This window comes from Aotus nancymaae, unplaced genomic scaffold, assembly GCF_030222135.1.
Source record: "Aotus nancymaae isolate 86718 unplaced genomic scaffold, 86718_ANA_hifiasm-v0.15.2.pri h1tg000058l, whole genome shotgun sequence".
Classification (NCBI taxonomy): Eukaryota; Metazoa; Chordata; class Mammalia; order Primates; family Aotidae; genus Aotus; species Aotus nancymaae.
Window position 1 is genome coordinate 10,906,064 of NW_026988472.1, and position 71,013 is coordinate 10,977,076.

A 71,013-nucleotide genomic window follows, 5' to 3' on the forward strand; every position below is an offset into this window, starting at 1 on the left:
GATCAAAATAGAAATGGGCTCCGTGGGCTCCAGCTAAACTCTGCCCTCCTGGAGTGCCACCAGCCCATGAGCAAATTGCCACGTGACCTGCTGGGGAGGCAAACTTGCCAAACCCTAGAAATGCCTCCACCCCCAGGCAGCAAACCACCTTGCCATGAATGTACCTATGAACCATCTTGCATGATCTAAAAAGAAAAAGAAAAAGAAATGCCTCCACCCCTTGCTCGAGGACACCAGAAGGAGGAAGACCGCAGCACTCTCAAAACAAGAAAAGCAACACCCTTTACAGATGGAGACACATGGGGAATATGGGAGCCAGGCAATGACACCCGCAGCCCGGAACCTCAGTCAACCAGTCCAGTTTCCATGCGGGCTGAGCTGCGTGCACTACTCCTAGCAACAGACCATGCTCTTGGCAAATACGCCCCTAAGGTATTTCACTGACTCCAGGTCAGAGGCTAATGGGCTGACTACATAGTTGGGGCGCTGGCAAAATCAAGGCTGAAAATACAAGACCCAGACATTTGGGATAAAGAGATGGGGGGCTGTAAATTGCCAAATTCACCCTGCTCTGCCCATGGTTGTGCACCGTACCTTCGCTAACCTTAAGCAAGACGCGGAGGAGGCGCAATACCATGCCAAGGACAAGCTAGCGAAACCAGCGAAGCAGGCAGGGCTGCGAAGGAGGGCAAGTCCTCAGTCCCTGGGGACAAGCCACCTGACCCCTTCTACCAATGGGCACATGAGGTCAAGGCACTTGGACACCATGAGGTTGTGAAAATGGGTTGTGAAGAGAGGAGTTGACCCAGCCGGGGGACATTTAAACAGAGTCACTAGGGACCGTACCAGTGCCAGCAATCCAGACATTGAGGCCACCACATGGGAGGAAAAATTTAGAGAGAGGGGCTACATCAAAACCGGCAAATTGACTCATTGGGCATCTCCCTGCAGCAGCTGGAACCGTGAAATACACCCAAACAGTAGTGGATACCTACACAGGCATCTGTCGGCTTACCCATGCAAGGCAGCCACCTCTATTCATGTTATTGCGAGAGAATCTGTAGGAAAATGGCGTCCCCAAGTGGTAAAAAGAAAGTACTGCCCATAGGCCCGATCATTATGCCACATGCCTATGCCATGACTACACCATATTGAAATTCACAATAAATGAAGAGACCGCCAACAGGACACTGCCACCCCTGCTGGTGTACACACCAACACCAGAGACAGTTACCTACCGGCTTTCACAAGACATGGGAGCTCAGCGTTGGTACCACAGCAAAGGAACTTCCAGCTGGTACTTTCATCTTTACCTCCTCCCTCCTGGAGAGCGCAGGGCCGAGCCACGTCCCTTCAATCCCGATGAGGATCTCACGAGGACCACCCACTAGGACCATCCTCGGCCTGTGTCTCGTCACCCCGTGGAGCAGGCATCTGCCGAGAGAGATGCCCTCATCTGCCACCCACGTCCTCCACTGAAGGTACCATAGGACGCACCTGGACCTGTTCCCCACACCCAAACGGTTTATCCCTCCAAACCACTAATGCCACTTGAGTGATACCCAAGGGACAATCCGATCCCTACTCCTGGCCACAGATGACCTCTGACTTTAATCCCTATTGTGTTGCTGTGCCCTTTTCTTACCTGAGAAGCTGGTACCTTCGCCAGTGTCAAGTACACATCCACGGATGGATCACCCTACCCTGGTCATCTATATGCTACTGCTGACCAAGGTATGTCTGGAAATACTATTTCACATGCACCCCACGGAGTAACACATGACACGAGGCATCTGAGGATGATGGGAACCACACTGTTGAGTATTTGAGCTGGTCATTCCTGCTAACACAACCAGAAATCAACCCTGAGGCTAGCATGCCTCCCCCTCTCTCTGCTACCGCAACCAGCACCCATTCCAACTAAGCTAGACTCAGACACCACTTGTGAATCTTGGGTGCCTGGTAAATCCTATAGTGCAACTTTTGCTTCACATCCAATAAAACCATTATTAACAAGTGCCATCAAACAGAGCAATGGGCCACACCTATGGAGTCTCATTGAAGGCATGCCCAGAGACACTATGCGCCTGACACTGCAACCAGCTGCTCCTGACTAGTGCAATCAAAGGAAAAATGCTGAATCCAGCCAATACCAGCAAACCCTAAGGATTACGGAGATCCAATCCTAGCTCTTACAAATCCCTGGGGTGATGATGAGTGTAAACCCTGCCTCCAGCGTACACCCTTACAACTCCTGGCCTCTTTTTCTACTTTTCCTAGTGATCTCTATCCCCCTCCAGTACCAGCCCCACTTGCTGAGAAAGAAATTGCACTAACCAAGTGGCCAAGGGCATCTTTCCATGAAGCCTCTCCCTGGCCTCTTCAATGTATACAAAGAAAGTTATGCACGTTACACCAAGTTATCTGCACCAAGGCATGTCTACAATATCAGGGATTACAACCAGTTTAGGAATTCTTTCTTAACTTAACCTCACAATACCAACGGCCAGTTTTGCATCACACTCAATGGAAATGGGTATCATGCTCTGCAACAATTGTAGCACTGGCCGTCCACAGTGAGCCACCAGAGTTCTGGAGGTTACAGCAAAGACAGTTCTTACCAAATCCCATATTTGGGCTGGGCGAGGTGGCACACACCTGTAATCCCAGCACTGTGAGAGGCCAGGCTGAGGATCACTTAAGCCCAGAAGTTCGAGACCAGCCTGAGCAACAAAGTGAGACCCCCCATCTCTACAATTTTTTTTTTTTTTTATTTTTTGAGACGGAGTCTCGCTCTGTCGCCCAGGCTGGAGTGCAGTGCTGCAATCTCGGTTCACTGCAACCTCTACCTCCCAGGTTCAAGCAATTCCCCTGCCTCAGCCTCCCAAGTAGCTGGGACTACAGGGGCACACCACCACGCCCGGCTACTTTTTTTGTATTTTGTAGAGATGGGGTTTCACCATGTTGGACAGAATGGTCTCGATCTCCTGACCTTGTGATCTGCCCTCTTCGGCCTCCCAAGTTGCTGGGATTACAGGTGTGAGGCATCGCACCGGGCCACAAATTTTTTTTTTAATTAGTGAAGTGTGGTGACACCGCCTATCCCTAGTTAGGAGGCTGACACAGGAGGGTTGCTTGAGCTCAGGATTTCGAGGCTGCAATGAGCTGTAATCACATCACTGTACTTCAGCCTGGGCAACAGAGTGGGATCCTGTCTCTGAAAAAGAAAAAAAAAAGCCACATGTGATCCCATGGAGAAATCTAACCACTCTCTACATGGGACTTTCTCCACTCAAATTGGCAACTAAATGTTTACACCACTTGCTCCCAGTGGGGCACCCCAGAGGCTATTAAAGCTATACAAATGGCAGGGCGCAGTGGCTCATGCCTGTATTCCCAGCACTTTGGGAGGCTGAGGCAGGCAGATCACTTGACGTCAGGAGTTGGAGACCTGGCCAACATGGGGAAACCCCATCTCTACTAGAGATACAAAAATTAGCTGGGTGTGGTGGTGGTTGCCTATAATCCCAGCTACTCAGGAGGTTGAGGCAGGAGAATCACTTGAACCCAGGAGGCAGAGGTTGCAGTGAGCTGAGATGGTGCCACTGCACTCCAGCCTAGGCGACAGAGTGAGATTCCATCTAAAAAAAAAAAAAAAAAGTTGTACAAATGGCTGCTCTAGAACAGTTTTGCCAAGGATGAGATGGATGGAGCAATTGATCCCCACAATTGGGAATTCCTAGTCTCTTAAACGCAGGACAGATATGGCTCAAACATAGAATACAATTGATGTCTATGTTTGAAATAACTTGGATGCCCCTGTGAAGATACCACATGCGAGTGCCCCATAGTACAGAATCTACTTTGGTATGGGGCTAAATTAACAACTGTTTAAAAAATGCTCAGAACACTTGCAATGTTTATCCCATACCCATGGAAGTACAAACATGCTATGTAATATTGGCAATTGGCAAGAAACTCGGATACCAATGCACACCAATGAGAACAAAGAGGAAAATAATAATTGTCCACCAAACCGAGTGTGCATAGATATAGCCTTAGCCACAGCCATCCACAAATGGCAAATTTAACTGCATGCTTGCTTCTGCCAACCTGATTTTAATCCACATAGTGTAATTCCTCTCTCCCAGCCAAGCTCCCCAACGAACCTCACTTATCAAGATGAGCCTAATCCCCTGGCTATAGACATCCAACAGCAATGTCCGGAGGTTAATCTCATGCAAATATGTGGACAATGGTGGGCTGAGCCCATAACCAACTGAGCTGACCCAGGTGCTGAATATGAGGTGGGTAACATGCACGTTTGCTTCCCTATAACATTATAAGCTCCTATTTAACACCGCCTGGATTTGCCCTAAGCCACACAAACTTCCCTTCATAGGAACAGAGAATACAGGCAGCAGAGGGACCCTGGTGAACCTGTAAGGGAATCAAAGGGCTTATCACAAGCTTCCCCTTATCTGACACTGTTATACTTAATGGTAATAACTCATAAAACATAGCTGTTTTTATTAAATCAATAATATTAAGCTAACCTTGTTTGCCAAAGATTTACCTAAATTATGCAACTTGAATTTTTAAAACATTTATGTTAGGTTTTAGGGAATACTTTTTCCCCCACACTGGAAGTATTAGAAGTTCAGAATTTTTTTCCTGAGAGTTTTAGGGTTTTTAAGGAATTTTACAAATTAATTCGATAATATCATCCAGAGGTAGAAAAATATCACATATGCATCTAATAAATGCATAAACATAGAGACAGATGCAAATAAAGATCTTACAGCTTTCATTCTAAAATTTTAGCCACGATCAGAGCAACAGAGCTGGCTCTCGTCTTTACCCCCACTTTGTATTTTTATCAGAATTATGTTCCTGGCAGATGGGACAAGTTGAGGTTTACCTATTCAATATGAGGGCTAACGCTTCCCCTCAATATTTGTGGAGGAGACTTTTAAGATTTTCTTTGCCCTGATGTGTAATCTGATGGATGTTGTGGACCAAATGTTTGGTGACAGACCAAACAGACACTCAGCAGCCATCTGGGTATCTCCAAAGACCACCTGAGTAGATAAAATATCCAGTCTGTTTCCAGTTAGTTTTTTCAGCCTCTGGTGCTTGCTTTTGGGGTCCCTGAGCCCCTCAAGAGTCCCCCAGTGGTGGCAGAGGGACTAAGGCACTAACGACTATGAGGAGTTGAGGTACTGGTTTCAGAAGGGAAAGGTCTGGCAGGGGGAGACAGGTGGAGGAGGTAGATGTATGAATGGGGACACATCAAAGGATCCAAGGAAACTGAAAGGAAGATCAAAGGTGGCAAGAGAAGGAAGGAGGAGTGGAGCCCAGGAGAAGGGAAAAGTCTTAGATGAGCTAACTTTTGGAGATCTTAAGCTCCCTAAAGACACTACTGAAGTTCCAAATTGTCTCTGGTAATTCTTTGGCCATTCATGAATATATTAGACTGAACCAGTGTGTAGTAAACAGGAAAGAAGAGGACGGAAGGCATCTAAGAGAATGAGTTCCCCGTGGGATTAACAGATAATGAGCCAAGATTGAATCGCCAAGGGAACACTTCATGTAATCTCCATGGCAGAAAGCCCAGAGAACTCCCACGCACAATTTCTGGGATGGAGTCAAGTGAACCCCCCGCCCCGTGCAATCGCCAGGGATTGAGGAGCTAAGGAAATTCCCACATACAATCCCCATGTCTGAGATGCCAAGAAAATTCTTATGCATAATCCCCCAGTTTAGAGAGCCAAGAAGAAAAACAGAAAAGGCCTCACAGAAAGGGATAAAGAAGTCTTTTTGCCAGAAAAAATAAACGTAACTCCTGACTACCACATTACACCAGATAAACCTTCAAAGCACTGGATTAGATTAGGAAGTATGACTCACCACCACCGATTCCTACTTTTCCAGGCAAAAAAAGACACAAAAATACCGTGTCAAAGGGTCCAGGAAGCCAGCATGAATACCTGGGTGAAGACACAGGGTCAGAGGGAACAGCCAGCACTACATCTGAGTCATGCCAGCATTAGTATTCAAAGAAACACAACTCAGGATTTAGTAAGGAGAGACTTTTATTTAAAAGGATTATTACAAGGGAAGGAAAAGCACTATTGCAGTAGGGAGAGGAGGATGATTGCAATAGGGAGAATGCTGTGACTACAAGGTCCGCAAGACTCTCAAAGCCAAACAGAAAAAGGCTTTTCTTTTATAGAGGAAGGAGGAGGCAAGCAGAGATAAGCAATCTTTGGAAAGGAAGCTGGACAAGCAAGGGGCATGCCCCGGTTCTTTGTGTTCAGGTTTAAGGACAAGCAGAGGGTAAGCAATGGGCAACTGTGAACCCTTGGTCAGGGTCGATGACACTCTCCAAGGCTTACAGCCAGCCAGGTACACCGAAGAGACAAACAAATCAAAGTCTTCTCCCTTTCTGAGCTTTTCTTCTGGCTTTCCCCCACTAAATGGGCAGACTGGGTGCAAATAGGCTATGAAATCTTAGTTTGTGGCCTATAAGACCAAGAATCTTATACAACTCTTATAGGTTGCTTTATCACTGACACCAAAATCAGTTATTATGAAATAACATACAACTAAGATTATAGGCCCGGTGCAGTGGCTCACGCCTATAATCCCAGCACTTTGGGAGGCCGAGGCAGGTGGATCACGAGGTTAGGAGTTCGAGACCAACCTGACCAACGTGGCGAAACCGCATCTCTACTACAAATACAAAAGTTAGCTGGGTGTGGTGGCGCATGCCTGTAATCCCAGCTACTCAGGAGGCTGAGGCAGGAGAATCGCTTGAATCCCAGGAGGTGGAGGCTGCAGTGAGCCAAGATTGTGCCACTGCACTCCAGCCTGGGTGACAGAGTGAGACTCAGTCTCAAAAAAAAAAAAAAAAAAAGAAAAGAAAAGATTATAAAGCCACGTGTGCCCAGGGTATGGATTTTTATTTTTATGAATTTAGCTACTTAGTTATTTGTTGAGACCCCCAGGCTGGAATGCAGTTGCACAATTATAGCTCACTGCACCATTGTCACCCGAGCTGGTCTCAAATTCCTGGCCTCAAGCAATCCTCTCAAAGTGCTGGGATTACAGGTATGAGCCACTGCGCCGGGCCCAGGATGCTTTCACATACACACACACACACACACACACACACACACACACACACACATATATGTGCTTCACAAAATTTCACCCCACATCTGTTAACAATAGATAAGCCTTGGGCCATAAAGACCCCAAGCCTCTACAGCCCTTATGAGCTGTCTGACCCAATAACTCCATGCTGCTGGCTAAGCAACATCACCTAGGCACGTAAGTCTCCTCTCTGACCCCCATCTCCCCTAAGAATTCCTTGCCTTCCTTCCCTTCTGAGTAACTTCTGTACAGACTCCTGCTGTGAGGGACATCTGCCACATACAAGTCTGTCAAGGCACCACCCACTAAAGCTGTGCATGCTACTGCCACCTCGTGGTTATATCATTTTCCTCCATCGGCCCCCAAATCCCTCAAACCACCTACATCTCTGGCAAAATTGGAGTTGACAGTGAATACAGCTGTATTACCTAGTGGTAAAATATTAATAGCTCAGTAGTTCCGTACCTATGTAACCCTACCCCATATGAATGGGAATGAACTGAGGGGGAGGCACTTGCTACACTGGCATTACTGACAGAAATCCGGGTCAGTACAGTGACTGAACCTAACATCCCTTCCAAAGGCAAAAAAGTTTGCATAGAAATAATTGACAACTGGAGAGAAAAATAAATGGTAGTTGAGGGGAAATGAATGAATAAATGGTTTATGCAATGGGGGAAATCCAGTATTACACTGGTGCCTCGAGAGAGGCTCAGATCAAGAGAATATTGTCTCCTCCTAGCACAATTATACCAGATGCCTAAAAGGTGAAGTCATATGTCTGCTGAGACTACCTCTCCTTTTGGAAACTGGCAAGGTTGAATGGAAGCCTGCAAACCTCAGTGACATCATTCTGGGAGACATTTTGGTTACATCATAGGATGATGAACTGGACCAATTGTTGATGACCGAGTGAAACTCAACATGCCAGTATCTTTCGACTCTTGTCAAAAGCATATCGTTTGGGGCCAGGCACAGTGGCTCACACCTGTAATCTCAGCACTTTGGGAGGTCAAGTTGGGCAGATCACCTGAGGTCAGGAGTTCAAGACCAGCCTGGCCAGCATGGTGAAACCCCGTCTCTACTAAAAATACAAAAATTAGCTGGGCATCGTGGCAGGTGCCTGTAATCCTAGCTATTCCGGAGGCTGAGGCAGGAGAATCACTTGAACCCGGGAGGCAGAGGTTGCAGTGAGCCGAGATTGCACCACTGCACTCCAGCCTTGGCAACAGAGAGAGACTCTGTCCCAAAAAAAACAAAAAAGATATCATTTGGGAAGGAATTTCTAGGAGCTACACCCTGCCAGGCTGTCGGACTGCGTGGTGTAAAAGTCCCAGCAGACTGATTACTGTGTAACCATAGACCTTAATGATAGAATGCTTAGAAAGGTCCCTGGTTATAAGAGACAAAATATAGCAGCAGCGCATCTGACATGCTCCAGTTAGCCATGCACAAATGTATATCACCCTTCTTTTGTGGATGGAAAGTTATCAGGTTGGTGCAAAATATTGCAGTTTTACATTACATTAAAAGTAATGGCTAAAACTGCAATTATTTTTGCACCAACCTAATATTAACCAGAATAGAAAAAAAAAAAAAGGGTTTCCCATAGGATTAAAGCAGTAGACATCAGGTGGTAGGCTCAAATTCCCTAGGGAAGTGCCCCACCCTGAGATGAGGAAGGCTATGTGAGCCCTTATGTCATACTCAGACTAAATTACATCTAGATGTGATTACCAATCATCTAACCCTGCTATGGGGATCCCAACATTTTGGGATACACAACTTGTGCCCTAGCTGCACTCAGGCCAGCAGTGCCCAATGGCAACAACATGCACAGTGGATTAAACAGCGTTGATTCATGGAACAGAAAAGGGCTTTAGGGGAGCTAGGTGCTGGTCTAGGCATCGTGGGACAAGTTGAATTCATTTTTAAGGAGAAGTAGCACTCAGAAGAAAAGATGCATTAACTAGAATGCATAGACTATAGGGATTCTCTTCCAAGAGAAAGACAAAGGATGGGTGTCAGCCTGGAAAGATAATAAGGCTTTAGTGAAGTGGGGCAGGCGGGCTCAACAAATAATGCTGGGTAATGCTAGGATCCAGTATTGGGAAAGGGTTTGTACCCAGACCCAAGGGCCTCTTGACTATTTTAATATAGATGGAGGCCAAAATGGCCATAAGGACACCTGTGTCCTCCCCATAGAAGGGAGATGGGCCCTGATTTATCACAGCACATAATGGAAATCAGTCTCAGTGCAAGCCTGTGGATTGAGATAAGATGACGAATTTTGTCCTCAATTGTCTTAGAACCCAGAATTAACCAAGTTATAGCTAATTGTAATAATACTTGTCAGGAATAACATCTGGTATACGCACAAGTGCTGATTCTGTTAGGACGGTTTAGCAAATACCTCTATAATTCTTACTGACTTGAAATGAACCCATATTCTGACCATACTGTGATAGGGTGTAACACTGGCATTGTTAATAAGATTCAGCTGTCTTATATGAATAACTCATGTGATAATACAGATATTAATAATCAAATTTATTGGAAGATTGAGTTAAAGCTTATTCAGGATGTAATACTCATGGGGAGTCACTGGTCTGAGGAAAAACTAGATTTAGCTAACCATCAGCTACTTTTTATCCTGAATAGTTCTGTATAAATTTATCATAAGGTACAAATAGCAGTAGATCAAGAGGGTAAATAAATAATAAAATTAGGCCAGGCACAGTGGCTCACGCCTGTAACCCCAGCACTTTGGGAGGCTGAAGCAGGTGCACTGCTTGAGCTCAGCAGTTTGAGACCAGCCTGGGCAGCACAGTGAAACCTCATCTCTACAAAAAATACAAAAATTAGCTGGGCATGGTGGCACATACCTGTAGTCCCAGCTACTTGGCAGGCTGAAGTGGGAGGATCACTTGACCCCAGGACGCAGAGGTTGCAGTGAGCCAAGATCTTGCCACTGCACTCCAGTCTGGGTAACAGAGCAAGACTGTGGCTCTAAAGAAATAAATAATCAAATTAGTATGAAATGTAACGGTTTTGTAAGATGGATTAGTTGCCTATTTAAATCTACCCCTACCCCACACTGGCTCTTTCAAATGTTAGGAATATGCAAACAGATACTATTGCTATGTCTAGTATATGCTGTATTAAATACTAAACTAAATGTAGATGCTCAAACAAATTTTATCACTTTGCTGTAAGAGAGACTAGGCCAAGGGCCAGAAGAGTGGACTTTGCAGTAAAGTGTTAACTCAGCAGGCCTAGGCTGCCCAAACCCTGCACATTTCAAATGTCTTTAGAATTGACCCTGGACCAATTCCTAAGACATAATCTCTGAGCCCTTGGAATATCTTGCCTGATAAGAGTCTCTTTGTATACCTGAAATCTTGGGGCAAGACAAGTAATTTATTGCTAACAATGTGATCTATATAAATGCGTATTTTTGTATGCTTGGGACTTTGGGTCACACTGTATCACTTCGACTTCTGGCAAGCTGGGGTCTAAGTGGCTAAGGTCAAGTCATATGGACATTCCATGCCTACAGAACTGACCCCCAGTAAAAAAACCCTAGACAACAAGACTCAGGTGAGTTTCCCTGGTTGGCTACACTTTATACGTGCTGTCACATATCATTGCTGGAAAAATTAAGTGCTATTCACATGACTCTACTCAGAGAGGATAACTGGAAGCTTCTACCTGGTTTCTCCTGAACTCTGCTCCAATGCACATTTTTTCTTTGCCGGTTTAATCTGTATCTTTAGCTATAATAAACCATAACCATGAATATAACCATTTTTCTGAGTTCTGTGAGTTCTTCTAGTAAATTATCAAGTTTGAGAGTAGTCTAGGGGACCCCCAACACAGGATTCCCTATTTGGTTTTCCACACAACAAAATAGAAAAAGGAAAATAATTGAAAAGCAGGCATCAGAGAAATTTAGAGAGAATAAAGAGATTAATAAGTTCGAGACCAGGCTAGCCAACAGGTTCAAGACCAGCCTGCCCAACATGGTGAAACCTCGTCTCTACTAAAAATATAAAAATTAGCCAGGCGTGGTGCTATAATCCCAGCTACTCAGGAGGCTGAGACTGGACAACTGCTTGAACCCAGGAGGCAGAGGTTGCAGTGAGCTGAGATTACGCCACTGCACTCCGGCCTGGGTGACAGAGGGAGACTGTCTAAAAAAAAAACAAAAAACAAAAAAAAAAAAGAGAGAGAGTGAGATTAACGGCTCATATAACTTTACTTTTATATAAACTGCACATTTGTCTGTGAAAAGGGCAAACATCATCAGCTACATGATTTCATTCTCCATAAAGAGAAAATAAATAACTTCTTAGGAAGTAAAAATTTCGAGGCTGGGTGTGGTGGCTCACGCCTTTAATCCCAGCACTTTGGGAGAACAAGGCAGGTGGATCACTTGAGGTCAGCAGTTCGAGATCAGCCTGGCCAACATGGTGAAACCTGTCTCTACTAAAAATACAAAAAATTAGCCAGACATAGTGGCATGCACCTGTAATCCCAGCTACTTGGGAGGCTGAGGCGGGAGAATCGCTTGAACCTGGGAGGTGGAGGTTGCAGTAAGCCAAGGTCACATCACTGCACTCCAACCTGGGCAACAGAGAGAGACTCTGTCTCAAAAAAAAAAAAAAAAAAAAAATCCAGGCACTTAGGCCTAAGAAATGTGATTGTTGGTTATTTCTAAAAGTCAGTAGTGATTTTTCAACTCAGGATTCTCCCAATGAAACTGTTTTTAAATTTTTCTGGTAGATGCCTGTAGAGCAGAGAGTGGGATTTCCTGGTTTTCCATGGCTTCTTTGCTGTTGTCTCTGTTTGTGAGTTCGTGCTCAACTCAAGGCAAATTCCTTCTCCTACACTCTTCCACTAAAAGTCTTTATTATTTTTTTCTCCCTACAAATATGATCTACATGTGGAGAAAAATATGTAAACAACATAAATAGGTAAACATTAGGAAAGGAAAAGCCCCTATAAATGGACAAGGAATATCCTCCATAATCTAACTTCTGATTCCCAACCCAACCTAGACACGATGATCTGACTTGAAACAGATCCTAACAGACTTTGTTTACTGCCCACCCCATATCCACAGGTGATTCCTTGTTCCCTATCTTGGTTTACTTTCATCCATACCATCACCAGAGGATGAATACTTATACACACAGAAACACACACACAGCAAAAACATCTCTCTCTCTATATATATATCACCTTTTATTACCCATGTCTCCACAAAGCAGGAACTATTTTCATTGGTAATTAGGTTTCAAAATACGAATTTGGGGAGCGTACAAATGTTCAGACCATAGCATCCACTATTGCTACCCCTTCACTTTGAGAGTATCTGCCAAACCAAGATTACTGAAGCTGCAATTCTCAAGAACATGGCCTGCTCAAGGTGGGTAAAGACTGCTGACATAAATCTGGGAACAAAAATGGCTTTAATTTCAGTGAAAGAATAAGCCTGAAATAAAAACACCACTGCCCAGGGGACTGTGCCATGGTTTGAATGTGTCCCCTCCAAAATTCAGATGCTGCCAATGCACTAGTATATTAAGATGTGGGGCCTTTAAGAGGTGATTGGGCCACAAGGGCTGCTCCCTCACTAATGGATTAATGCCCTTTTAAAAGAAGATTAAGAAGATTCATGAAGTGTTCAGTTAGCTCACTAGCTTGTTAGCTTGCCCTTCTGCCTTCTGCCATGTGAGGACATGGCAAGAAGGCCCTCACCCACCCAAATGCTGGTACCTTGATCTTGGACTTCCCAGCCTCCAGAATAGTAAGAAATAAACTTCCGTGCTTCATAAACTACCAGTCCCAGGCATTCTGTTGTAGAGGTACAAAGTGAACTGAGATAAACGATAAGGGAATCATCCATCTAAAATCTTGGCACTGAGTAGAAAGGTAAAGATGTCCTCTGAACATTTATAGCCACTGGCTTGCCATCATGCTTCTTTGCAGTTTAAAATCTCACCTTTCAGGTATTATGGATTATCAAGATTAAGGATATCCGGATTACGCTTAGCTTCCTGAAAACCCTTTGGGAGACTCCCTGTCTTTGTTATACCCTGGAACAAAGTAATACATTCAAAACAGTACAAATGAAATCAGGACCACATGATGAAGGGTCAAAAGACAAAAAAAGCAATGAAAACAGGATGTACAACAGGAAATACGCTGGGAGTCCTAAGACCAAATAGATTTGTCATACCTATAAACAAAATTGGGCTAAACAATAGGATTTGCCTATTAAAAAGCAGAATACTCTCAGATTGAACCACAATGTCTAAAGAAGTTCTCAGACTAAGATACATAATCCAAATATACCCATAATAAACTAGAAAGAGAGATTAATTTAATTAGACATTAAACTAAAGAAGTTAGGAAAAAAAATTTTAAAGCAGATGGAAGGATTTTAGTGAAATAAAAGCATAAATGAATAATTAGAAAATAGAAAAATGGCAAAAATCTAAGAACGGCGATACAGGTGAGGGAGAGTAAAAGAAATAAAATATTAGCATTTGTTTACCTAATTGAGGGGAAAAAATCACAAATACACTCTATGAGAACTATGTTGGAGAAATAGCCACAGATATAAAGGAAATTAATCATGAGACCACTTTACCCAAAACGATGCAAAAATATTAAAAACCTTGAGAAAATACATGATTTTTAAAAATTACAAAGAATCCATATTTCTACATCTATATATTAATATATCAATATCTCAACCTAAATGCATATATAGGCCAGGTGCTGTGGCTCATGCCTGTAATCCCAGCACTTTGGGAAGCCGAGGTGGGCAGATCGCCTGAGGTCAGGAGTTCGAGACCAGCCTGGCCAACATGGCGAAACCCCCATCTCTACCAAAAATGCAAAAATTAGCCAGGCCTGGTGGTGCGTGCCTGTAATCCCAGCTACTCGAGAGGCTGAGGCAGGAGAATCACTCAAACCTAGGAGGCGGAGGTTGCAGTGAGCTGAGATCACACCACTGTGCTCCAGCCTGGGTAACAGAGTGAGACTCCGTCTCTAAATAAATAAATAAGTGCATATATAATCTAAACAGAAAAATATGATGGAAAAAATAGAGAAAGATGACAAACAGATACCCTTCAAATCATACACCATGCCCAAATAAATTCACAGGAGAGTTCTATAAAGCATTGAAGGACCAGACAACACCAACGTAGCGCTAATTCTTCCAGATATATTTGTTCTGTGAAAGGGGCTGAGATAGTTTGAGGGTGAGCAAATCGATTCCATATTTATGGTGTTGAAAGCATTCTGAGCGCTTAACCAAATCGTTCTGTGGAAGGGAGATCATATGTCCTGAGGAACATATGAGTCTATTCTGCAGTTGAGAAGTTGCCACCATTTCTCTTTAATGTGAGTTTTCCCATGCACAATGAGGACTGACTTCTGGGAAAAGGCCTTCCCACAATCAGCATACATACAAGGTGTGTTTCCTGTATGGATTCTGGTGCCCAGTGAAGTATACATGTTGGCAGAAGGCCTTCCCACAGTCACTGCATCTGGAGGGCTTCTCCCAGTGTGTCTTCTCTGATGTGTAATCATCTGTGATTTCCGGATAAAAAGTCATCCCAAACTCAGTACATTCAGGGGATTTCTCCCTGGGATGAGTTTTCTGATGTATAATGAGTGGAGACTTCTCACAGAAGGCTTTTCCACATTCACTACACTCATAGGGTTTCTCTCCAGTAGGAGCTCTCTGATGTAGAATGAGATGTAAGTTCAGGGAAAAGACCCTCCCACACTCAGTACACTCACAGGGCTTCTCCCCAGTGTAAACTCTCTGATGAATGAGGGGTGATTTCTGGGAGAAGGTTTTGCCACATTCACCACACTCATAAGGTTTCTCCCCTATATGAATTCTCCGGTGTATGATAAGAGGTGATTTCTGAGAGAAGGATTTTCCACGTTCAGTACACATATAAGGTTTCCCTCCAGTATGAAGCGTTTGATGGCCAGCGAGGTGTGAGATCTGAGAAAAGGCCTTCCCACAGTCAGTATACACATAAGGGTTTTCTCCTGTATGAATTCTTTGATGTCCTATGAGGTGGGACTGTTGGCAGTAAGTTTTCCCACATTCACTACACTCATAGGGCTTCTCTCCAGTATGCGTTCTCTGATGTATAATGAACTGTGTTTGCCGAGGGAAAGTCTTCCCACATTCGGTACATTCATAGGGTTTCTCCCCAGTATGAGTTATCCGGTGTATAAAAAGGTGAGATGTCTCACAGAAGGCTTTCCTGCATTCACCGCATTCAAAGGGCTTCTCTCTTATATGAACTCTCTTATGTATAATTAGATGTGACTAAAAAGAAATGAAAATAATAATAATAATAATAAGTAGATGTGACTTCTGGGAGAAAGCTTTTGGACACTCAAAACATTCAGAGGGTTTCTCTCCAGTGTGGACTCTCCGGTGAACAATGAAAGGTGACTTCCGGGAGAATGCCCTTCCACACTCAGTACTTTCACAGGATTTCTCCCTAGTATGAATCCTCTGAAGCACAATGAGGTTTGATTTCTCACTGAAGGCTTTCCTACAATCTCCACATACATATGGTTTATCTCCAGTGTGAATTCTTTGATGTATAATGAACTGTGACTTCTTGATAAAGCCTTTCCCACACATACTACAAACATTGGGTTTCTCTCTGGCTTGAACTTTCTTATACTGAATATGGGCTTGCTTAAGACTGAGAATTTTTTCACATTGACTATCTCCACAGGGCTCCATTCAGTATGAATGAAGCCTTCCTTTTCAGGTACAGAACAGGAAGCATTATAGTTAGGTGGTCCCCCACATCCAAATCTGTCAATGGGGTCCTTTCTTGCATAGCTCCTGCTATAATTTAGTAAATCTGAACTAGACTTGAAGCTATTTTCACATGAATCAAACTTACGAAATTTTTTACTTGAAGGAGCAAGGTCTGTGCACCGATTGAACATTTTCCCAAACGCACTGTATTTGGAATCTGTCTCCTCAGTCAGTGTTTCATGGCCGATGACTGTGACCGGCCTCAAAACTCTGTCTTGGTTTCCTTGATGTCTATCTATTTGATTATCAATATGCCAGATTTTTAAAACAGAGTACAATGAATTATCCTCTGGGGCTCTTTCTAGTATTTCCATTTGAAATAAAAGTTCTCCAGAAATGATCCGCTGGGAAGATTTAAGGCCTTTCTCTCTGTCTGAAGGAAGAACAAAGAGGCAAAATCAAATAGACACACACACATACTCACACACACACACACACACACACACACGAACAGTTGGCAATGAACAGAGGTACTAGGAAGGTGGCTGTTGTAGAATGAACGTTATAAAGGAGGCCTGATACATTATGAGAAAAAGAAGGTAACTGATGTCAAGGAAGAAGAAGATCCCCTCTTGACCATCTACCCAACTCTCACTTACCTGGGTAGATCCACCTTGACAACTCACTGTCTTTGATCCATGGGTCCTTTCCATGTTCCACCTTAAAGATTACTTCTGGTTTTATACCTGAACACCCTGGTAAGAGAAAATTGTAGTGGCTTTGGCCTTGGCAGCTCAGAAATTCATGAAAAGAAGCACTTGCAGGGACCTCCCAGCCAAGTTGGATCCTTAACTCACACCACAACGCAAAAATAAATTCTAGATATAACAAAAGTATAAACATGAAAAACTAAAACTGTAAAAGAACACATTCTGTTAAAGGAATATCATAAAAGTCATGATATTGACAACCCTAAAGAAGGATGAGTAGGCTTTGATTCGTTGGTACAAAGGGAATCTGCCCTTACCCACAGAGACCAGATGACTATAGGTCTCCAGCATCACATCCCTATGCAGGGTCTTCTGAGCAGGATTCAACTGCTGCCGCTCTTCCCGGGTGAAGTCCACAGCCACATCCTCAAATGTCACTGGTTCCTACAACAGAACATTCCTGTACAATCTGCTTGTTCTGGTGATTTTTACCATAGCAATACATATAGAATGCCTACTTTGCACTTTGCCTAGCATACTTTATGATAGTAACAATGTAAAATCCTGCCATTAGCAAGAATAGTTAGTGGAACAGAACAGTCTAGAAATAGATACAAATAAAAATGGGAAATTTAATACATAATAAAGGTAGCATTTTAAAAAGATATGGAAAAACAAATTATTCAAAACTGGAGAGATATCAGAAGCAAAAAATGTAACTGGATTTCCTACATCACACTAAACACAAAAAGAAATTAAAGATATGACAAAAATTTAAATGAAAAAAGAGAAACTATAAAATAAGGACAGGAGAGGTTTTAAAAAATAATCCTTGAGTGGAGAAGATTCTTCTAAGCATGTCCCAAAACCCAGATGCCACAAATGAAAACACTGATACACGTGACTACTTTATGTGTTACATGGCAAAACAGATCATAAGTAAACTCAAAGGACATGACTAACTAGGGAAAAATTACACACACAACAGATAGGATGGACAAAAAGCTAATTTCCTCCAAATATAGAGAGAGCTCCTACAAAGCAAGAAGAAAAAGACCAATAACTTTTTCTTTAAATGGCTGATATGGTTTGGCTCTGTGTCCCCACCCAAATCTCATCTCAAATTGCAATCCCCACTTGTCAAGGGAGGGAGGTGATTAAATCATGGAGGCAGTTTCCCCATGCTGTTCTCGTAATAGTGAGTGAGTTCTCTGAAGATCTGATGGTTTTATAAGTGTCTGGCGTTTCCCTTGCTGGCACTTCTCTCTCCTGCCACCATATGAATAAGGTCCTTGCTTCTCCTTCCGCCATGATTGTAAGTTTCCTGAGGCCTTCCCAGTCATGTGGAACTGAGTCAATTAAACCTCTTTCCTTTATAAACTACCCAGTTTTGGGTATTTCTTTATGGTGGCATGAGAACACACCAATACGACGGTCAAGGACATGACAATCAATTCACAGAAAATAAAATGCAAATGTTTTTTAAACATGTAAAAAGATGCTCAACTTCACTCACATGAAGATAAATGCAAACTAAAACAAGACACCATTTTTCCCTTACATATTATCAAAGGTGGGCATTTGACAAGTCACTGACCAAATGCTAAGACTGTGAGAGAAGTCATAGTGACTCAGTGCAAGTTAGTGAAGATATCAAGAAATGCATACTCAAATTGTCTGTGGTATACGGTATATTTTGAAGGCAATTAATTTGGCAATACCTATCAAAATTTATAATGTACACATCCTCTGACTTGCAATTTGGTTTCTAGAAGTTATTCTACATAAATATTCATAAATGTGACCAAATGACACATGTGAAGACACTGCTCTACAGTATTATTTATTTACAATAGCAAAAAAATGGAAACAACCTCATGGGAGATTGGACGAATAAATGATGCTACAATCCCCATAAGGGAATACTATATGCAATTATAAAAAGCAACAGGGAAGGGGCCAGATGTGGTGGCTCACACCTGTAATCCCAGCACTCTGGGAGGCCTAGGTGGGCGGATCACTTGAGGTCAGGAGTTCGAGACCAGCCTGGCCAACGTGGCTAAACCCTGTTTCAACTGAAAATACAAAAATTAGCTGGGCATGGTAACGCATGCCTGTAGTCCCAGTTACTTGGGAGGAGGCTGCGGCAGGAGAATTGCTTGAATCCAGGAGGTGGAGGATGCAGTGAGCCAAGATCATGCCACTGTACTCCAGCTGGGGTGACAGAATGAGACTCTGTCTCAAAAAAAAAAAAAAAAAAAACCAGCCTGGGTAACATGGCAAAAACTCCTGTCTCTACAAAAAATTAGCCAGGTGTGGTGGCACAGGCCTATAGTCCCAGCTAGGAAGGCTGAGGTGAGAGGATCACCTGAGCCTGGGAGGTCAAGGCTACAGTGAACCAAGATAGTGCCATTGCACTCTATCCTGGCAACTGGCGTGAAAACTTGTCTCAAAAAAAAAACAGCACCAAGGAAGCTCTACATTAATTGATATGCCACAATATCTAAGATAACGTTAAGTGAAAAAAAACATTCATTCACTCAGCTAGCGGTTATTGCGTACCTAGTGATTGTAGGAACTGGGGGTACAGCAGGAAAAAAAACTGGCAAAAACACCTTCCCTGAAGGAGTTTATATTCTGTTGAGGGGAGACAGACAAAAAGGTTGAGAGAGAAATCACCAGCTGGCCAAAAAAAAAAAAAAGGTTTGCAATGTGCACTTCAAGATCATCCATATACAAAAAGCTCCTGGAAAACAATAAGCAAAGACAAGGAAAGAGGGATTCACAGAGAAATACGAAATTTAAAATAAATATGTGAAAAGATGCTGAATCTTATTTAATCGCTAAAGAAAAGCAAATGAACATGAGATATAATACTTACTCATAAAAATAACAGGAAAGAAAAATACAGATGATGGATAATGGTGGCAGGAGGGAGGGGGAACACTGGAAATAGGTGGGCTTTCTTGTAAACAATTTGTGGTCACATGTGTAAGCTGATTACACAGTATTGAAATACAATTTGGGCCAGGCACAGTGGCTCAGGCCTGTAATCCCAGCACTTTGGGAGGCCAAGGCCGGTGGATCACCTGAGGTCAGGAGTTCAAGCCCTCCCTGATCAACATGGTGAAACCCCGTTTCTACTAAAAATACAAAAATTAGTCAGGTGTGGTGGTGGGCACCTGTAATCCCAGCTACTCAAGAGGGTGAAGCAGGAGAATCGCTTGAACCTGGGAGGCCAAGGTTGCAGTGAGCTGAGATCACACCACTGCACTCCAACCTGGGCAACAGAGTGAGACTCTGTCTCAAAAAATATATATATACAATATGAAAAATACTCTTTAAATTTATGAACATGAGTGCCTCTGACCTAGCACACTCATGTCTAAGAATGTGGCCTACACAAATACTTCACAAATATAAAAAGATGTCTTTATAAGGTCATTTTATTTGTGACTTCACTGCTTTAGAGTCCTGACTAGGCCATGTACTAGCTGTGTGAACTCTGCCTCACTTTCTTCATCTGAAAAATGGGAATAACAATGGTACCTAGCACAGAGGGTTCCTGGGTAAATTAAATGAGTTAATTCCATGATATTTTATTAATAGCAGTGCCTGGCACACAGTAAGCACTGGGCAAATAGTAGCTATGATTCTCATTATTACTATTACTATTGTATATTTTATGCCTTTTTTTTTAGAGAGACTGAGTTTCACCATGTTGGCCAGGCTGGTCTCAAACTCCTGACCTGAGGTGATCCACCCGCCTTGGCCTCCCAAAGTGCTGGGATTACAGGTGTGAGCCACCATGCCCAACCACTATTATATATTTTAGAAATAACTTGTTTACAGCCCAACAACAAGGTTCTGGTATCCTGCAAACATTAAATGGATATTTAATGGACATTAATTTGACAATGTAGATTAGAGGACAGCAAACTATGGCCTGCAGGCCGAATTTAGCCCATCATGTGTTTTTCAATGGCCTGCAAGCTAAACTGGTTTTACACGTTTTCTTTTGAGACCGTCTTGCTCTATCACCCAAGCTGGAGTGCACTGGAACAATCTTGACTCACTGCAACCTCCTCCTCCAGGGCTCAAGTGATTCGCCCACATCCGCCTCATGAGTAGCTGGGACCACAGGTGCACGTCAGCATGCCCGGTTAATTATTGTATTTTTTTGTAGAAATGGGGTTTTGCCATGTTGCTCAAGTCAGTCTAGAACTCCCGTCTCTAGAACTTGGCCTCCCAAAGTGCTGGGATTACAGGTGTGAGTAGCTGCACCTGGCCCAGTTTTTACATTTTTAATGATTGAAAAGAAGTCAAAAGAAGAAGAATATTTGTGACACATGAAAATTATATGAAATCCAACCTTCAGTGTCCATAATAAAGTGTTATTGGATCACAGCCAAGCTCATTGGTTTACATATTGTCGATAGCTGCTTTATACCTAAAACAGCAGATTTGAAGAGTTGCAACAGGGACCGTATGGCCCATAAAGCCTCAGACACTTCTATCTGTCCCTCTGCAGAAAAAGTTTGCTGACCCCTGATTTAGATGAACTGGACAAATCACTTGAAAATTACAATTTGCCAAACCGGACAGAAAAAGAAATAAAAAATCTGAATGGTAGTATATCTTTTAAATGAATTGAATATATCATTTAAAACCTTCCCACAAAGAAAACTCCATATCCCGATGGCTTCACTGGAGAACTCTTCCAAACATTTAAGAAAAAAATAGGCCAGACCCAGTGGTTCACACCTATAATCCCAGCACTTGGGGAGGCTGAGGTGGGTGGATCACCTGAGGTCAGGAGTTCGAGACCAGCCTGCCCAACACGGTGAAACCCCATCTCTACTAAAAATACAAAAGTTAGCTTGGCACGGTGGCGGGCACCTGTAATCCCAGCTACTTGGGAGACTGAGGCAGGAGAATCGCTTGAACCTGGGAGGTGGAGGTTACAGTGAGCTGAGATTGTTCCTTTGCACTGCAGCCTGGACGACAAGAGCGAAACTCCATCTCAAAAAAAAATTTAAGAAGGAAATAATAACAATATTACCCAAATTTTCCCGGAGAATATAAAGAGAATACTTTCCAACATGAGGCCAATGTAACAGGATGTCAAAATGTGACGGGAACAATACAAGAAAGTAAAATGATAGGCCCCTATGTCTCATAAACATAGTAGTATAAACCCTAAACAAAATATTAACAAGGGATTGGCTAGATCATGATGATGATGATGATGATGATGATGATAGGAGTGGGTGGGGATAAAAGACACATAAAACAAGCTTGGCTATCAGTTCATAATATTTGCAGATGGGTAATTACAAAGGGGTTCACTAAAATCTCTACTTTCGTATATGTTTAAAATTAAAATTTTCCATAAGAAAATGTAAAAAAACTAAATTTTTAGAAAAAGAAAGAAAAAACTAAATTTTAGGAGAAAAGAAAGTTGCAGAACAGAACAGAAACAGTGTGTGTATTTTTCGTGTGTGGTAAAGAAAAAATGCGTGACAATAATATCACTTTCACACACTGACAATGCATCTACACACATAGATGGAGTTACACATGTATAAAGAAAAGAGATTCTCCTCAAACCAGATAATGCTAGTTATGCCAGGGAAGGAGGCAGAGGTGAGGCTGGAGATATTTCACTTTCTTTTTTTTAACTATATTGTTTATGTTCTTTGCCCCATGTATCAGATTACCTTTGCAGGGAGGGAAGAAAAAAAAAACCAGACTGAAACTGGAGGAGCAGAGAAGGAACTGGCCTTGAGTTGGGTCGAGACCCCACAAACTCTGAGATGACAGTAAAGCAGCCATAAACCAGGAAACTCTCCCACCCTCCAAACCCCTGCCAGAGAACTTTAATTAAACAGTCTCTTTAGAACTACTACTGACAATGCCACCCTGAACTGAAGACCACTGGCCTTCAGGAAAACTCAGGAACAAAATTTCTTAAGTTAAAGTCCCAGAAATCTTGACTTGCTAAGGAACTGGACTGATTTCTCTTTGTGGAAAATGAAGAGCACATAACTGATCATGTGATGTTAACCTTTTCACTGGAGCTGCCAGAAGGCTCATAGTCAAAATGTTTAGCTCAGTTTCTATGAAGTAAGACCAGATGATCTGTGTATCTTCACAGCAATTTTGCCTGTTGATCTTCTACTCTCTCTAAATTTCTCTAATCCTTATTTTCAACTAATTGCCCTTTCCCATTTGTTGTGGGAAAACCAAGTGGCAAACAAGTAACTTACCTGGGACTCAATCATTTTTTGTTTCTGTTTGGAAAGCAATTGGGGGTGGGGTGGAGTGCAAAGAGTCTTCAGAGCTGAAGCTGAGTTAACCACTCTTCAATAGCTGGATGTGACAATGTGTTGCTTGTTAATTCATTGCTGACTTGTGTTTCTCATCTGAGCCAGTAACTCCATATCTGGAACTTTGCCCTAAGGTAATAATCATGGATGCATACAGATATTTAACCTCAGAAACCTTCAACACGGTTTTGTCTTTAACATCATATTATTGAAAATAACATAAATGCCCAGCACTAAAGAATGGGAAAATTAATTATGGAAGCTCCAAAGGCTGGAAAGGCAGGTAAAAAGTAACACTCTAGATGATTAAAAGCAACACTTAAAAAAGCAACGCTTAGGGGCCAGGCTCGGTGGCTCATGCCTGTAATCCCAGCACTTTGGGAGGCCGAGGTGGGTGGATCACGAAGTCAAGAGATCGAGACCATCCTGGTCAACATGGTGAAACCCCGTCTCTACTAAAAATACAAAAAAATTAGCTGGGCATGGTGGCGCGTGCCTGTAATCCCAGCTACTCAGGAGGCTGAGGCAAGAGAATTGCCTGAACCCAGGAGGCGGAGGTTGCGGTGAGCCGAGATCACGCCATTGCACTCCAGCCTGGGTAACAAGAGCGAAACTCCGTCTCCCTAAAAAAAAAAAAAAAAAAAAAAAGCAACGCTTGAAAGCAACACTCTAGATGATTAAGAGAGGCAAAGGAAACATCGCCAGCAAATGTAAAGTATGGTCTTGTCTGGGTCTTAATTTGAACAGACAAAGAAATTTTTAGATAATCATGAAAGTTTGAACCCCGACTAGATATTTGATAACATTAAGGAATTTAACCATTGATTATCTGAAGATACTGTTGTTAATTATTTTACCTTAGGGTAACAAAATCGACCTTTAAGGCTTTATTTTTTACATAATGAAACGTGTATAGATGAAATGATGTGTCTGGAATTTGTTTCAAAATAATAAAGACTACACATGTAAAAAGTCATTGAACTATATACAGGTCAGGCGCAGTGGGCCAGCACTTTGGGAGGCCAAGGTGGGTGGACTGCCTGAGTTCAGGAATTGGAGACCACCCTGGGAAACATGGCAAAACCCCATCTCTACTAAAAAATACAAAAATCAGCTGGGCACGTTGGTGCGCACCTGTAATCCCAGCATGTTGAGAGACGGAGGCAGGCAAATTGCTTGAGCCCAGGAGTTCAAGACCAGCCTAGGCAACATAGGGAAACCCCATCTCTATGAAAAATACAAAAAATTAGCCTGGCGTGGTGGCACACACCTGTAATCCCAGCACTTTGGGAGGCTGTGGTGGGCAAACAACTTGAGTCCAGAAGTTTGAGACCACCCTGGCCAACATCGTAAAATCCATTTCTACTAAAAATACAAAAATTAGCCGGGCGTGGTGGTGGCGCCTGTAATCCCTGCTACTAGGGAGGCTGAGACATGAGAATCACTTGAACCCAGGAGGTGGAGTTTGCAGTGAGCCAAGATTGAGCCACTGCACTTCAGCCTGGGCAATCAGCAAGAGAAGGAAGGGAGGAAGGGAGGGAGGGAGGGAGAGAGAGAGAGAGAGAAAGAAAGAAAGAAGAGAAAGAACAGAGGGAGGGAAGAGAGAGGGAGGGAGGAAGGGAGGGAGGGAGAGAGGGAGGAAGGAAGGAAGGAAGGAAGGAAGGAAGGAAGGGCATTCTGGAGGAAGAAGTGAAAGGGTGGCCTAGATGAGTACTTGAATAACTTTTTCTGTAAAAGAGTCATATGGTAAATGTTTTAGATTTTGTGGGATCTGTGGTCTCTGCTGTAACTACTCAGCCCTGCCACTGCAGGTTGAAAGTAGTACTATACAATACATAAACTAAAGGTGCTCACTGGCTGTGTTCCAATAAAACATAATTTTGGGGCACTGAGATTTGAATTTCACATCATTACTGGATTCCAAAGTTGAAGCTTTGACCTACAAAAAGGCAGATGCTGATCTGCTTCCAGAGGAGATTGGAAAACTCGAAGATAAAGTGGAATGTGCTAATAATGCCCTGAAAGCAGACTGGGAAAGATGGAAACAAAATATGCAAAATGATATCAAGTTAGCATTTACAGATATGGCTGAGGAGAATATCCACTACTATGAACAGTGCCTTGCTACGTGGGAATCATTCCTTACATCACAGACCAATCTCCACTTGGAAGAAGCCTCTGAAGATAAGCCTTAATCCCATTCAGGACTTCTGTTTGATCTTTGGGAGACAGAATTTATTAACCAAAGTTACTCTTTCTGGATATGCCGTGTCCCTTATAAAGTGGATGGAAAATGTTTTGTACTATCTGGAAAACCAACAACTTGAAACCTCAGATATTCCAGGTCACTGAAATGAATTTGAAGACGTATCTATCTGCATGGGTATATATCTATACGTATATAGATATATAAATACAGAGAGAGAGAGATTTTGCTTGGTTTTAATTATGTTCTTAAATTTGTGTGCCAATAATTGCATATAGATTTTTTTCTTAGATATCTGACTGTGGAACATGACATTTTAAATATGTTGTAAGGACTGTTTTAACAAAAAGTTTAATATGAAAAAATAAATAACTAACTAACTAAATAAATAAAGAGATCCAAGATGGCTGATCACTAGCAACTCGGGATTGTAGCTCCCAGTGAAAGTGCAGAGAATGAGAGGATGCCACACTTTCAGACGCTGATCACTAGCAGCTCGGGATTGTATCTCCCAGTGAAAGTGCAGAGAATGAGAGGACACCACACTTTCAGACGCTGATCACTAGCAGCTCGGGATTGTAGCTCCCAGTGAAAGTGCAGAGAACGAGAGGACACCACACTTTCAGACGAATTTTTGTTGCTCAAGGACCAGGAGATTCCCAGCGGAGGAGTCCCACGGGTCGCCAGCGCGACTCTTGTGGCCGGCACGGCGGTTTTGCTAGTGCCTCGGCGCGGCAGTTCTTGGTGCAGAAAAGCACCATCAATCTTAACACCACTGTTTTGGCCGGCGCAGTGGATTGCTCAGATTTCGGCGCTGGGAATCAACAAGTTGGACGTCCACTCAGAGACCTAATTTGAAAGTCGGTAATCACAAAGACGACAGGTGGATAAACTTACAATGACAGGAATAAACCAGTGTAAAAAGGCTGAGAATACCCAAAATTAGAATACCTCTCTCTCTACAGGGGATCACAGTTCCTCATCAGCAATGGAACAAGGCTTGATGGAGAACGAGTGCGTTCCCTTAACAGAAGTAGGCTTCAGAAGGTGGATGATAAGAAGCTTCTGTGAATTAAAAGAACTTGTTCTAACCCAATGCAAAGAAACTAAGAACTTTGAAAAAAGGTTTGACGAAATGCTAACGAGAATAGACAATTTAGAGAGGAATATAAGTGAATTAATGGAGCTGAAAAACACAACACGAGAACTTCGCGAAGTATGCACAAGTTTTAACAGTCAAATCAATCAAGCAGAAGAAAGGATATCAGAGGTCGAGGACCAACTTAATGAAATAAAACGAGAAGTCAAGATTAGAGAAAAAAGGATAAAAAGGAATGAGCAAAGTCTCCAAGAAATATGGGACTATGTGAAAAGACCTAATCTACGTTTGATAGGCGTACATGAATGTGACGAAGAGAATGAATCCAAGTTGGAAAATACTCTTCAGGATATTATTCAGGAAAACTTTCCCAACCTAGTAAGGCAGGACAATATTCAACTCCAGGTAATACAGAGAACACCACAAAGATATTCCTCAAGAAGACCAACCCCAAGGCACATAATAGTCAGATTCATTAGGGTTGAAATGAAGGAGAAAATACTAAGAGCAGCCAGAGAGAAAGGTCAGGTAACCCACAAAGGGAAGCCTATCAGACTTACAGCAGATCTCTCAGCAGAAACCCTACAAGCCAGAAAAGAGTGGGGCCAATATTCAACATCCTTAAACAAAAGAACTTTCAACCCAGAATTTCATATCCAGCCAAACTAAGCTTCACAAGTGAAGGAAAAATAAAATCTTTTGTGAACAAGCAAATACTTAGAGATTTCACCATCAACAGGCCTGCTTTACAAGAGCTTCTGAAAGAAGCACTACACATATAAAGGAACAACCAGTATCAGCCTTTCCAAAAATATTCCAAAAATATATCAAAAAGCAAAGAGCATTAACATAATGAAGAACTTACATCAACTAATGGGCAAAACAGCCAGCTAGCATCAAATGGCACTATTAAACTCATATATATTATTATCTGGATAATAAGCCAAAACCCATCATTATGCTGTATCCAGACCCATCTCACATGCAACGATACACAAAGACTCAAAACAAAGGGACGGAGGAAGATTTACCAACCAAACGGAGAGCAAAAATAAATAAATAAATAAAAAGCAGGAGTTGCAATTCTCACCTCTGATAAAATAGACTTTAAAGCAACAAAGATCAAAAGAGACAAAGAAAGGCATTACATAATGGTAAAAGGATCAATGCAACAAGAAGAGCTAACGATCCTAAATATACACGCACCCAATACAGGAGCACCCAGATACATAAGACAAGTTCTTAATGACTTATAAAGAGACTTAGCCTCCCACACAATAATAGTGGGAGACTGTAACATCACATTGTCAGTATTAGACAGATCAACGAGATAGAAAATTAACAAGGATATCCAGGACTTGAACTCAGATCCGGAACAAGTAAACTTAATAAACATGTATAGAACTCTCCACTTCAAATACACAAAACATACATTCTTATCAGTACCATATCACACCTATTCCAAAAGTGACTACATAATTGGAAGTAAATCACTCCTCAATAATTGCATAGCATTTCATAGGTTTAAATGAAATATTGGTTGGCTGTTTGTTTGTTATTTTCTTCCCTTATTCCTTCCTGTCTCCATTGTTAAGCACAATTATTGGCATAAAAGAGATTTTCAATTCCCATTTTTAGACTGCATTCTAGCCTGGGCAATAAAGCAATACTCCCCGTTCTCTCTCCCTCTTTCTCTTCCTTTTTCTTCCTCTTCTTCATTCTTTTTTTTCTTTCTCTCTTTCTTTCTTCCTTTTTTTTCTTTCTTTCTTCCTTTTTTTTCTTCAAAAAAAAAAAGAATTTTACATCATTTTCATGGGTCACAAAATATTATTCTCCTTTTGATTTTTTTCCAATGATAAAAAGTATGAAAACCATTCTCAGCTCATGGCTGTATTTAAAAAAAAAAAAAAAAAAAAAAAAGGCAGCATGTCAGATTCGGCCCACTGCCCAGTTTCCCAACCCCTGGTCTAGATAAAACAAGATTGGCTGTGAGTTGATGACTGATGAGACTGGGTGGTGGGCATAATGGGGGTCCATTATACGATTCCCTCTATTTTTGTGGATGTTTGAAAATTTCTATAAGAAAGGTTTATATTTAAGTATTACCATAGAAATAATCTAAGTAGTACTATGGAAATTAAGTTAATGGCATGGAAATATCGCTGTAAAATGAAGAAAAGAGAGAACACAAGAATGTGTTCCTAATTGTTTAATAACAGAATAACAGGCCAGGGGTGGTGGCTCACACCTGTCATCCCAGTACTTTGGGAGGCCAAGGCAGGAGGAATGCTTGAGCCCAGGAGTGTGAGGCCAGCCTGAGCAACATAGTGAGACCTCGTTTCTACAAAAAATAAACAAAATTAGCCGGGCACGGTGGCGCACACCTGTAGGCTCAGCTACTTGGGAGGCTGAGGCAGGAGAGTCACTTGAACCCAGAAAGCAGAGGTTGCAGTGAGCTGAGATCATGCCACTGCACTCCAGCTTGGGCGACAGAGACCCTGTCTGGGAAAAAAAAAAAAAAAACAGAAAAGAAAAGAAAGACAACCAGATCGTGCATTCTTAATGGGGGTGATACTGCCCCCAAGGAGTCAAAACTTAGTTGTTGGAGGCAAAAAAAAAAAAAAAAAAACCTTAGATATTACAATGGTTTGCGGCCCTCCAAAGCTCAACCCTACCTAACAAAACCTTATTCCTGACTGGGCGCGGTGGCTCACGCCTGTAATCCCAACACTTTGGGAGGCCAAGGCGGGCGGCTCACAAGGTCAGGAGTTCAAGACCAGCCTGGCTGACATGGTGAAACCCTGTCTCTACTAAAAATACAAAAATTAGCCGGGCGTGGTGGTGCATGCCTGTAATCCTGGCTACTCAGGAGGCTGAGGCAGGAGGATCACTTGAACCCGGGAGGTGGAGTTTGCAGAGCCGAGATGGCGCCACTGCACTCTAGCCTGGGTGACAGAGCAAGACTCCGTCTTAAAAAACAACAACAACAACAACAAAATCTTTGTATTTAAAGACTGTGGTATTACATGAGCAGCAGTAACCTTGAGTTCAAGGAAGATCCGTGAAATATATACAAAATTGGTGCATCGGTGCTAAAAAACTATGGCGAATAGGTAACAATCAGGTATTAACTCACTTCTCATCCCAAGCCTCACAGAGTAGGCCCTGCTATTATCCTCATTTCACAGTGGGGAAACTGAGGCCTAGAGAGGTTTCATGAGTTGTCCAAGATCCACTGCCAGTGATTTAGAGTGAGGTGGTAGAAGAACAAAAAGTAAAGAACTCCTCCCAAGCTGTCCTGGCACTAAGATTTTCAGAGCTACAACTCTAACTGCTTCCGGATGCCCTAAAAAATTAGTTCTCCGCCTAAATTCCACAGGACATTGTCTGTTTTTTAACTGAAGAATGTGCTTTACATTTCAAAATTAACTTAAAATCTTCATATTTAAAGCCATAAAATGAAAAGAGAAGCCAAAAACTGTAAAGAGATATTTGCAAAACACATACCACTACTAAAGGAGTGGTATCAGGATATTTTAAAACAATTCCTGGCCGGGTGAGGTGGCTCACACCTGTAATCCCAGCACTTTGGAAGGCCAAGGCAGGTGTATCACCTGAGGTCAAGAGTTCGAGACCAGCCTGGCCAACATGGCCAAACCCTGTCTCTACTACAAATACAGAAAAATTAGCCAGGCGTGGTGGCAGGCGCCTGTGATCCCAGCTACTGTAATCCCAGGTACTGGGGAGACTGAGGTAGGAGAATTGCTATAACCCGGGAGGTGGAGGTTGAAGTGAGCCGAGATCATGTCACTGCACTCCAGCCTGGGTGAAAGAGCGAGACTCGGTCTAAAAAAAAAAAAAAACCTACAAATCAGTAAGAAAAGGGCAGAGAGCCCAACAGAAAAATGAACAAAAGACTTGAACAGGCCTCTCACAAAAGAGGTGCTCCAAGTAATGAATCCATATAAGCAAAGGTGCTCAAACTTACTGGTCATGAGGGAAATAAAAATCAAACCGCTGTATCGAAACGTCGACACCACAAGAGCAGAGATTTTTGTTTATCCATGGACATATTATTGATCTGAAAGAGCCACCCATCATGGAGCCCACAGAATGTCAACACTGACTCCACACACTCCCACTGTTGTCCCCATAGACTCTCATCCCTCACCCAGATCCCCAGATCCATTCATCCCACGGACCAGCATCCCTCATCCTACAGACAACCCCTCACTCACCCCGGACTCCCCTCACCATCCATCCCATAGAAGCCCCATCACTCACCCTACAGACATCATCAAACACCGCACAGATCCCCATCACCCTACAAACTTCCAATTGCGTAACCCACATATTGTTACCCCTGGTCCCACAGACTCCCCTATCACTGTTCTCCACGTCACCCTCCTTAGCCCCTCCACTTGTCCCCATCCATCACTCATCACTTAGACCCGCTGCACTCAGCCAGGCCCCTCACCTCGGCTCTGCTCTCGAGCCGGGCTTGGCGCCCCCCGCCTGCCCAAATGCATTCAACATCCCCTGAAAGGCCATTTGCCTTCCAGTCCTCGCGGGAAGATGTCAGGGTGACGCGGGAGCTTGTCTTTCGCTGGCTCCGAAACAGCCGCGAAGCCAAGCTCTACCAGTAACAAAAATGGCGTCATTCCGCCAGCCCCAGGACCTCTGTCTCTGGCCGTGGCCTCGCACTGCTTCTGGAGGCTCCCATTCCAGCTGAAGGAGAGGTGCGTTTGGGGGTCCGGGGGCAGTCCCCGTGATATCTCCGAGTTCGGGTATTCGGAATTGGTCCTATAAAAGCAGTGTGAGGCTTGGAAGGGCCGCGACTGTCCCGGGCGGGTGAGTGGGCGTTCCCGGCCACCAGAAGAGACTCGGCCTGAGCAAAGGCGCGGTTGGTGACACGGCCGGGTGAGAAGGAGGGGAAGTGGAAAGGCCGGACAGAGCACCCCCCAGGGGGGTTCCTCTGCAGAAGCGGATTACTAAAACGTCTGAAGAAAGGGAAAAGACCTTTGACATCACGCAGCCACTCAGGGTGCTCACACACACCCGCCCACCTCTCCTCACCTGGCCTCGGCGCCCTCCCGCCCTCCTATTGTTTCTTCTAGGCGATAGGACCCGCCCCATCTGTCACTCACTGCCCACTCGGCCCTCCATTGGCTCCTTTGAACATGGAAGGGCCCGCCTTCACCTGTCATTCACAGCCTGGACTTCTGCTCGCCTTAGTTCAAGTAGGCTTATATGGCCTTTTGCAGCCCACATCAAAACTAAGAGTAAAGGTTCGAGGTAAAACCTAAGGGACATTGGTTTTAGAAGACTTAACAAAGGGCTGGATTGGAAGTCAGCCCGGAACGGGATTGCAGAGTTAACAAAGTTTCATATTCTGTACAAAACAGGAGCTCTGATGGTTGCAATAGTTAAGAAAGTCCTAGGATTCAAGAACTCTACCAGTGTGTATGGATAGAGAAAACATTAACAAATACCCTGCTTGAAGATCAAACCAGAAGGGCACTGGTGGTGGAATAGTAACCCAATTCCAAAGTTATTTCAGAGAGGCCTTGAATGGAAGGTTAACTTAGACCCAAGTCTGAGCTACAGATCACAGAGCCGTTAAAGGTGGCGTAGTTAACAGAGGCCTAGAATTCAGTCTATACCAAAGGGGATGATGGTGGAAGAATTAATCAAGGCCTGACTTCAAAGTCAAACCAAATGGCATTCATGATAAATATGTTAACTGAGGGCCGGGCATGGTGGCTCACGCCTATAATCCCAGCACATTGGGAGGCCAAGATAGGAGGATTACTTGAGGCCAGGAGTTAGAGACCAGCCTGGCCAACATAGCAAAACCCTATCTCTACTAAAAATACAAAAAATTATGGCTGGGCATGGTGGCTTACACCTATAATCCCAGCACTTTGGAAGGCCGAGTCAGTCTCAAGGATCACTTGAGACCAGGAGTTCGAGACCATCCAGGCTAACACAGTGAAACCCCATCTCTACTAAAAATACAAAAAAATTAGCTGGGAGGGGTGGTGCATGCCTGTAATCCCAGCTACTCGGGAGGCTGATGCAGGAGAATTACTTGAACCCAAGAGGCAGAGGTTGCAGTGAGCCAAGATTGTGCCATTGCCCTCCAGCCTGGGCGACAGAGTGAGACTCCATCTCTAAATAAATAAATAAATACAAATACAAAAATTAGCTAGGTGTGGTGGTGCACGCCTGTAGTCCCAGCTACTTGGGAGGCTGAGGCATGAGAATCGCTTGAAACCGGGAGACAGAGGTTGCAGTGAGCCAAGATCATGCCATTGCACTCCAGCCTGGGCAACAGAGCAAAACTCCATCTCAAAAAGTAAAAATTTTAAAAAAGGTTAACTGAGGGCCGGGCACAGTGGCTCACACCTGTAATCCCAGCACTTTGGGAGGCTGAGGCAGGAGGATCGCATGAGCCCAGGAGATCAAGACCAGCCTGGGCAACATAGTGAGACTCCATCTCTATAAAAGTAACCATTAACTGAGGACTGGAGTTGGGGTATACAGGAGAAGGGGCACAAGTAGCTAAAGAGTTAGCACAGATTTGATTTTCTGTACACACCAAAGAATCATAGATGAAGAGGACTTAACTGAGGCCTGCAGTCAGTGTAAAGATCTGAGGGATGCTGGGGCCTGGATAGGACAAAATGGTAAGCAGGAAGACAAAATGGCAGGCATGGAGTAGGGCCTGGATAGGACAAAATGATAAGTAGGGAGTGGGGCCTGGATGGGACAAAATACTATCAGGTAGGTCCTGACGGGGCTTTTTTTTCCCGGGCTCCTGGAGGGGGGCGGGGGGGAGGTGTGTCCGAGCTCCCGGTGAGGGTAGGGGGCGTGTCCGAGGTCCCCGCGAGGGAGGGGGCGTGTCCAAGGTCCCCGCGAGGAGAGGGGGCATGTCCGAGGTCCCCGCGAGGGGAGGGGGGCGTGTCCGAGCTCTCCGCAATGCAACCAGCCTTACAATAATGGTAAATAAAATGATTTTTACAAACATTGTTGATGCAGTAAGTAATGCTCTTCATGCATACTCCTGGATTCTAGACCCAGAGCTTCTGATCCAATAACTCAAGAATGAGATCCAATAATCTGCATTTATGTTAGTGCTTTATTTGGCAATCATTTCAAACTAATAGAAAAAGTTGCAAAAATAGTACAGAGAACTCCCATACACCCTTCATCCAGACTCCCCAAATGTGATTATTTTACCCCATTTTCTTTACATATATATAACATATATGTACATATATATGTATGTATATATGATAAATAGAGTGACAGATAGAATTTTTTCTGATAGAATTTTTACTTTAAAAAGGTAAAGTAAACATCAGCTGGGAATGTGGTTTATGCCTATAATCCCAGCACTTTGGGAGGTCAAGGTGGGAGGATCACTTGAGCTCAGGAGACCAGCCTGGGCAACATGGCAAAACTTCATCTCTACCAAAAATACAAAAAATTAGCCAGGTGTAGTGGCACACACCTGTGGTCCCAGCTACTCAGGAGGCTGAGGCAGGGGAACTGTAAGGCCGGTTGCCTCACTGGGGGCTCGGACACACCCCCCTCGGACACACCCCCTTCCCTCTCCGGGAGCTCGGACACACCTCCCCCCACTCCCCCCCCCACCCGGGAGCCTGGGAAAAAAGCCCCGCCAGGACCTACCTGATACTATTTTGTCCCATCTGGCCCCACTCCCTGCCTGCCATTTTGTCTTCCTGCCTACTATTTTGTCCCATCTGGGCCCCACTCCCTGCCTACTATTTTGTCCTATCTGGGCCCCACTCCCTGCCATTTTGTTTCATCCGGACCCTACTCCCCTCCATTTTGTCCCACTTACCTTGGGCACAACCAATCAGACGCCTCCACTCCCTATAAAACCCCCTGCCTGAGAGGAGTCCGTGCGACTTCTCCGGCCCCTCCTGTCCGGACCGCAGAACCTCACCCGGGAGCCTGATTAAATTCCTTTGCATCGGATTATTTTCGTGCTGGCCTCAGTTTCTTCATTTTAAACGTGGCAAGAACCCAAGAACAAACCTTACAGGAACCACTTGAGCCCAGGAAGCGGAGGATGCAGTAAGCCGAGATCACAACTCCGCATTCCAGTCTGGGCAACAGAGTGAGACTCTGTCTCAAAAAAAACAAAAAAAAAAAAAAAGAAAAAGGAAGGAAAGAAGGAAGAAAGGAAGGAAAGGAAAACAGTAAATGTCCCTAAATACTAGTGTGTTTTTGCTAAAGAAAAATAAAGAAAACAGGACATTGCCTTACATAACCACAATATAATAATCAAAGTCAAGCAATTAACATTGATATAAAACAATTATCTAATCTTTAAACCTTTTCAGGCCAGGCACAGTGGCTCGCACCTACAACCCCAGCACTTTGGGAGGCCGAGGTGGGTGGATTACTTGAGGTCAGGAGTTCCAGCCTGGAATGCATAGTGAAACCCCGTCTCTACTGAAAATACAAAAATTAGCTGGGTGTGGTAGTGGGCACGTGTGATCCCAGCTGCTTGGGAGGCTGGGGCAGGAGAATCTCTAGAACCTGGGAGGCAGAGGTTGCAGTGAGCCAAGATCACGCCACTGCACTCCAGCCTGGGTGATGAGAGTGAAACTCTGTCTCAAAAAAGCAGAACAAAACAAAAACAAACAAACAAACAAACAAAAAACTATTTAAAATGTGCCAGTAGTCCCAACAATGCCCTTTACAGCAAAAGAGGACTTTTTTTCTGTTCCTGGATCCAGTCTGAATTATGCTTTGCATTTACCTGCCTCATCTCCTCAGTCTCCCTTAATCTGTACTTTCTTCATCTTTTATGACATTGGCCTTGTTTGAAGGACATAGGCAGGTTGTTTTGCAGAATGTATCTTGGGTTCACACTGACATCTCTGATTCCAGTCCAAGGTCTCAGGATTATTCTAGCCTTACCTCCTTTTCAGATTTGCGACGCCTTTCTCAGACAGTAAGAAACATGGCTCTCATTATCTATATTTTACTCATTTGCTCAATCCTCATATACACATAGTCTCAGAATTCCTAACCATACCCCTGTGTAAAAAATAATAATAATAAATCACTAACTAAAGTACAACATTTGGCTGAGCATGGTGACTCGTGCCTGTAATCCAAGCACTTTGGGAGGCTGAGGCGGGAGGATCACTTGAGCCCAGGAGTTCAAGATCATCCTGGGCAACACAGAGACTCCATCTCTATTTAAAAAATAAGAATAGGCCAGGCACAGTGGCTCGCACCTGTAATCTCGGCACTTTGGAAGGTCGAGGCGGGTGGATAACGAGGTCAGGAACTCAAGACCAGCCTGGCCAAGATGGTAAAACCCCGTCTCTACTAAAAATACAAAAATTAGCCGGAAGCGGTGGCAGGCACCTGTAATCCCAGCTGCTTGGGAGGCTAAGGCAGAGAATAGCTTGAACCCAGGAGGCAGAGGTTGCAGTGAGCCAACATCAGGCCACTGCACTCCAGCCTGGGTGACAGAGCAAGACTCTGTCTCAAAAAAATAAAAAATAAAATAAAAAAAGACAATATTTGTGTGCAGTCATTTTTGCTTTTTGTCTTATAGTATCCAGTCAAAATAACTGCTTCCCAAAGTGACTGACTTATTTTCTTCCCCATGCCCGTGAGCGTGGTTACGTTATTCATCTGTAATATGCTTAGGTTCCTTTGTTTCTGTTTCTGTTCCATTTTGGGTCCCCCCAATCCTAGTTTATTTTAATTTATTTATGTTTTCACCCACTTCCTCACTTTCCTACATCTACTTTTGGAATGTGTGAAACATTACTATGCTTCTAAAAGAGGCAAAACCATACCAAAAGAATAAAAGTGTTTCTCCCTGCTCACTCCTACTTCCCATCCCCTCCTTTCCACCACGTTCCATCCCATTCCCTTTAGGTAACACATCTCGTTCATTATTGTTTCATGTGCAAGCTCAGGGCGAATGTGTTGGGCCCTGGGAGGTGGATTCCCATGATTCCATGCTCCGGTCCCCTTCTGCAGTAAATGTATCCAAAGTCCTGACTGCAAATGTCCATGCTTTTTAAATTTCCTCGGTATAATGTATTGAAGAGGGTGGGGGAATTCACCTGAGTGCATGATTGTGGGATCACCCAGAAATTAAGGAGTTTCACCATTTTATTTAGTTTAGGGTTTAAAAAGGTAAAGTGTGTTCTATATAGCTGCAGGAAAACAGCCAGTTGCATGGCAAAAATGATGCCATCTTGAAGCAAACCTACCATCATGATCAATGTTTGACTTCTGCATACCGAGGTATTCTGCAGCAGGGTTTTTAAACAGTTCCTGTACTACAGATAACCTTAATAGCAATGCTTATTTAACCTCCCCAGTTTTTTCTTTCTTTCTTTCTTTCTTTCTTTTTTTTTTTTTTTTTTTCTGAGACAGAGTCTCACTCTGTCATGCAGGCTGGAGTGCAGTGGTGTGATTTCGGCTCACTGCAACCTCCGCCTCCTGGGTTCAAGCGATTCTCCTGCCTCAGTCTTCTGAGTAGCTGGGATTACAGGTGCCTGCCACCACGCCTGGCTAATTTTTGCGTTTTTAGTAGAGACAGTGTTTCACCATGTTAGCCAGGCTGGTCTCAAACTCCTGACCTTAAGTGATCCACCCGCCTCAGCCTCCCAAAGTGTTGAGATTGCAGGCGTGAGCCACTGTGCCTGGCCTCCCCAATTTTCAAGAGTTTTGGCAAGAAAGTCTGAGACCAGACTGGCTGGACATGGCTTCACTCTAAAAGTGTGCTATAGAAAGGATTCTTTCTGATGAGCAGGTGCAGGGTTTCACCCTCTTAGAGCTCCCTGAGACATGGCTTCTATTCCTAAGTCCCTATTAAATATTTCTTTCTGGCCGGGCATGGTGGCTCATGCCTGTAATCCCAGCACTTTGGGAGGCCGAAGAGGGTGGATCACAAGGTCAGGAGTTCGAGACCAGCCTGGCCAATATGGTGAAACCCCATCTCTAACTAAAGATACAAAAAATCAGCCAGGCATGGTGGCAGGTGCCTGTAATCCCAGCTACTCGGGAGGCTGAGGCCGGAGAATTGCTTGAACCCAGGAGGCGGAGGTTGCAGTGAGCTGAGATTGTGTGATTGCACTCCAGCCTGGGCGACAGGGCAAGACTCCATCTCAAAAAAAAAAATTTCTTTCTGAGAAGCTGGGTTTGTCAGCCTCGTTCTTCAGTCTTTAGGGGTGGGTTTGCATATACCAGCTATTGTGGAACATTTGCTGAGCCAGGCAGGAGCTGAAGAACCAAAACATTGATCCTTTTGTGGTTCCTAAGCATGATGATTGGGTGTTCATGTGCTTATGTGAGATGTGCCTCTCTCAAACTTTGTTACAACATCAGCACATTATTCATCTGATATGAAAAAAAAAGAAAGAAATGGCTAAGGGGAATGAAGCATCTGTGCGTGAAATCCCAGGGTGGCCAGCTACATCTATGTGGGGTGGTATTATATATACCTCTGTTAGTTGCTTGTGGACCTCTGCATGAGTAGCGGGACATCCCGAAAACGCAAAAGGAATTATTACCTGAAAGCCATATAGTGCACTGTGGTAGGGAAGGATGGTGGATAACCTATCCAGTGGGCTAGCCACTTCTCTGGGCTGTTCATTTGGCATCGGCGGCCCAGCTAGCAGCAGAAGCGAAAACTAAATGGCTAGGGGAAGAATTGCAATGAGAAAAAGACATGTGACTTTCGACTTCTCTCCTTGCATCTCACATCATGAAGAAAATTGACGACCAAGAGAACAAAAATTAAAACCTTAGCATGTAGATAAATTGGTCCGCATAGGAGGAATGAAATGGAAATGACGAGAAATCAGAGCTGCCATGCATACCTAAGCCCGATTGGGATGTGAAAACTTGAAATCCCTGGGGATGTTGCAGAGAGGAATATTCCAATGACATAGAAGTCACAGCTGGATAAGGGAATGAAGATCATTGGCAAGCTCGCCCCTCATGTACAGGAAAGTGAGAGCTGAACAACTCCAGCAAAATGGGAGTCGACCAATCCAGGAGACTCTCACTATCAGGGTATATCACTCTCACTATCACTATCTCACTGCGACAGAACTCATAAAGATTGCAAAGATGTTTAAACAACCGCCTAAGGAACCACTGACCTCTTGGATGGTCCGATTGTGAGACACAGGGTTTTTCTTTAGCTGGGAATCAAGCAGAGAAAAATGAGTAACATCATTACCCATCCAGCCCTACGGTGACACCTTTATAAGGCAGGAAGAATCATCTTGTGGAATAGATTATTCTAGCTATCAGAGAGGCTTGGCCTAATGAAAAAGATTTGCCATGAGGGACTACCTGCTGGTGGTCAGTCAAATAGGCCCTGGGGCTTCTCTGGGAATTAGGAATGAGGCAAGCCTGATAGAGCAGTTTTTACTGCCAGGGTGAAAAAGAAATTGCTACAGCATGCACCAAGAGAATGCTATGGCCCTTTGCTGTCTTTTTTCAGTCCTGGAGTGGAACAAGATGCGTATGATGTGGGACAAGCCATTGCAAATTTGGAAAAAAACTGAGCAAACCAGGCACAGGGTAAGCTTGGGAACCCGATGAGGGCTAGCAAAAGGGAAAAAGAAAATCTCACAGCAAGAAAGAGGAAAAAAAGGGAAAGGGATAGAGATAAGAAGCACATGTTAAGTAAATGTGGCATGATTTACTGGGAGCAGAAACACCCCAATAAAAAATAGACAAGCAAACTACTGCTGTATTAGCAGTCTCATAGAGGAAACTACAGCCTGAACAGCCATTTCACTGCTTCCTTTCTGCCCCTCCTGCAGAAGAGGGAGACTTGACCCCTTCTTGTAATGCCCCAACCTATCAGGGTGGATCCCACCCAGGCTCCAAAATTAGTAGGGCTGAGGTTAATCCCATGTTTGACCAATAGGGGGCAACCAGAAGCCCCATACTGAGCTCATCATTTGCTGGTCCTGAGAAATAAGAAGACTATTGCCTTACTAGATACTGGGACGGAATGTACTTTAATCCATGTACACATTCAGAAAGACCCCTTGGTCGGTGTGCTGCCATTGATGGTTATGGGGGACAAAAGATCCCAGTAAAAAGGACTTTAACACATCTCAGTTTGGGGAAAGTGTCCCCTGCCCCATATATGGTGTCTACTTCCTCTATTCCATAAAATATTTTAGGCATGGATATTTTGTTAGGAAAGACTGCGTAAACCTCAGTGGGATAATTCAGATTAAAGGTGGGTGTAGTACAGGTATTCTCAGAGGAGGTCAAAATGGAAACCCGTACAATTCTCTGGCCCTAGGCAGGCTGTCAATGTTAAACAATACAAATTCCCGAGGAGCATGCTATAGTAAGTGCAGCTATTGAGGAACTTAGAAGGTGCATATTATCTGGCCAGCTCAAAGCAAAATTATCAGTTCCATCTGGCCTGCATGCAAACTAGACCGTTCCTGGCTGATGACTGCGGGTTACCGGAAATTGAACAAGGTAACCCTGGCTATACAAGCTGCAGTTTCTTAAATTACTCAGGTAGCCAACCACATCGTGTCTGTCCTGGGTACACATCACACTGTCTTAGGTTTGGCTAATATCTTTTTCTGCATTCTACTGTACAAATAATCACAAAACGAATTTGCTTTTACCTGGCAACGTTTCCAGTGTACCTTTCAAGTGTTGTCCTAGGGCTATTTCACACTCCTACAGTTTGTCACCTGATGATAGCTAGAGACTTGTCTTTGCTCTCACTCCTAACTTGCTTTTTTGGTCCTCCTTATATTTATAATATGATGTTAACCTCTGAGATGTTCACGTGTATTAGGAACGTCTCAGGGCATTGTGCAATCTGCTGGAACAAGGATAGGAAATCAACCCTTCAGAAGATCCAGGGCCCAGGGCCTGCAGTGAAGTTTTAGGGGTTACATAGTGGGGTAAGATTCCTTTGATATTGGGTACATTAATGGACAAAGTCCAATAACTTCCAACTCTGAAAGCAGCAGAGAAATCCAAACATTTGTGGGTCTTTTAGGATATTAGAGAGCATTTATCTCACCCTTAGCCCAATGTTTGAGGCCACCACATGGACTTATTAGAAAAAGGACACATTGAAACTGGGACACATCACAGCAGGGAGTTTCAACAGGCTAAAGTGCCAGTATAGCAGGCAAAAGCCTCAGGCACCCCTTTAGAAGGAGTAGCAATGACTTTGGATGTCACTGCTACTCCTGCGGGCAAGAGTTGGGCCTTATGGCAACCACAGTATGGTAAATCAATCCCTTTAAGATTCTGGTCACATTTATGGAAAGGAGCAAAACCAGATACTGAAAGAGGAAATTCTCCCTGACCCCTTCATAGGCCTCATGACAGGGTGCCTTGCTTACTCAGCCCATAGCTCTCAACCCCTTATGGGATGGGGAGCATGCAGGTGAGCAAGTGTAAGAGCCAGGGCAAGTGCTTTTGGGTGCTGGCAGGAGCAAAACTCTGCATGCCCCAAGGCAGCGTCTAAGGGTGATAAAACACCTACGGCCCCCAAAGCCCCAGAGGCCATGTGTTACGGTGAACTCTTTTAGCTTTACTGTCTGCAGATGGCTTAAGTAAGTGTTTAACAGCTCAGTGGACCCTCTGCCTTCTCGTGAGGGCAGAGGGTTAGCATGACAGCCCTTTGTATTCCAGGCTCTTGTCCAGCCTCCAGGAAAAATCAGATTGCACGAACAAATTGAAGGATAGCAAATGCGGGGGATTTTATTGCCGATGGAAGTGGGCTGTGAACAGGAAGAGAAGCTGGAAAGGGGAAGCAGTGGGAGGGTATTCTTCCCTGAAATCTGGCCGTCTTCGGCAAGACTGTTCTCCGAAGTCCTGCCTTCAAGCCATCCCTCTGAAGTCAAACTGCTTCTCTCCAATGTTCAGCTGCTTCTTTTCTTCTCCCCTTCTCTGCTCTCTGCCAGTGAAGCCTGGGTTTTTTGTGGGTACAGGATGGGGAGCAGGGTGGGCCAGGGGTGGTTTTGGAAAAGGCAACATTCGAGCAGGAAAATGGGGATGTAAAGTTCTCACTTCGGGCTGTGGTTCCAGGCTTGAAAGCAGGGCCCTTGACAGGAACTCCACCCTTTTCTGCCTAGAATCTCTCTGCCTCCTGTCCCTATCATTACTCTCCCATTGAACAAGTGCTAGCAGTGTTTAATGCTTTTTTCCAGCAGGTGGAATCATTGGCAAGGACCCTTCCCATGACTGTGAGAACCGGTCTACCAATCAAGGGATAGATAGAAGGATTATTTAAATCACCCACCTCCTTTAAAATCTCAAACATCTACTTTGAATAAATGGCACACCTATTTGCAACAATGAAGTGTCCTGGTAACCAATCCCTTAAGGCCAGAATTGCATGCTGTGTTAGGCCTTGTTACATGTGAGCAGGCAACCTCTTTGCCCCTTCCTACTCCAGTGCCTAGCACAATAAGAAAAAGAGTGAGCATCCCTGACCATGCTTGGTATACAGATGGCTCCAGCAAGGGAAACCCCTGTACTTGGACCGCTGTTGCTATGTGACCACAAACTGATACAATCTGGGTTGATATAAGTACCCACCACAATGGGCTGAGTTGCGAGCTGCTTGGTTAATAATCAGACATAAGCCCTGGCCTCTGGCTCTTTGCACGGATAGCTGGGCTACATTCAAAGGCCTAATTATGTGGCTAACCCAGTGGGAACAAAAAAAAAAATGAATGTTTATGCAGAAACCCATATAAGGCATAAACATGTGGCAAGACATATAGAGAAGCGGCAACACCCTGCAGCTGATGAAAGAGTTGGTACGTCATGTAATGATACACAATAGGACTCAGTTCCAGGAAATATAGAAGCTGACACTCTAAGAACAATTAGAAGCATTGTGCTGTCCCAAGCCAATCAATAGAGACCTGGGTACATAACAAAAGTAGTCATAGATGTGCAAGAGTAGGCTGGGAAATAGCCAAGAAGGCAGGATTGCCCCTAAAATAGAGCAACCTCCCAGTAGCTGTTAAAAATGTCGGTATGGCTTAGCTTTGTGTCCCCACCCAAATCTCATGTCAAATTGTAATTCCCACACGTCAGGGAGGTGACTGGATCATGGGGGCGGTTTCCTCCATGCCGTTCTCATGATAGTGGGTGAGTTCTCACGAGATATGATGGTTTAAAGGTGTTTGGCAGGTCCCTCCTTGCTCTCTTTCCCTCCTGCCGCCATGTGAAGAAGGTCTTTGCTTCCCCTTCACCTTTTGCCATGATTGTAAGTTTTCTGAGGCCTCCCCAGCCAAGTGGAGCTGTGAGTCAATTGAGCTTCTTTCCGTTATAAATTATGCAGTCTCAGGTAGATCTTTATACCAGTGTGGAAACGGACTAATACAAATGTTTACCACATTCTTTTTTTTTTTTTTTTTTCGAGATGAAGTATTGCTCTGTTGCCCGGGCTGAAGTATAGTGGCATGATCTCCACTCACTGCAACCTCTGCCTCCCGGGTTCAAGTGATTCTCCTGCCTCAGCCTCCTGAGTAGCTGGGACTACAGGTGCATGACATCATGCCTGGCTAATTTTTTGTATTTTTATTAGAGACGGGGTTTCACCGTGTTAGCCAGGATGGTCTCGATCTCCTGACCTTGTGATCCGCCCACCTTGGCCTCCCAAAGTGCTGGGATTACAGGCGTGAACCACTGCACCCAGCCTACGACATTCTTGATTGCATCCACACTGTATACCATATCATGCAAGGCACACTCATAGGGCTGTCTACCCTATGACAGATCAGCAAGTGAATTATATAAGGCCTCTTTTTCTAAGTCAAGACAAAAAGTACGTATTGGCCTGTGTAGGCTACTGAACTGCTGTGTTTGTCCTTGTAAGTGAGCTAATCAAGCCAGTACTATTAAAGGTTTAGAGGTTCTCAGTACTACGTATGGATTTCCTTGACACATTGACAGTAACCAAAAGATCCATTTTGCTGGACATGATGTGCAGGACTGGGCCAGGAAACACAACAGATCATGGTACTTTCATCTCCCATGTAACCTCCAAACATCAGGGTTAACAAAAAGGAAAACTGGTCTTCTGAAAGCACAAATTCAAAGTTTCCTGGGGAGGCCGGGCATGGTGGCTCACGCTTGTAATCCCAGCACTTTGGGAGGCCAAGGTGGGAGGATCACTTGAGGTCAGGAATTCGAGACTAGCCTGGCCAACATGGCGAAACCCCGTCTCTAATTCAAAAATACAAAAATTAGGCCGGGCGCGGTGGCTCACACCTGTAATCCCAGCACTTTGGGAGGCCGAGGCAGGTGGATCACGAGGTCAAAAGATCAAGACCATCCTGGTCAACATGGTGAAACCCCGTCTCTAGTAAAAATACAAAAAATTAGCTGGGCATGGTGGCGCGTGCCTGTAATCCCAGCTACTCAGGAGGCTGAGGCAGGAGAATTGCCTGAACCCAGGAGGCAGAGGTTGCGGTGAGCCGAGATCGCGCCATTGCACTCCAGCCTGGGTAACAAGAGCGAAACTCCGTCTCAAGAAAAAAAAAAAAAATTAGCCGGGCATGGTAGCATGCACCTGCAATCCCAGCTACTCGGGAGGCTGAGGCAGGAGAATCACTTGAACCTGGGAGGTGGAGGTTGCAGTGAGCTGAGAGCATGCCACTGCACTCTAGTCTGAGTGATAGAGCAAGACTCTGTCTCAAAAAAAAAAAAAGTTTCCTAGGGAAACCTACAGTATTAATCCGTTCTCACATTGCTATAAAGAAATACCAGAGACAAGCCAGGCATGGTGGTTTACGCCTGTAATCCCAGCACTTTGGGAGGCTGAGACGGGTGGATCACGAGGTCAGGTATTCAAGACCAGCCTGGCCAACATAGTGAAACCCCGTCTCTACTAAAAATACAAAAAAAATTAGCTGGGTGTGGTGGTGTGCACCTGTAATTCCAGCTACTCAGGAGGCTGAGGCAGGAGAATCTCTTGAACGTGGGAGGTGGAGGTTGCCGTGAGCCAAGATCTCACCACTGCACTCCAGCCTAGGCGACAGAGGGAGACTCCATCTCAAAAAAAAAGATACCTGAGACTGGGTAACTAGAAAAAGGATTCATTGGCTCACCGTTCTGCAGGCTATACAGGAAGCATAGCAGCTTCTGCTTTGAGGGAGGCCTCTGGAAGCTTCTGATCATGGTGGAAGGCAAAGGGGGCACAAGCATCTCACGTGGCAGGAGCAGGAGCGAGAGAGAGGGAGGAGGTGCCACACACTTTTAAGCAACCAGATCTCACAAGAGCTCACTCACTCTTGTGAGGACAGCATGAAGGGAGTGGGGTTAAACCATTCATGAGTAACCCATCCCCTTGATCCAATCACCTCCCACCAGGCCCCACCTCCAACACTGGGGATTACAACTGGACACGAGATTTGGTGGAGATATAGATCCAAACCATATCACCTATCACCTACCTTGCTAGAGTGGATGCATGTGTTATCTGCAGGCTTTATTTGTTTAACTTCAGCCAAAGTGGGGATGCTTACTCCACATGACTGGTTAGGACCACCGTGCCCCTAGCCTACCACTGTTTGCATACGGGTAACTGAGAAGACTGCTTTGCTCCCAAACCTGGGTGACAACCAGCATATTTTGCGCATGACGACACTGACAGATACACTATCGGGGGAGAGGACACTGCACTGGGGCTTAGAATGGCAAATACCCCCAGGCTGGATAGGCTTTTTCCTGCCATAGATGGAGAAATATTCTCAACAGTTAGAGTGGTTCCCATTTATCCTATCGAATACTAGACCCATGATCACCCACTATAGATGGTCAGGGGAAACAGTATCCTAGGCAAACTAACGCAGGAACAGAAAACCAAATGCCGCACGTTCTCACTTGTAAATGGGAGCTAAACATTGAGTACACATGGACACAAAGAAGGGAACAACGGACACCAGGGCCTACTTGAGGGTGGAGGGAGGGAGGATCGAAACACTACCTATCAGGTACTAAGCTTCCTGCCTGGGTGATGAAATAATCTGCACGCCAAACTCCTGTGACGTGCAATTTACCTATATGAGACAACTGCACGTGTACCACTGAACCTAAAAGTTAAAAAAAAAAACAACAAAGCACAAATTCAAACTTTCCTAGAGACACCTACCTTGCAAAGGTGGATGAATATGTGATCTGAAGCCCTTATTTCTTTAACTTCAGCCAAAGGGATGAGGTGCCTGCCCCATACGACAGGTTGGGACCACCATTCCCCAAGCCTACTGTTGTTCACATACGGGAACTGCTTTGCTTTCAGATCGGGTTGACACCCACTGTATTTTCTGCATGAAGATACTGACAGACATTCTACCAGGGGAGGGGATAGTGTACTGGGGCTTAGAATGGCAAATACACCTAGGCTGGATAGGCTATTTCCTGCCAGAGAGAGGGGAATAGCCTCAACAGTTAGCATGGTTCCCATTGATCTTATTGAATACTGGCCCCCGATCACTCGCTATAAATGGTCAGGGGAAACACACATACCCCATGGTACAGTGGTGAGCTCTCTAATACGCTGTACTCTCAATCAAATTGCTTTAACCACAGCTTCTGACACTTCATCCCTTGGGCAACATGGATGGTATATGACCCTGTCCCCTTTACAAAAGCCAAGAGCCGTCTCTATACTAACTACTCTAAATGAATGGACTGGTGTCATTCTAATAGATGGAGAAGAACTTTCCTTGCAAGTACCCACTAAGTTTGCTTCCTTTCATCCTTAATTGTCATGTTCTGTCAGTACTATCACCAGTTGCCACCTATGGGCCCAAGACTATGCTGCTGGCTCACAGAAAAACATCTGTTGGGGCCGGGCACAGTGGCTCACGCCTGTAATCCCAGCACTTTGGGAGGCTGAAGCGGGCGGATCACCGGACGGAGCTCAGGAGTTCGAGACCAGCCTGGCCAACATGGTGAAACCTCATTTCTACTAAAAATGCAAAAATTAGCCGGGTGTGGTGGCAGGCATCTGTAATCCCAGCTACTCAGGAGGCTGAGGCAGGGGAATCACTTGAGCCTGGGAGGTGGAGGTTGCAGTGAGCCGAGATCGCGCCACCGCACTCCAGCCTGGGCGACAGATCGAGACTCCGTCTCAAAATAAAAAGAAAAACATTGGTTGGATATCCGACCTCATGTCACTCGTCTGTGTTTCTGGCATGCTGTGGTGGGTATCTCCCTTCCAAGGATGAGATTGGAGAGAATATATAACATAAATGACCAATTTCTCAGACTGAACCCCCATTTTGAATGCCTTAGTCGTTACTGACTTCATAACTGGCCTCGGTCCTGGGGCACCTGGTGGCAGAAGCTACTTCTTGCTTTAGGTGCTGTGCTCCTGTGTTGCTTATTCTCCTGGTTTTGCCTTTATTGTTGCTGCAGCGTCTTCCTCCAATGAAGCCAGCGAGCTGCTGCTACAGCTATACGATATCAAGCACCCTCCCTCTAGATCCAGGGACTATCAAGGAACAGATGGGCAAGTGAGATTGCGAGGACCAGTACTGAGGAGTGGAGTGTAGGTACACAGCCTGCTGCATGGCTGGAGTGATTTCATCTTGAAGGGAAAACATCATGATGACAGATGTTTGACTCCCGCATACCAAGGTATTCTGCAACAAGGTCTTTAAACACTGCCCGTAGCATAGATAATGTCTCATAAAGATCCTTATCTAACCTCTCCGGAGGTCAGGAGTTTCCACAAGAAAGTGTGAAGTATGGCCAGGTGCTCATGTTTTAGCCTGTGCCCCAGATTTCTCAGCAGATGGCCTAAGCTACTTTGCTATAGAAAGGATACTTTTGGCCGGGCGAGGTGGCTCACGCCTGTAATCCCAGCACTTTGGGAGGCCGAGGCAGGTGGATCACTTGAGGTCAGGAGTTCGAGACCAGCCTGGCCAACACAGTGAAACCCCATCTCTACTAAAAACACAAAAATTTAGCCAGGCATGGTGGCTCGCGCCTGTAGTCCCAGCTACTCGGGAAGCTGAGGCAGAAGAATCACTTGATCCCAGGAGGCAGAGGTTGCAGTGAGCCAAGATTGAACCATTGCACTCCAGCCCGGGCGACAGAGCGAGACTCAAAAAAAAAAAAAAAAAAAAAAGGATACTTTCTGGAGGACGGGTGTGGGTTCCACCCTCTTGCAGCCACTGGAGACATAACTTCTGTTCATAGGTCCCCATTAAATGTTTCTTTCTGAGCAACTGGATTTGTCAGCCTCTTTGGCCTCTCGGTGCCCTTGGCCTTTGAGTGTAGGTTTACATAGGCCTGCTCACTACGGAACAATACCAATGTGGCCAATATATTGTCGTTACTTATAGAGCAATTACTACAACAGTAGAAAATAAAAGGTTACCAAGTGTTGTCTTCCTGTCTTCCTTCCTTCTTTTCTTACTTTTTGAGATAGACTCTCACTTTATCACTTAGGCTGGAGTGCAGTACCGTGATCTTGGCTCACTGCAACCTCCACCTCCCGGGTTCAAGCCATTCTCCTGCCTCAGCCTCCTGAGTAGCTAGGATTACAGGCACCTGCCACCACGCCCAGGCAGTTTTTGTATTTTTAGTAGAGATAGGGTTTCACCATGTTGGCCAGGGTAGTCTTGGACTCCTGACCTCAGGTCATCCACCTGCTTTGGCCTCCCAAAGTGTTGGGATTACAGGCGTGAGCTACCGCGCCTGGCCTGCTGATCTCTTTCTGATACATTCTTTCCATCTCCAGCTCTCTAAACCCTCTCTTACAGACTCTCAGACTTTCCTCTCCCTCCTACACTCTCTTCCTTCTCTTTCGTCTCTCTCTGCTCCTCATCTCTTGGTTAAAGATGTTAGCTGCTACATCTGTAGCCAATGTCCAAATCCTAATGCAACAACAAACATGGCCAGTGACATCTGCCTTTAAGTACTTGTCACATACTGAGGGACTCCAGCAGGGTCCTAACACCCTGCCAAGGTCACCTGTGCATCATCCGCTCCAGCCTCCGGTGAAACAATCCACTACAAACCACCTCTGGAGACGTGGCACCAACTACCAGGGAGGCAGCCAGGGAAAGATGAGGAACTCTCAGCATCTTATTTCTGCTCGGGACCAAGGTTCCTGAACTGGAAAGGGCCCATCTGCTCAGCCCTCCCCATCACCCCTACAATACTGCAGGGTTTCATAAAGATGTTTTTTTCACTACTGACACCTACAAGCTTCTCACTTTTGTGAAACAAACATTGTAAAGGTTTTTTTTTTTCATAATTAACTAGATTTAATTTAGAGGAAATTTTTTAAGTCATATTTTTTAGTTAGAAAAACACCATCTTGGGCTGGGCGTGGTGGCTGTAATCCCAGCACTTGGGAGGCTGAGGTGGGCAGATCACACGAGGTCAGGAGTTCGAGACCAGCCTGGTCAACATGGTGAAACCCAGTCTCTACTAAAACCACACAATTTAGCCAGGCATGGTGGCACATGCCTGTAATACCAGCTACTCAGGAGGCTGAGGCAGGAGAATTGCTTGAACCTGAGAGGCGGAGTTCAGTGAGCTGAGTGCAGTGAGTCAAGATTACGCCACTGCACTCCAACCTCGGTGACAGAGAGAGACTCAGTCTCAAAAAGAAAGAAAAAGAGAGAGAGAAGGAAAGAAGGAAGGAAGGAAGTCCAGGAAGGAAGGAAGGAAGGAAGGAAAAGAAAAAAGAAATAAAGAAAGAAAGAAGGAAGGAAGGAAAGAAGGAAAGAAAGAGAAAGAAAGAAAGAGAAATCAACAGAGGCAGAGACAGAGTGGGCTACTTGGTAAGGCGGTATGGAAAGTCTCCTGCCTGAGGCACACCCACCCAACTCACAGGTGAAACTGGAACGGAATCAATGAGGATGTAAGTCAGGGATCTGGCTACTCTAGCGCCTCTCTGGAGGACCCCTTGCCCTGCCATCAGTCCCACTGAGACCCCCCACTGTCCCTCCTCCAGGACAAATTCACATATCTAGTGGACTCCCTGGAGAGCCCTCCCAAGGCAAAAAGTCAGGAACTGCAGGCTAATGCTTCCCTCCCACTGCACAGGCCTGGGGAAGACTGGGAAGGGGCTAAGGAAAGTAGAGAAACTGCCCTCTCTGCCCAAGAGCAGCAGACACATCTGCAGGGCAGGGGTGAGGGACCCACATCTGACACACTTGGGATCGGGCTTCAGAAAGTATCCCCTCCCTGTGCTGTTTGTGTCTCAGCAGGTGATTTTGTCCAAGCCTCTTCCCCCAGGTACCAGGATGTACCAGCTGCACTAGCAGGTTCAAAGCCCTCAGGGGACGACCCTGTGTCCCAGATTTCTCAGCAAATGGCCTAAGCTACTTTGCTTTGCAGCTCTGCAGGCTGAAAGGAATTACCCCTAGGGGCCAGGGGCCAATGAAGCTGTGGGAACTTCTGGGCCAAAGGAGGAAGAGCACTTGATGAATTATTCAAGATTTGATGGATATTGGCATCTGAATTTTGCTATCGGCAGGCAGTGCAGATCTCAATGTTCACCTGAAAAAGATGCTGAGCCTGGGCACCAGTGCCACCACCTTTCAAGGATGCTGTGCTTGGTGGTCCGGCTGGGTTGGGCTGCTGTCATAGAAACCCAAGTTACACAGCCCCACTAACACATCAGTTTTGCCAGAAGGTTCAGGCCACAGGGCTGGGCGACCATCTGGACATTAAGCCCCCAGGTGCTGAGGAGGTTGCTGACGCAAAAAAAGGAGCAGCAAGGTCACTGAAAGTAGAGAGTGCTTCAGCCAAGGATGCTCATAAATTCAGTCCTTCACTCAGCTCACCCTGCCTATCCTTCAGAGGATCAGCTGAGAAGTTACTCACCTCCACTCCCATTCTTCCAGTCTTTGGACTAGCCCAGTTTCACAGAAATGCCTCCTGAAATGGATAATCTGATTCCACACCATGAATTTAGCCTAGCTTGATACATCAGGCTAGAAAGCCTGATTTATCAGCCTAAGAGCACCAGGAACAAACCCGTAATCTGACAGTGTCAAGTTTATTAACCCTTTGCAATGAGGGAGGCTGCACACCAGAAGGACCATGGAATGTCTCACCCAACAAGGAAAGGATAAAAATCTTATAGGATCTGAGGAAAGGATGAAACTTACGTGAAATTACACAAACCCTGCCACATCTGCCCGTGCCATGTTGTCTACCAAGTATATTAATTGTGAGGAGCACATCTGTGTATCTACCTCTAACGCAGAGTTTCTCAGCCTCAATGCTATGGACATTTTATGCTGGATAATTCTTTGTTGTGAGGGCTGTCTTGTGTATAGTTGGATGTTTAGCAGCAACCCTGACCTCCACCTACTAGATGCCAGCGCACTCCCAGTCCCAGCTATGACAAATGAAAATTTCCTAGACATTGCCAAATGTCCCTTGGAAAGCAAAATTACCCCTGGTTGAGAACCACCGCTCTAATAGTTTATTGATAGTGGTAGTGAGTAGTAAGTAAAAGGTTTTGTGGAATGGCTTCTATTTTTAGGAAAAAAAAAATATTAAATGAGGGGCACATTAAAATAACAAATTTGTGGTTAAAGGTAAGCTCATTGTTAAAATTAAAAAATAATGTCAGCCGGGTTCGGTGGCTCACGCCTGTAATCCCAACACTTTGGGAGACTGAGGTGGGCAGATCACAAGTTCAGGTGTTTGAGACCAGCCTGGTCAATATGATGAAATCCCATCTGTACTAAAAAATACAAAAATTAGCCGGGCATGGTGGCAAATGTCTATAGTCCCAGCCACTTGGGAGGCTGAGGCAGAAGAATCGCTGGAACCCAGGAGGTGGAAGTTGCTGTGAGCTGAGATTTCACCACTGCACTCCAGACTGGGCGACAGAGCAAGACTCCATCTCAAAACAATAATAATAATGATGATGATAGGTGGGGCACAGTGGCTCACTCCTGTAATCCTATCACTTTGGGAGGCCAAGACGGGAGGCCTGAGGTCAAGAGTTCAAGACCAGCCTGGGCAACATTGGGAAACCCCGGTCTCTACTAAAATACAAAAAATTAGCCAGGCGTGATGGTACATGCCTGTAGTCCCAGCTACTCAGGAGGCTGAGGCATAAGAATTGCTTGAACCCAAGAGGTGGAGATGGCAGTGAGCTGAGATTGTGCCACTGCCCTCCAGCCTGGGTGACAGAACAAGATCCACTCTCAAAAACAAACAAACAAACAAAATAGCTGGCCCAGCACAGTGGCTCATGCCTGTAATCCCAATACTTTGGGAGGCCAAGGTGGGCAGATCACTTGAGGTCAGGAATTTGAGACCAGCTTGGGTAACATGGTAAAACGCTGTCTCTACTAAAAATATAAAAATTAGCCACACGTGGTGGTGCTCACCTGTAGTCCCAGCCACTTGTGAGGCTGAAGCACTAGAATCTCTTGAACCTGGGGGTGGAGGTTGCAGTGAGTCGAGATCACGCCACTGCACTCCAGCCTGGGCCACACAGCTAGACCCTGTCTCAAAAAAAAAAAAAAAAGGCATTTACGATAGCATTAAAAATGTGAAATACCTAAGGTTCAATTTGACAAAGGATGTGCAAGACCTGTACACTGAAAATTACAGAACTGCTGAGAGAAACTAAGACCTAAATCAATGAAGAGCTATACCTTGTTCATAGGCTGAAAGAGTCGATATTGTTTAGATGTCAATTCTCCCCAAATTTAATTTATGGGTTTAACACAATATCAGTCAGAACTTTACCAAGATTTTTGGTAAAAATGGCAAGCTGATTCTGAAATTTATACGGAAATGCAAAGGATCAAGAGGAGAAAAAACAACTCTTAAAAGAAGGAAAGCAAAGCTAGAGGGTTTAACACTACCCGGCTCAATAATTATTATAAAGCTGTAGTAATCAGCGCTGTGTGATACTGGTATTAAAATCAAATAGATAAATAGAGCAAAGTACATACTCCAGACATAAACCCATACATATGTGGACAGCCCTTTTTTAAGATGCAAAGGCAGTGATGGAGAAAGGATAGCCTTTTCCACAAATGATGCTGGAACAACTAGATAGCTTTATGCAAAAGAATGTGCCTGGATTTCTACCTCACACATCCCATACAAAAATTAACTCCAAATGGATTTTAGACCTACATGTGAAACCTAAGCGTATAAAACTTCTAGAAGAAATGACAGGAAATAAAGTTTGTGACCTTGGGTCAGGCCAAGATTTCTTACATTCGACACCAAAAGCACAACCCAGAGAACAAATTGATAAATTGGATTTCATCGAAAAAAAAATGTGCTCTTTAAAGGACACAGTTAAGAGAATGAAAAAAAAAAAAGCCACGTGTTAGGGAAAAGAATTTTTGTAAAGCATGTAACTGTTAAAGGACGTGTAGCCACAATATAGAAAGGACTCGCAAAACTCAAATATAAGAAAGTAACCCAATAAAAAAGCCAAAAAGATTTGAGCAGAAAATATGTAGATAACAAATAAGTACATGAAAAGCTACCCAACATCATTGTCATTAGGGATAGATAAAAATATAATGATATGCAACTGTACACTCATTAAAATAGCTAAATTTAGGCCAGGCGCGGTGGCTCACACCCTAATCCTGGCACTTTGGGAGGCTGAGGCAAGAGGATCACTTGAGTCCAGGAGTTCAAGATCAGCCTGGGGCAACTTGGTGAAACCCCATCTCTACCAAAAATACAAAAATTAGCTGTGCATGGTGGCTCGTGCCTGTAGTCCCAGCTATTCAGGCTGGGATGGGAGAATCGTTTGAACCCAGGAGGCAGTGACCCACTGCACTCCAGCCTGGGTGACAGAGCGAGACTCTGTCTCAAAAAAAAAAAAAAAAAATAGCCAACCATAGCAAATGTTGGCATAGATATGTGGGAGCTGGGATTCTCATACACAGCTATTTGGAATGTAAAATGGTACAAAGGTATTTTAAAAAACCTTTATAGATAATAACAAAATCTCTCCAGTGACGATCTGTTATACCAGAAATACATACAAGAAGGTCTAAGTTGGCCAGGCGCAGTGGCTCACACCTGTAATCTCAACATTTTCGGAGGCCAGGGAGGGAAGATTCCTTGAGGCCAGGACTTGAGACCAGCATGGATAACATAGCAAGACCCTGTCTCTACAAAAAATAAAAATATATGTAAAAAAAAGAATGAAAGTCTAAGTTATTGAACCATAAAACTGGCAGATACATTTTTCTTTTACTTTGTTTTATTTTATTATTATTATTATTATCATTATTATTTTGGTTTTTGTTTTTTGGCTTTTTTTTTTCTGAGATGGAGTCTTGCTCTGTTGCCCAGGCTGGAGTGCAGTGGCATGATCTCAGTTCACTGAAACCTCTGCCTCCCAGGTTCGAGCAATTCTTGTGCCTCAGCCTCCAAAGTAGCTGGAATTACAGGCACATACTACCATGCCCAGCTAATTTTTGTATTTTTAGTAGAGACGGAGTTTCACCATGTTGGCCAGGCTGGTCCCAAACTCCTAGCCTCAGGTAATCCACCCGCCCAGGCCTCCCAAAGTGCTAGGATTACAGGTGTGAGCCACCGTGCCCAGCCTGACCCATATATTTTTCTGATGTCTTACTTGACAGCAACGGTTTACCTTGAGGACGACAATACCATCGCCCGCATCTTGGGTTTTCCCACTCTTTTCAAGTGATATAGTTGCTATTTGTGCAATATTTCACCAATGTAAAGTTTTCTTCTGTTTTTTTTTTTGAGACAGGGTCTTGCTCTGTCTCCTAGGCTGGCATGCAGTGGTGCAATCTCAGCTCACTGCAACCTCTGCCTCCCAGGTTCAAGCAATTCTCCTGCCTCAGCCTCCCAAGTAGCTGGGACTACAGGTGTGCACCACCACCCCTGGCTAATTTTTGTATTTTTAGTAGAGACAGGGTTTCACCATATTGACCAGGCTGATCCCGAACTCCTGGGCTCAAGTGATCTGCCTGCCTCAGCCTCCCAAAGTACTGAGATTACAGGCGTGATCCACCGTGCCTGGCCAAAGTTTACTTCCAAAGAAAAAGAACTGAAAATATATTATGGATTGAAATAATTTGGGGCTCAATAAATAATATTCTTGGGTAATCATGGGGAACTCCAGGAGCTACATAATGCTGGCCTTTTTTTTTTTTTAAGATGGGGTCTCGCCATGTTGGCCAGGCTGGTCTCAAACTCCTGGGCTCAAGTGATCTGCCCACCTTGGCCTCTCAAAGTGCTGGAGGATTACAGGCATGAGCCACCAGGCCCAGCCAATGCTGGCTTTTTCATCCATCCATCCTTGGGGCAGGCGGTCTGCAGCATCCTGGGTCCCAGGGTAGGCCCTGCCCTCACGCAGAGATTTGTTGCCACCACCAGGGCAGAAGATCTCTGCTGTTCTCTGCGGGAAAGTGCTACACAAAAAGATCTCCACCATTCTGGTTTCTCACACCGCAGTCTGCAGCCCTGACAGTCAGCAAGTCCCTCTACACAGCTGGCCACAGACTTTCCTGCCTGTAGATGTGTCCCTGTCATTCACACATGCTCTCTGCGGACACTGGAGTTTAGAATCTCCTATGGTGGAGAGTCGCGTTGAGGGGAAGAATCAGCCAGACAGGTCTTTGTCCTTCCTCTATTGTTTGTTGACTATTTAACTTTGGACAAATCTTAGTCTCTGAGTCTACATCTATGGCATGGGGCAATAAGGCCATCTACATTGTATGTTTCTGGGGATTATGTTTTATGACTCCCCGTAAACCTGAAACAGAGCAGGCGCAGAGTAAATGCGTAGTATTATTCTCATGTTTGTGGTTTAATAACAACAGCTAATTGTTTTTTGATCACTCACAATGTTCCCAGTCCTATGCTAAGTGCTTTGCAAGCACACCTTACAACAGCCCTGTGTGGGAAGTGCGATCATTGCCTCATTTCAGAGGAGGAACTGGAGGGCCTGGGAGGTTGAGTGACCTGTCCAAGGTCATCAAATGTTGGGGCTGGGAAGTGAACTCAAGTCTGTGTGACTACACAGCCCATATCCCTCCTGTGTTAGTCTGTTCTCACACTACTATAAGGACATACCTGAGACTGGGTGATTTATAAAGGAAAGAGGCTTAATTGACTCACAGTTCCACATGGCTGGGGAGGCCTCACAATCATGGTGGATGGAAAAGGAGAAGCAACGGTACATCTAACATGGTGGCAGGCAAGAGAGCATGTGCAGGGGAACTCCCCTTTATAAAACCATCAGATCTCGTTAGACTTATTTGCTATCGCAAGAACGGCACAGGAAAAGCCCGCCCCCATGATTCAATTACATCCTACCAGATCCCTCCTACAACACATGGGGATTATGGGAGCTACAATTCAAGATGAGATTTGAGTGAGGACACAGCCAAATCATGTCATTTCCCAACAGGTTGGACTGCTTACTACCCCACGTGGCCTCAAAAAACTCGTCACTCCTTTACAAACCCAGTCACCCCAGAACTTTAGAACAAGGTTTCTGACTTACTCCTTGCAATGGGCTAAATAATGACTCCCAAAGATATGAGGGTTTAATCTCCAGAACCTATAAATATTACCTTATTTGGAAAATGGTTCTTGGCAGATGTGATAAGTTAAGGATATGGACATACAGAGATTATCTAGACTATCTGAGTGGGTGTACTGGTTAGGGCTCTTCAGAGGACAGAGACAATAGGATATATATATATATATAAAAGGGAGTTTATTAGGGAGAATTGGCTTACATGATTACAAGGTGAAGTCCCATGATAGGCTGTCTGCAAACTGGGGAAAGAGAGAAGCTACTTACATAGCTTAGTCCAAATCCAAAAGCCTCAAAACTAGAGAAGCTGACAGTACAGGCCCTAGTCTCAGGCCAAAGGTCCAAGAGCCCCTGAGAGGCTGCTGGTGCAAGTCCCAGAGTCCAAAGGTCAACAAACCCAAGTCTGGTGTCCAAAGGCAGGAGGAGAGGAAGCCGAGAGGAAGAGAGAGACCAAACAGACTCAGCAAGCAAACTGCTGTTCTTCCACCTGCTTTGTTCTAGCTGCACTGGCAGCCAATTGCATGGTGCCCATCCACACTGAGGGTGGGTCTTCCTCTAACAAACAGTCAAACACTGACTCAAATGTCAGTCTCCTCTGGCAACACCCTCACAGACACACCCAGAAACAATGCTTCACCAGCCATCTATGCAGTCCTTAATCTTGTCGAGTTGACATCTAATAGTAACCATGACAGTGGGCTCTAAATGCAATCACGTGTATCCTTATAAAAAAAAAAAAGGCAGATGGAGATTTGAAGAGGTATACAGAGGAGAAGACAATGTGAAGATGGAGGAGAGAGAAATTTGGCCTTCAAGATTGGAGTGATTGATATAGTTTGGATGTTTGTCCCCTCCAAATCTCAGGTTGAAATGTGATCCTTCATGTTGGAGGTGGGGCTTGGTGGGAGGTACTTGGATCATGGGGGCAGATCCCTCATGACTGGCTTGGTGCCCTTTGCACGGTAATGAGTGAGTTCTCACTGTTAGTTCACACGAGAGCTGGTTGTTTAAAAGAAATGCCATTTGACCCAGCAGTCCCATTACTGAGTATATACCCAAAGGATTATAAATTGTTCTATTATAAAGACACATACACACGTATGTTCATTCTGGCACTGTTTACAAAAACAAAGACTTGGAACCAACCGAAATGTCCATCAATGATAGACTGGATAAAGAAAATGTGGCACATATACACCAGGGAATACTGTGCAACCATAAAAAAGGGTGAGTTCATGTCTTTTGCAGGGACGTGAATGAATCTGGAAACCATCATTCTCAGCAAACTGACACAAGAACAGAAAACCAAACACCATATGTTCTCACTCACAGGCAGATGTTGAACAATGAGAACACATGGACACAGGGAGGAGAACATCACACACTGGGGTCTGTTGCGGGTGGGGAGCTAGGGGAGGGAAAACATTGGGAGAAATGCCTCATGTAGGTGACAGGGGGATGGACGCAGCAAACCATCATGGCATGTGTGTACCTATGCAACAATCCTGCAAGATCTGCACATGTGCCCCGGAACTTAAAGTACAATAAAAAAATAAATAATAAATAAATAAAAGAGCATGGCATCTCTCTTGCTCCCTCTCTTTGCCATGTGACATGCCTCCTCCCCCTTCACCTTCCACCATGATTGGAAGGTTCCTGAAGCCCTCACTAGAAGCAGATGCCGGTGCTATGCTTGTACAGTCTGCAGAACCATGAGCCCAATAAGCCTCTTTTCCTTATAAATCAACCAGTCTCAGGTATTCCTTTATAACAATACAAAATGCACTAAGATGGTAATGCCGCCAGAAGCCAAGGAATGCCAACAGCCACCAAAAGCTGGAAAAGGCAAGAAAGGATTCTCACCAGACATATGGTGGCTCACACTTGTAATCCCGGCACTTTGGGAGGCCGAGATGGATGGACTGCCTGAGCTCAAGAGTTTGAGACCAGCCTGGGCAACATGGTAAAAGCCTGTCTCTATCAAAAATACAAAAAATTAGCCTGGTGTGTTTGTGCATGTCTGTGGTCCCAGGTTCTCAGGAGGCTCAGGTGGGAAAATCACTTGAGCCTGGGAGGTGGAGGTTGCAGTGAGCCGAGATTTCACCACTGCACTCCAACCTGGGTGACAAAGTGAGACTCCCATCTCAAAAAAAAAAAAAAAAGAAAAGGAAAGAAAAGAAAGGATTCTTTCTAGAGCCTAAGAAGGGAACATGGCCCTTCTAACACCTTGGTTTTGCCCTAGCAAAACTGTTTTCAGACTTCTGACCTCCAGAACTCTGAGAGAAGAAATGTGTGTTGTTTTCTGCCACCAAGTTTGCGGCAATTTATTACAGTAACCACCAGAAGTTCATACCAATTTTGGCACCTAGAGGGGGAGTGCTACTGTAGCAAATACCTAAAAATGTGAAGGTGGCTTTAAAATTGAATAATGGCTGGGTAGGGGCCAGAAGAATGTTGAAGAACTTGATAGAAAAAGCCTCGATTTACGTGAACAGACTGTTGGTAGAAATGCAAACATTGAAGGCAGTTCTGATGAGGGCTCAGAAAGAAGTGAGGAACATGGGAAAGAAAGCCAATATCGTCTTCAAGAACACAGACATCATCATAAGCAGAATGCTGGTAGAAACAGAAACATCAAAGGTGTGTTAATAAGGGCTCAGAAGGAAATGAGGAGCATGTTATCGGAAACCAGAGGAAAGGCAACCCTAGTTACATACTGACAGAAAACTTAACTGAATGGTGTCCTACAGTTATGTGGAAAGTAGAAATTACAAGCAATGTGTGTTATTTATCTGAAATCCAAAGAGAAATTGTAAGTGATGATCTTGGATATTTACCTAAAGAGGTATTACAAGCAAAGTGTTAAGGGTATGGCCTGATTTCATCTTGCTGCTTATAGTAAAATGTGAGAGGAAAGAGATAAACTGAGGAAAGGACAATTAAGCAAAAAGGATCCAGGACTTGGTGATTTGGGAAATTCTCAGCCTATCAACATGGCATCACGCCTGTAATCCCAGCACTTTGGGAGGCCAAGGCAGGCAGATCACGTGGTCAGGAGATCGAGATTATCCTGGCCAACACAGTGAAACCTGGTCTCTACTAAAAATACAAAAAATTAGCCAGACATGGTGGCACATGCCTGTAGTCCTAACTACTTGGGAAGCTGAGGCAGGAGAATTGCTTGAACCCGGGAGGTGGAGATTGCAGTGAGCCGAGATTACACCACTGCACTCCAGCCTGGGCAACAGAGTGAGACTCCGTCAAAAAAAAAAAAAAAATGCAAAAGACACTAAACTTAAGAGAGGCACTGTCAGGAATCATGCTCTAGAGAGAAAGTCAAGAATGTTTGCTAGTGCTGAAGAGATTAGGCACGTGACTCAAGGAGCTCTTCCACTGTGCTCAGCCATAGCCAGTAATAGAAATGATATTATCTGGGAAAGATACGCAAAGGACCTGCTGGTCTAAAGGTGTGAATCCCTATGACGTACATTCTGAGAGGAGGGCCATAGGACCAGAGGGAGAGCTTCAAGCTACAGAGGATTATTCTGAGTCCTTGAAACGAAATGGAATTTGTCTTGCTAGATTTCAAAATGGTTGGAAGCAGCGACTGCTTCCTTTCTTCCATTTTCTCCTATTTGAAATGAAAATATCTGTAACTACTAGCCTACACTTGTCCCGCCACTATGTTTTTGGAACAGATAACTTGTTTTCTAGTGTCACAAATTCACAGCAGGAAAATTTTGCCCCAGGATGTTTCATAACCAGAGTCTCACCCATACCTATTTTAGATGAGGAGATCTGATGCTTTTGAGCTGATTGTATTTGGATAAGATAGTGGACTTCAGCTAATGTGGCACGGGTTGAGACATTTGAGGATTTGGGGATGGGGTGCATGTATTTTGCATGTGGGAGAGATGTGAATCCTTGGGGGCCAGAGGGCAGACTGTGGTAGACTGAATAATGCCCCTCCAAAAGAAAGCCACATCATAACCCCTGGAACCTGTGAGTGTTAACGCACAACAGCAAAAGTGATTATGTTAAAGATCTTGAGATGGGGAGATTCTCCTGGATTATCTGGGTGGGCCCTAAATGTAAGAATGAGTGTTCTTATCAGATTGAGGCAGGGAGATCTGACACAGACGTAAGAGAAGAAGGCAGTATGACTGCCATGGTTTGAATGTCCCCGCCAAAACTTGTGTTGAAATTTATCTGCCATTGTAACAATATTAAGAGGTGAAGCTGTTAGGAAATGATTAATGCCATTATCACAAGAGCGGATTAGCTATCACCAGACTGGATTTGTTATAAAAGGGAGCTTAGGCACATTTTCTCTGTCTGTCTCCTGCACGTGCTTTTGTTTTGCCTTTCATCCTTCCAGCATGGGACAACCCTCACCAGTTACCAGCACCACACTCCTGGACTCCCCCCAGCCTCTTGAACTGTACTCCAAATAAACTTCTATCCTTTATAAATCACCCAGTTTGTGGTACTCCATTATAGTAACAGAAAACAAACGAAGGCAATGACCGTGGAGATAGAGATTAGAGTGATGCAGCCACGTATTAGTCCATTCCCACACTGCTATAACGAGCTGCCCGAGCTGGGTGCAGTAGCTCACACCTGTAATTCCAGCACTTTGGGAGGCTGAGGCAGGAGGATCACCTGAGGTCAGGAGTTCAAGACCAGCCTGGCCAACATGGTGAAACCCCGTCTCTACTGAAAATACAAAATTAGCCGGGCATGGTGGTGGGCGCCTGTAGTCCCAGCTACCCAGAAGGCTGACACAGGAGAATCTCTAGAACCCAGGAGGTGGAGGTTGCAGTGAGCGGAGATCGTGCCACTGCACTCCAGGTTGGGTGACAGACAGAGCAAAACTCTGTCAAAAAAAAAAAAGAACTGCCCAAGACTGGGTAATTTATAAAGGAAAGAGATTTAATTGACTCACAGTTCCGCGTGGCTGGGGAAGTCTCAGGAAACTTAGAATCATGGTCAAAAGTGAAGAGGAGAGGAAGCAAGGACTTTCTTCACATGGTGCCAGGAGAGAGAAGTGCAAGCAGGGGAAATGCCAGATGCTTATAAAACCATCAGATCTCATGAGAACTCACTCACTGTCACAAGAACAGCATGGGGAAAACTGCCCCCATGGGGATTTGTAATCCTCAGGGATTACAATTTGAGATGAGATTTGGGTGGGGGAAAAGAGCCAAACCATATCAAGCCACAAACCAAGAAATGCGGGCAATCACCAGAAGCTGGAAGAGGCAAGGAACAGATTCTCTTCTAGAGCCTCTGGAGGAGTGCAGCCCCGCTGACAACTTGATTTCAACTCAGTGAAGCTGATTTCAGATTTCTGGCCTCCAAAATTGTGAAAGAACAAATTTATGTTGTTTATGCCACAAAGTTTGTGGTGATTTGTTATAGCAGCAGGAGGGAATTTGAGGTGACTGTAAGTATGCAAATTATGTTAAAGAACCTTTGCAGTTGTAAGATGCATTCATTCATTCAACAAATATTCGAGGCAATATAGTAGAGTAATTAAAAGCACAGACTTTGAGACCGGGTGCAGGGTGGTTCACTCCTGTAATCTGTGTTTTGGGAGGCCAAGGTAGGAGGATTGCTTGAGGCCAGGAGTTCCTTCCAGATCAGCAGGGGCAACATAGCAGGACCCCATCTCTAGAAAAAAAAGTTTTAATTAAAAATAAATAAATACATAAATAAAAGCACAGGCTTTGGACTCAATTCATCTTGGGGGTGAATCCCAGCTGTGCCACCCACTGACTATGTGACCTTGAGCAGACTGCTTAATTCTCTGAGCCTCAGTCTCAACATCTGCAGACTGGGGATGATAATAGTATTTAACTCAAAGGAAGATTGTGGAAATTAATGGGAAGATGCACATAAAGGGCTTTGTGCTGGGCACAAGGGCCACTGCCCTGTCCCTGCACTAAGAGAGCTCACTGTCATTCTGGGAGAATCTTAGAGAGATCAGGGCTGTTGATGGAAAGCCCAGCGAGAAATAGGGACTTGATGGAAGTGCTAGGGATGAGGGTAGGAGAGACTTACCAGAGAAACTGACTTATGAGCTCCCTGAGGAACACAGTAAGCCCTAATTACATATCCTTTTTAATACTATTATTGTACATATTATTAGTATCGAGGGGTAAAATATATTTCTGGTTCTTTGGTCTTCTAGAAAAAAACATATATGGAAGTGTTTTTTTTCTTTAGGTTTAAATTTCTTTAAAAAAAAACTTTTTAGGCTGGGCGCAGTGGCTCACACCTGTAATCCCAGCACTTAGGGAGGCCGAGGCGGGCGGATCACCTGAGGTCGGGAGTTCAAGACCAGCCTGACCAATATGGAGAAACCCCGTCTCTACTAAAATTACAAAATTAGCCAGGCTTGGTGGTGCATGCCTGTAATCCCAGCTACTCAGGAGGCTGAGGCAGAAGAATCACTTGAACCCGGGAGGCAGAGGTTGTGGTGAACCAAGGTTGTGCCACTGCACTCCAGCCTGGGCAATAAGAGAAACTCCATCTAAAAAAAAAAAACTTTTTATAGAGATGGGGCTTTCACTGTGTTGTCCAGATTGTTCTAGAACTCTTGGCCTCAAGTGATCCTTCCACCTCCTGCCTTAGCCTCTCAAAGTGTTGGGTGGCTCATGCCTGAGCCACTGGGACTGACTCGTTTAAATCAATCTTTCTTTCTTTTCTTTTCTTTCTCTCTCTCTCTCTCTCTCTATCTCTGTCTCTGTCTCTGTCTCTCTCTCTCTCTCTCTCTCTCTCTCTCTTAGACAAGATCTTGCCCTGTGGCCCACTTTCTCTCTCTTTTTTTTTTTAGACAAGATCTTGCTCTGTGGCTCAGATAGACAGCAGTGGCTGGATCATGCCTCACTGCAACCTTGTACTCCTGGGCTCAAGCGATCCTCCTACCTCAGCCCCCTGAGTAACTGGGACTACAGGCACATCACTCCGCCTTGCTAATTTTTTTATTTTTTGTAGAGATAAATTTCTTTTTTTTTTTGAGACAGGGTCTCGCTCTGTTGCCCAGGCTGGGGTACAGTTGCATGTCATGGCTCGCTGCCTCCCAGGTTCAAGCAATTCTCCTGCCTCAGCCTCCAGAACAGCTGGGATTACAGGTGCCCACCACCAAACCCGGCTAATTTTTGTACTTCTAGTAGAGACGAGGTTTCACCATGTTGCTCAGGCTGGTCTCAAACTCCTGACCTTATGATCCGCCCGCCTCGGCCTCCCAAAGTGCTAGGATTACAGGCGTGAGCCATTGCCCCGGCCGCCAAATTTCTTTTTTTCTTTTTTTTTTTTTCTTGATATGGAGTCTCAATCTATCGCCAGACTGGAGTGCAGTGGTGAGATCTCGGCTCACTGCAACCTCTGCCTCCCAGGTTCAAGCGATTCCCCTGCCTCAGCCTCCCAAGTAGCTGGCATTACAGGAGTGCATCGACACGCCTGGCTAATTTTTTTGTATTTTAGTAGAGACGGGGTTTCACCATGTTGGCCAGGATGGTCTCAATCTCCTGACCTCGTGATCCGCCCGCCTCAGCCTCCCAAAGTGCTGGGATTACAGGTGTGAGCCACTGCGCCTGGCCTGCCAAATTTCTTGTTACTACAGAGTTCCTAGGAAAAATTCCATACCTGAAAAAGTTAGAAACTGATAGGAAGAATTTAAGATGGCAACCTGCCTCATACACGCTGTTTATCGAAACTAAATAACAAATGCACGGGTCGCGGGAGTGGGGTGCAGGGAGAATCGAAAGAGAAAATAAGAGCATGCGTACTCTGAACTTGGAGTAGCCAATCCCAAGAGATGCTTTAGGCGGGATAATCGGAGTATCCTGTCCCCGGGCCCTGAACGCACAGACCCCACACCTGCTGTGCTTGTCCCGCCTACTGTTCTGACTTCTGACTGACCAGATGGAGTTCACTCCCCACCCTGATTGGTCCATCATCTTTGGGCGGTTACTTTGCAGAATATTATCTCCTCCTACAGCCATACTTAACTGCCGTTTCTGCCGACCTCGCATCTTGCTGGAGACATCGCCTTCACTGTCGTAGGCCTTGCCACCGCTGCTTTGTCTCTGAGGTAGGTTTTCTTTTAGGAACACCCTAGATAGGCTAAGGGGGACAGATAGAAAAGCGGGAAGCCTCTTGAGACCCCTCAAGTCCTTGGGGTTCTGGAAATCTTGAGTACAAAGACGGCTAGTCCTCTAGCCTTTCAGGACCGCCATGATGGAGGATTCTCCCGCCTCGGCCTCAGGTCTACAGGCCCGTGCCATCCCGGCCCCGCGAATTTATTTTTTTGTATTTTAATAGAGACGGGGTTTTGCTCTGTTGGTCAGGACAGTCACAACCTCGTAGGCTCAAGCAGTCCTCCTGCCTCGGCCTGTGGACTGCAGACATGCACCACCTCGCCCCCACTAAGGTTTTTTTTTTCCCTGTTTTTCGTTAGGTGAGTTGTTACACAATCCTCAGCAGATCCAGACTTCCATGGCCACCGTCCTGCTTGTTTTTTATTTTTTTGGTAGAAACGGTTTCGCTATATCGGCCAGAATGGTCTCGGCCTTCTAGTCTCAAGCTATGCTCCTGCCTCGGCCTCTGGACTGCAGACATGCACCACCCTGCCCATGGCATTTTTTTTTTTTTAAGTGGAAACCGGGTTTCGCTACGTTGGCCAGGCTGGCCTTGGCTTCGGGCCTCAAGCAATCCTCCCGCCTCGGCCACGGAACTGCAGTTGCGCACCACCCCGCCCCCACTAAGGTTTTTTTTTCCTGTTTTTCGTTAGGTGAGTTGTTACACAATCCTCAGCAGATCCAGACTTCCATGGCCACCGTCCTGCTTGTTTTTTATTTTTTTAGTAGAAACGGTTTCGCTATATCGGCCAGAATGGTCTCGGCCTTCTAGTCTCAAGCTATGCTCCTGCCTCGGCCTCTGGACTGCAGACATGCACCACCCTGCCCATGGCATTTTTTTTTTTTTTTTTTAGTGGAAACTGGGTTTGCCATGTTGGCCAGGCTGGCCTCAACCTCTTGGGCTCAAGGGCTACTCCCACCTTGGCCTCAGGACTACAGGCATGTGCCATTCCGCCCCTGCTACTGCTAGTTGTTTTTTTTTTTTTTTTTTTTTTTTTCTGTAGAGATGGGATTTTGCTGCGTTGCCCAGGCTGGTCTCACCTCCTGGGCCCAAGCAATCCTCCCACCTCAGCCTTGGAACTACAGGCCGGAGCCACCCTGCCCACGGTACATTTTTGTTGTTATTGTTAGTAGAAATGGGATTTCCCTGTGTTGGCCAGGCTGGCTTTGACCTCCTCTTTCCTGTCTTCTGGTCTCAAACAATCCTCCCACCTCAGCCTTGGGACTATAGGCGAACACCACCCTGCCCCTACTGATATTTTTTATTTATTTATTTATTTATTTTTTGAGACGGAGTCTCACTCTGTCGCCACGGTGGAGTGCAATGGCGTCATCTAGGCTCACTGCAACCTCTGCCTCCCAGGTTCAAGTGATTCTCCTGCCTCAGCCTCCCAAGCAGCTGGAACTACAGGCGTGCGCCACCACTTCCAGCTAATTTTTGTAGTTTTAGTAGAGACGGGGTTTTACCATGTTGGCCAGTATTGTCTCGATCTCTTGATCTTGGGATCCCCCTGCCTCGGCCTCCCAAAGTGCTGGGATGTTAGAGGCCTACACCACCAACCCCAGCTAATTTTTTTTTTTTTTGTAGAGATGGGCTTTTTGCTGTTTTCCAGGCTGGTCTTGACCTCCTGGACTCAAGTGATCTGCATGCCTTGGCCTCCCAAAGTGCTGGGATTACAGGCCTGAGCCACTGCACCTGGCTGATTGCTGCATCTTGAAATGCCCCATATTCTCTCCAAGTGATGGCAGGCTCTCGTAGTCTTGGAGATTCTAGCTCTCTTCCTCCTATTAATTTACACATAACCCAGTAATAGCCTCTAAATCCATTCATATTAGCAATGTTCATTTCTCTCATTTCTCTTTAACGGAACAGAATCCCCCATCCCTCTGCCTGATCAGATCCATCACCAGAGAGACCATGTGATCTCTGGGACTCACTTCCCTTCCTTTAGTGAGTTGAGGTGTCAGAACGCCCCCACTCAATAAAATTACACAGCCATGTCCCTGCCTCCCCAACAAGGGTCTGTACATCTTTTACGGTAAGTCTACCTCTAGGGAAATGACAACAACAGTAGCCAACCCCCTCCCAAAGACTCAAGGCTGCTTTGCCCTTAGGAAAGCTGTCATCCCCAATCAATACTTCTCCCTGAGACCCTTGACTCCCTGTTTTCATCTGACTTCTCCCCATGTCCTTACTCGGGGATGCCACAGATGGAGAAATGCAGCACCTGACTCCAGGTGACTGCGGCCGGCCTTCAGTGATTTCCCCCACCACAGGGCCTTTAACTCAGGCTGTTTCTCTTACAGGTCAGACTACTCCTGGAGCCATGAACAGAGATGACAACAGCTCTGCAAAGAAACCTGGTGATGATGAGCAAATATTAGAGGATAAATGCGAGGTGAGGTGACCTGGAGGGGCAGAGTAGTGGCCCAGGGGACAGTGTAGGGTGGCCAAGTTTCTGAGGAGGGGAAGACAGAGGTGCTGGGGACAAGGAGCAGGGTCTCTGGGAGATTTGGGCCCTTGGGAGTCTCCCACCCTGGCTCTGTCATCACCTAGCATCCTTGAGGACAAGTCTGTTACCTGGCACTACATTAGGTGACTCTCAGTCCATTCTGGAAGGTGGAAAGAGAGCCTGCCAGCAATATTGAAGCCCTACTGTGTGCCAGGGGAGAATCTAGGGAAGATTGCCCGTGCCGTCTCAGTTAGCTGTGGCATCAACCAGGAGGGATTACCATCCCCACATCCAGCACACAGGAAGCAGTTCCCCCTGGATGGCAGAAATGCCTAGCTGAGTGACTGCCAGAATTTCTTTTCCTTTTTATTTTCTAGGACTTTGATGATATTGCCCAATACTTCTCTAAGAACGAGTGGGAAAAGCTGAAATACTCGGAGAAAAGCACCTATGCGTACATAAAGGAGAACTATGAGTCCTTGCGTAGACTAGGTAACAAAGTTCTAGATACAGCCAAGTCTGGGGACACATGAGCATCCCTTTTCCTGCTTTGGCTACTTCTCAGGCTGCCGAAAGTACCCCACATTTTCCTTTTGTGCGGGGAAAAATCCCAAGCCAGCTTCTGGGTGTTCTGCTCCTCTGTAGCCTGTCAGGGCTGAGGGCAGGGACTGGCCAGTGGAGCTCATACCTGGACCTGCGTGGTTCCCCCGTAGGCACCTGTTCTGATGAGTACAACTGTCCATGGCATCCTGGCCCCCCACCCTTGGCTTCTCTCTCTCTCTCAGCTTCTCTCTCTCTCTCTTTTTTTTTTTTTTTTTTTGAGTCAGTCTCGCTCTGTCACCCAGGCTAGAGTGCGGTAGTGCAGTCATAGCTCAACTACAGCCTCGAACTCCTGCAGCAATCCTTCTGCCCCAGACTCTGGAGTAGCTGGGCTACAGGCATGTGCCACCATGCCCAACTAATTTTATTTTGTTTTGTAGATATGGTGGTCTTTATGTTGCCCAGGTTTGTCTTGAGCTCTTGGCTTCAAGCAGTCCTCCCGCCTCAGCCTCCCAAAGTGCTGGTACTACAGACGTGAGCCACCGTGCCAGGCCTAAGCTTGTCTCTTAAGGAATAAGCATTTTGCTTCTTTCTAGGTTTCCACATCCCCCTCCCATTTTTCATGCATAGTAAATGGACCGAAAACTTCTGGGAGGATGATTCTCATAGAGACTCTAACCCTGGGCATCTGGGTGAGTAGATGGAAAGGGCTGGAAAGGGTCTCCTCAAGCCCAGCTGCTTTTCTGCTCAGCTACCTGGGAAAGATACTCAGGCATTTGCCTCCTCATACACATCAGGGCTGAGTGAAAAAAAATGCATTCAGAAAGTTCTACAGAGGTCACTCATATAAAATTCTAAAACATGCAAAACAAGAATATATATTGTTATGGATAATAAATAAGTAAATGGTAAATGTATTAAAACATAAATGCGAATAAAAAGCCGTCAAACTCAGGAGACTGGCTATAAGTGGAGGAGGGAGGGTAGGGATTGGTGAGGGCTGCACAGACAGCTTCAACTGTGTCTTGTTTATAGTGGTTTTGGGGGTTTTGGTTTTTGTGGGGTTTTTTTTTGTTGTTTTTTTTTGTTTTTCTTTTTTTGAGATGGAGTCTTGCTCTGTCGCCAGGCTGGAGTGCAGTGGCACAATGTCAGCTGACTGCAACCTCCGCCTCCCGGGTTCAAGCGATTCTTCTGCCTCAGCCTCCCAAGTAGCTGGGATTAGAGGCACCCGCCACCACACCCGGCTAATTATTGTATTTTTAGTAGAGACAGGGTTTCACCATATTGGTCAGGCTGGTCTCGAACTCCTGACCTTGTGATCCGCCCTCCTTGGCCTCCCAAAGTGCTGGATTACAGGTGTGAGCCACTGCGTCTGGCCTGTTTACAGTGTTTCTAATATTCTGAATAAATAAATCAGATCTAACATAGTTGTGGGATAATGTTGAGATCTGACTGGACTCAACATTATTCCACATACTTTTCTGTGTGTTTGAAATACTTCTTTTAGGCCGGGCATGGTGGCTCATGCCTGTAATCCCAGCACTTTGGGAGGCCAAGGCGGGTGGATCACGAGGTCAAGAGATCGAGACCATCCTGGTCAACAAGGTGAAACCCCGTCTCTATTAAAAATACAAAAAAATTAGCTGGGCATGGTGGCACGTGCCTGTAGTCCCAGCTACTCGGGAGGCTGAGGCAGGAGAATTGCTTGAACCCAGGAAGCAGAGGTTGCGGTGAACCGAGATCGCGCCATTGCACTCCAGCCTGGGTAACGAGTGAAACTCCATCTCAAAAAAAAAAAAAAAAAAAAAGTTGAAAGTGAAAAGAAAATGTTAAAAGTGAAAAGAAAATGTTAAAAGTGTAGATGTGCCAAAAACTACCAGAGTTTGTTTCATTAACAGCATGTAGGTATTGGATAAATTTCTTATGAAAGAGGATGATAAACACATTATGTAACAAAGATTGCTGTTTATCTGTATTTTATCAAAACCAAATAGTCTTCTCATTCCCAGACAACCCCGATTCTCCATGTTGAGCTTGGAAGAGAGTTTGAACGAGTGATCCCTCATCCAACATACAGAGAGCTTTCCCACTAGTCAGTGAGCAGAGATAATGTAGGGTGAAAAAAGATTTCAGGTTAGAGATCTTTGTGCATTTCAGTATATAAATGGGACATATGTGTTTACTTGCTCTTCTGCTCTGACAACACAATTATAAGACAAGGTTGGAATGTCCCAACTGTCCGGTAGACCTATTACTCCCCAGCTAAACAAGCCAGATTCTACAATCTCCCATAATCACTGTAAGAGGTGTGAAAATTCAGTGCTTGAGTATCTGCCAGGTTTCTGACATTAAAGGAGTGTCTTTCTACTGAAAGTATTTCAGAGCCACTGGACTAAATCATCCACGGTTCATCACACATTTCACAGCTTAATTGACATACCATAAGATTCACCCATTTTAAGTGTACAGTGACTTTTAGTTGTTGCACATTTTGAGTGGATACAATTCAGATTCCCAACCAATTTAATCATTTGGGGAAAAGTAAAAGACATGTAATGGAATAAGATGAGACCGTGATGGGTTTATTCCCCTTTGCTAAACGATGAGAAGGAAAATTCTGAGTTGATGCCACAGCTAAAGTGCACCAACCATTGCTAAAGATAACTGAGAAGCAAATCTCAACTCCTCAACAATGAGTGGACTCGTAACCCTCTGCTGCAGAATACCCTGATGCTGTGGAAGTCTCTCTAGAGTTTGGAAATATTTACTGACAAAGAAAAATTCTGATATATTCTCTTTCAGTTGAAAGTCATACGATGACTTTTGGCCTGTTCCAGGGACTCTTCCCGCAGGTGAGTATCTCCCAGATCTGAAGTACCAAAGAACCTTTGTCCCTCCATGGTTGTAAACACTGGTAAGAGTGGAAGAATATCAAAAATGCCCTCACTGCCTCCTTCTCCCCGTGTTTATCACAACACCTGATGTAGCATCGATGGCTTGATAATACTAACAAACAGTTGAGATGGTTAATACTTCTTTTATTTTCATAGTGATGCCAGATATTATATTAAGCAGTTCACATGGATTAATTTATCTAATCCTTAAGAAAACCTCCATGACGTTGTTTCTATTATTATCTCCAAATAATGAGTCACACACTTCAGTTGTCATCCATATAAAAGCCATGCGACTTGGTGCAAATCTTCTATTTCTCTGAGCTCCAGATTCCTGGTCCATTAACTGGAAGTAAAGAATCATAGTTGGCCAGGCACCATGGCTCACATCTGTAATCCCAGTACTTTGGGAGGCCGAGGTGGGCACATCACGAGGTCAGGAGATCGAGATCATCCTGGCTAACACTGTGAAACCCTGTCTCTATTAAAAATACAAAAAATTAGCCGGGCGTAGTGGCATGTGCCTGTAGTCCCAGCTACTCCAGAGGCTGAGGCAGAAGGATAGTTTTAACCTGGTAGGCAGAGATTGCAGTGAGCCAAGATTGCGCCAGTGCACTCCAGCCTGGGCGACAGAGCAAGACTCTGTCTCCAAAAGAAAGAAAAAAGAATCGTAGTTCATGTTATAGATCATAGTTAGCAGAAAAATAATAAAATGAGGCTATCGTGGTACAGAGATAGATGTTAAATAATTTACCTGAGGCACAGTAGCAGTGATAGTCTAATCCAGAGCTCCAAGCCATTTAAAGCTCATTCACGTTTTCATTTGTTGATGAAGTTCAGCTGTTGCTCACCAGGGCTTTACCCCATAGGGCCTGCTGGTGCTTCCATTTAGACACCCACTCTGCAACGGAAAGGACCAGCTGGCCTCTGCTCTGTTTACTGGGGCCATTCACATGGATTAGGAATCACTTTCCTATTGGCCCCTCCCTACTGTGAGCTGCTTGAGGGCCTTGTCTGCACCTGGGGCATCTGGGAAGCCCCAGTCCCAGCCCGAGGGATCCCTCAGAGGCTCCTGAATGAGTGACCC

General features: G+C 44.8%; 2 protein-coding genes and 1 non-coding gene across 3 annotated transcripts in view; 2 read left to right on the forward strand and 1 right to left on the reverse strand.

The window, feature by feature from the left end:
• Positions 1–14,052: 14,052 nt before the first annotated feature.
• LOC105710698 (zinc finger protein 630) lies at positions 14,053–30,683 on the reverse strand. The gene is given in 8 exon segments (XM_021667547.2): positions 14,053–14,736; positions 14,739–14,778; positions 14,780–15,957; positions 15,960–16,409; positions 16,636–16,731; positions 17,004–17,130; positions 22,956–23,144; positions 30,605–30,683. Coding segments are annotated over 7 exon segments (2,010 nt in total). The 5' UTR covers positions 22,971–23,144; positions 30,605–30,683; the 3' UTR covers positions 14,053–14,632.
• Positions 30,684–37,631: 6,948 nt separating this feature from the next.
• On the forward strand, positions 37,632–37,735 carry LOC135270006 (small nucleolar RNA U13). Its single transcript, XR_010338234.1, has one exon. It is a non-coding gene; the product is annotated as a small nucleolar RNA U13 (small nucleolar RNA).
• Positions 37,736–66,366: 28,631 nt separating this feature from the next.
• LOC105734531 (protein SSX4-like) overlaps positions 66,367–71,013 on the forward strand; it is an 8,994-nt gene continuing 4,347 nt past the window's right edge. The window contains exons 1-4 of the mRNA XM_064364563.1: positions 66,367–66,438; positions 66,870–66,984; positions 67,629–67,724; positions 69,835–69,884. Of these exons, the coding sequence (XP_064220633.1) occupies positions 66,367–66,438; positions 66,870–66,984; positions 67,629–67,724; positions 69,835–69,884 (333 nt within the window). The remainder of the gene's footprint in view (positions 66,439–66,869; positions 66,985–67,628; positions 67,725–69,834; positions 69,885–71,013) is intronic.